The sequence below is a fragment of the Macrosteles quadrilineatus genome, unplaced genomic scaffold, assembly GCF_028750875.1.
Source record: "Macrosteles quadrilineatus isolate MER2022 unplaced genomic scaffold, UCM_ALF_1.0 Scaffold_2__2_contigs__length_208266976, whole genome shotgun sequence".
NCBI classification, from domain to species: domain Eukaryota; kingdom Metazoa; phylum Arthropoda; class Insecta; order Hemiptera; family Cicadellidae; genus Macrosteles; species Macrosteles quadrilineatus.
Window position 1 is genome coordinate 192,947,555 of NW_026542595.1, and position 72,089 is coordinate 193,019,643.

The 72,089-nt window shown below is 31.4% G+C and overlaps 4 protein-coding genes across 8 annotated transcripts; 3 read left to right on the plus strand and 1 right to left on the minus strand.

Moving 5' to 3' along the window:
• Window positions 1-26,469: 26,469 nt before the first annotated feature.
• LOC128987941 (uncharacterized) lies at window positions 26,470-44,053 on the minus strand. Of its 4 annotated transcripts, none has more exons than XR_008490296.1 (5): window positions 29,103-29,125; window positions 28,666-28,739; window positions 28,247-28,435; window positions 27,595-27,648; window positions 26,470-26,658 (listed from the first exon to the last, which is right to left on the minus strand). XR_008490296.1 is itself a non-coding variant. In XM_054409054.1 (4 exons), the coding sequence occupies exons 1-4, from the start codon at window positions 44,019-44,021 to the stop codon at window positions 26,566-26,568; spliced, it is 378 nt and encodes a 125-aa protein (XP_054265029.1). In that variant the 5' UTR covers window positions 44,022-44,053; the 3' UTR covers window positions 26,470-26,565. The 4 variants fall into 4 exon arrangements, 2 of the variants coding, with proteins under 2 accessions (XP_054265029.1, XP_054265028.1); XR_008490295.1 differs by lacking the exon at window positions 29,103-29,125 and adding an exon at window positions 29,067-29,089; XM_054409054.1 differs by lacking the exons at window positions 28,666-28,739; window positions 29,103-29,125 and adding an exon at window positions 43,980-44,053.
• A 4,280-nt stretch (window positions 44,054-48,333) lies between these two features.
• LOC128987716 (cystatin-1-like) lies at window positions 48,334-50,957 on the plus strand. The gene is made up of 5 exons (XM_054408711.1): window positions 48,334-48,393; window positions 48,675-48,748; window positions 48,980-49,147; window positions 49,795-49,848; window positions 50,756-50,957. The coding sequence occupies exons 2-5, from the start codon at window positions 48,707-48,709 to the stop codon at window positions 50,852-50,854; spliced, it is 363 nt and encodes a 120-aa protein (XP_054264686.1). The 5' UTR covers window positions 48,334-48,393; window positions 48,675-48,706; the 3' UTR covers window positions 50,855-50,957.
• Window positions 50,958-55,556: 4,599 nt separating this feature from the next.
• LOC128987714 (uncharacterized) lies at window positions 55,557-61,993 on the plus strand. Of its 2 annotated transcripts, none has more exons than XM_054408709.1 (4): window positions 55,557-55,682; window positions 55,915-56,085; window positions 56,708-56,761; window positions 61,844-61,993. In XM_054408709.1, the coding sequence occupies exons 1-4, from the start codon at window positions 55,641-55,643 to the stop codon at window positions 61,937-61,939; spliced, it is 363 nt and encodes a 120-aa protein (XP_054264684.1). In that variant the 5' UTR covers window positions 55,557-55,640; the 3' UTR covers window positions 61,940-61,993. The 2 variants fall into 2 exon arrangements, with proteins under 2 accessions (XP_054264684.1, XP_054264683.1); XM_054408708.1 differs by lacking the exon at window positions 61,844-61,993 and adding an exon at window positions 57,646-57,829.
• A 6,099-nt stretch (window positions 61,994-68,092) lies between these two features.
• On the plus strand, window positions 68,093-70,338 carry LOC128987715 (uncharacterized). The gene is made up of 4 exons (XM_054408710.1): window positions 68,093-68,172; window positions 68,404-68,574; window positions 69,196-69,249; window positions 70,143-70,338. Exons 1-4 carry the CDS (start codon window positions 68,131-68,133, stop codon window positions 70,236-70,238), a joined length of 363 nt encoding a protein of 120 aa, XP_054264685.1. The 5' UTR covers window positions 68,093-68,130; the 3' UTR covers window positions 70,239-70,338.
• Window positions 70,339-72,089: the final 1,751 nt, after the last annotated feature.

Genomic DNA, 72,089 nt, shown 5'->3' on the forward strand with positions numbered 1-72,089 from the left:
TATGACTAAGATGATATTTCGATTAGTAAATGATGAAATCTATATACAAGAATAACATAGCTTACTGTATTTAACTACTTCAAACACAGCAATATATTCTTGAGAGTTTGGCAACAAGATGTACGACACAATCTCAAACGTCGCAGCTCGTTGACAAACTGAGATTTACAGTTACAGTTGACCTTCCAGGACCTCCCTCTTTGAGACCACAAAAAATGGCGGGAGTGGGCCATTTATTTCAAAAGATATCTTCACTAAACTATATTGTAAACTAACACTTTTAATGTGCCCGTAAAATGAAAAAATACATTATTCTAAACAAGAATGAACATTCAAAACTGTTTAAGGAATCAATTTAGATCAGCAAACGCCATTTTGAGAGAAATGTATGTTGAGTTAATTCAATTCGAGCAAAGTATCTAAGAATAGTTGAACGGTTTCCGATAAAGGTGCAATTTATTGCGAATTGATTTGCTACTCAACAAAAATTCTATTATTCTTCCTTCTGAAAAACAATTTCTGTCATTGTTAATGGGTTCATTAAAAATAATAGTTTGGTAATTAACAGTGAAAATAGAAAAATCTTTAGAATACAAAACAGTAAAAATATCATCAAATTATTATATTAATACTATATCGTATTACTAAAATATTATTTCAGAATATTTAGTAGCCAATTTTACAAGGAAACGCATACGCCATAGATAGTAGTTAAATGGAAACACCTGAGCTTTTAAACATAATTAAATGCTACTAATATGTTTGACCTGACTTCACAGTGTATTATTTGAACCCAACTTGTGTCAGGATTTACTAGCAATCAATTTATATAAAGTTTAGCTGTTGGCCCTATATTATGTTCGATGGACGAAATAACCCCGCTGCAGCAAACCTGCAGACTAAGCGAATTTCCACTTACCTGGCTGGATTTCGACTAAATCATTTCCTAAAAATTGTCAATTTGTTTCATATTTAAATAACATTAATTTTAGTGAGTACTTAGGTTTGCTGCTACAGGGAACGTTTTGAGGTGTGTCTCTTTATTGCAATGTTGCTAGCTTCGTATTAAATAAACAAAATTGCCAAATTTGATTAAAATATATCCATAATCATCAAACTACAAAATTTTATTTTTTTCCATAAGAATAACAGGGGAATTTTAAATTGACATTTTTTTTATTATCTCCGTAACAGTTGGGCATACAACAACGCATCAATATACAAAATTATTTCTTTTAAATCTCTAAAAAATGGTTTTGAGATAAAAATTATGAAATTTTGTGTTTTCAGGGCCAAAAATGAGAGACATTAATTTTTACTCCATAAAATCCTTTATAATACATGAGTCATAAGTTCTTTATTCCAAAATAACAAATAACACATTGTATTGGAAAAGTCATAAAGTTTATGAAGTTTATAAACACCGTTTTCCCTTTATATTTGACGGATGGTATTTTTGGCCTTTGGGGACCTCAAAACGTAAAAATAAATCGGTTCTGGGTTTAGGTCCTACCAGGATACATATTGCAATAGCTTATATGGGAAATTCGCTATAATAAAATAAACAATTTTTACAGTCAAAATATTGAGGTTGTATTTTGACTTAAAAAGCGCAAATATTTACAATATTACAAATTACCGATCACGTCATCATTAAACACAGAGGTTCATCGGATGTTGATGCAGCGTTATCTGTGGGAAACATATACTCATATTTTAGTTTCAATCTTGATCATGAATAATAAGTTAGGAAATAAAGTTAGATTTTTAATAAAAGAAATATTTGGCAAACCCAAAAGAAAATCGTTTAGTTTAGTTATTACCTTACAAATTGTACAACTGTTTACATTTATATGAAATTCAGTTTTCAAAACACCAATTAAGACATTATAACAATTTAGTCAGTTACACTTGAACTATTTTCACTTAAAAATCTAGTTCCGTTGTAAAAACTTCCTTACATTAAACAATGTTTGTTCGAATAATCAAAAGAGTAGAAGCGAACAGAAGGTGAGTGACACACAATGCATTGTGTTAACGTCAAAACAAATACAACGTCTATTGTCTGCTTATCATCGTCAGACCCAGACAGACGTAGGCCTCACATACCATAACTTGAATGGCCATTAATAAATAATTGAAGAATATTTCACAAAAATTCAAAGTATTTTGAACTTTACACTGTCCATTTTAAGATTTTCATTTATACTGTTATTGCTGTTACACTGTCTCTTTTAAGATTTTCATTCATACTGTTATTGTTGTAAGGATATTTATGTAAATTTTTATTTGTTAACTGTTGGAAAATTTCCCTATAGGGAAGTGGCTATTACCGTAGGCTGTGAGACCTAATACAGAGAATTACAGCATTTACATCTTCATTTTGTTTCCCAAGAGGCCAAAATATTTGTCAAATACATGTTTGTTTATCCAGACATTGTGATTACCTTTGGACTGCTGTACGGTAGTTTAACATCAGAAGAAATCACGGTTTGGTCAACGAAGTAAAATTGCAAAGATAAATGAAAAAGAAATAACTCTGAACTGTCAAACTGTGTAGCTCTGTAACTTTGTGTGGCAATGAACTGTCTGTCAAAGTGTTGTTTAACATAATATTGTTCAATAATTTACTGAAAATTGTCACAAAAATGTCTTAAAAATATAAAAAGTGTGTTATATTTCAGAGCTTTATAACAATGTTCACTTAACTAGAGAATTTGGCAAGAAGATGTACGAAACATTGTACGTCATTTACAAACTGAGATTAAAAGTTACAGTTGACTTTCTAGGACCTCCATGTTTGACATCATAAGAAATGGGATTTAGCCACAGTATTACTTCTCTTTGAATTAGAATGTAGACCAAATAATCTTAACAAGCTTAATATATCAGGGGCAGTTTCCAAATTGACCCGAATGGATTTCTTAATAAAACAATACATTGACAAAGACAGGTGTGTTACGTTGTTTGAGCTTAGAGATGCTGAACGTAGCATATTCTCTTTGATTAATGAAATTGCTCACTGGTAAACGTACAAGAAAACTTTTACCGTGATAATGATTGTAAGCTCTCGAGGGGAACGGTCATTTTACTTTCCAGTAAAAGGATAGAGCTGCCAGTACAATTCACAAACCATTTACAAATTATTCTGTAATACGAATACCCAAAATATAAAAATACCCCCGCCGCAGCAAACCTGCAGACTAAGCGAATTTCCATTTGACTGATTGGATTTACACTGAAATGTCTACTTAAAAATATAACATTTATTCTCTATTTAAATAGAACTAGTTTAACTAGTACTTAGGTTTGCTGCATCAGGGAGGGTAAAACTGTTTTTTTTTTGTAAAACGTTAATAGTTAGTAAGAAATAAAAACATTTTCCAAATTTGATCAAAATATGTTCATAAACAAGCAAACTACAACAATTTACTTATTCTCCATAAGAATAACATGGGAATTTTAAATTTACAATTTTTTGGAATTTTCTCCGTAACCATTAGGCGCATAATAACGCTTCAATATACTAAATTATTTGTTTTTTTAAGCTCTACAAAATGGTTTGGAAAGCAATTGCTAAATTTTATGTTTTTTGGGTCAAAAATGGGAAAAACCTATTTTTACCCCATAAAACCCCCCGTAAACCCCCGTTCCCATGGTCCGATCATGCTGGATCGCGAACTCGTTCGAATAAACGTAGGTTTACACGTTTGTACCAAATTTCATCAAAATCGGATCATTTTTGCTCGAGTTATCGTGCTAACGGACACACATATATATATATATAAATATATAAATATATAAATATATAAATATATAAATATATAAATATAAATATATATATATATATATGAATTTGAACGGATGGTGTTTTTGGCCTCTAGGGACCTCAAAATGAAAAAAAAAAATCGGTCCCGCGTCCAGGTCTTACCATGAGTACTACGGTAATAGCTTATTCCCTATATGGGAAATTCGCTAACATAAATTTTTATACGAAAGGTTAACGCCATCAGTTACTGTAAAGACTCCTGTCCTTTTAAAATGCATATCCTTGATTAGTGTACTTGTTTAGTGTAATATTGCCTTTGGATACTTGTTAAAATGTTTTTATTTAAAATATTGATTGTTAAAATAATTATATAGTCTAGAGGTCGTCCAATGGTTGAAAAATCTACCAAAATATTTAATATACAGAAATCTTTAATTAAACACCACTCTGTAAAAAACATAAGATTGGGATTTTTTCCATTTTTTTTATTTTCTGTTTAATTCGTTGTTATTTTATCACCAGTTTGGCAACCCTTAATGTCCATGTTAATAAAAATTTTAAAAATCAATTTTGTACTTATTTTTGAAATTATTTCAATTTATAAAGAGATTCTACACATCTACAGAAAAATATCTTTCCAACATATGCATAGATTTTTCCTGCAGTGCACACGAGCTGAGAAAAAAGGTTTTAAAGAATCATGCTTGCCTATTCTATTACCTTAAGATTATGCTTAAGATTATGTACCTACTCCTCGTGGGTCGTCTCCTGGTAGAGGTAAAAAATGATAATTCTTGGAAAAAGTAGTTTTTATACATATAAGTTGATGTGAAAGGTTTGAATTTTCTAACGAATTTAGTTAAAAAGATATGCCGATTCCAGACTTTTTTGTCACCCTGTATAGATATGTTAAGGTTTGTTAAAAAGCAACAATATAATTACAACATTTTATGACTGTAATTCGTTTTAACTGAGCTATTTTATGAAGTACATATAATTAATTACCTATATTTTATTTACTGAATAAAATACTTCCACTACAAGCTATTATATGTTGAGTAGTATACTTAATTTTTAATGTATTACGGATAATTGAAATACTTATTGACCCATAAATCAAATAGATTGGAATTTCTAGGATATCTTAACACGCTTAGTAGTATTGCAACGATTTAATTTGACTGAACACATTACTGAACAAGTTTGCATAGCTTGGAGAAACCATTTGTTAAAAATGACTGCCAATGTTAGCGTAGCCTGGGGTCTTATCTCGGGAAGGCAGGCGTCTTAAATCACGCTCTAATGGATCTGATAGGCTGGTAGACCCATATAAATATGACTCAAATACCAATAAAACGTTTATTCAATCGGATATCATGAGATTTTATATGCATAAGATGAAAAGTGTTATATAGTGCACAATGTTTGTCAATTCCCATTAAAGTGAAGCCTGATGCGATTAATTAACTTCACAAGAATTATGTTGTTGAATAAAAAAATATTTTTCTCTTCCCAAAATTTTATAATTCAAAACTAATTTCACAATCATTTTCTCACAATTTTAAAGGCTATTTGATTGATAAATAATACTTTTATTAAGATTCTAAAAGAAGATACTTTTAATAAATCATTGTATTATAAATTCGTCTTAAGATAGCCTTTAGTTTTTAATGCCATCTTCCAGGTTCGTAAGAGAATCTGGTGCACAGGTAATTATAGTCAACAAAAATATGGAAGGTACACACCAATAATAGGCAATAATTCACTTAAAGTCTATGGGGACGTCCATTCTTAAAACTATACTATCTATGCCTTCTACATTAGGAGAAAAAAAATTAGTCAGATAGCTATATCAAGGGACAATTATTAATTATAAATTCTAGTTGGTTTTTTCCTTGATAGTAAATATATATTACATTTAGAGAGCAAACGCCCTAGTAGAGCCTTGCTCTTATGCATAAGACCGATATCACAAGTGAAACTACTGAAAGGTTTACATATACTTCGCTTAAAATGTGATTTGATTTGAAGGAACCGGTTTGGCTGCAGATAAAGTATTTGTTTAAACAATCTTTAGAAATATATCCTTTCTAAGGAACAACATATTATTAATACATCATTACTGTATAACACCTCTCTGTGCCTCCCTAAATATCCATTCTTTTCTCTGAATCCCTCAAATCCTCTCTGTACCTCTCTAAACGTTCCTAACACACTCTGACCCTACCTGATACTCTCTGTCTCGTAGACACCCACCTTCTCTCTCCCTCGCTGATCCTTGCCAATTCTAATCCTGGGTGAATGTAAAAAATTTCGCAGCATTCGTGGCAGAACGTAAACCAAATTCACAGTTAAACTACATTTGTACTACATTTTATTGTTCAATTTCATTCATTATTGTTGTTGCCTTTTTATTATGGCCAAAATATTTATTAAAAAATAATATAATAACTATAGAAAACACTGAGAAACCAAGTAAAATAAATATGGCCCTTCTTACAAATGAACAAAATAATAATAGTTATGGTACAGTGTTTACCGGTCTAATGAACTAATTATTTAACCTTACTAAAACTGTACAAAAGTAAAATTTCAAAGGAATTTAAAGGGCACCTTCTTAAATTCTTAACGTAATATTATTGACCTGATAAAGACCGAAACTTAGTGGGACAGGGCCATAATGAAAAGGAAATGAATCGCAGGGTTATTGCCAAAAAGTTATCTTTTACCAACTTAAAAGAAATTGCTCCTTGCAAATTGAAGTACGAAATTATATGTACTTCAATTCTTATGCAATAGAATATAATATAAACACATAAGTGTCATAATTTGGTATAAACTAGTAACCCAATGTGCGAATTTTTATTTCAATTAATATAGATGTGTTCTTCTTTGTATCATGTTCATGTAGATTCTATGTCAGTAAAAACCATCTCGTCTTCCATGCTTTCTTGAAAACCTGAGATTCTAAAAACGTTTTTTAATCCAGTAAATCTTTTCCTAATTCGAGCAATTATAATAGCGGAGGTGTATTATGTTGTAATCCATTCCAGCGAATTAGTTTGAACGAAAATTGTAAACATTTATTTGTATTTGTAGGCTATCTTCAGTTTGGGCCAATTAATTTAGTTCGCTTAACATTTTGATAGATAAACATTGTCAAGACTTCGAAAATAATTAAAGAATGAATACCAAAGCGTTTATAGGCAATACCAAAGCGTTTCAATATCAAATTTTATCAATTTTTAACCAGCGGGTAAATGCAGGGGTTGCTGTTAATTCTTGACTTATAAGTGGCGAATTTCACCCTCTTGTTAAATAACGTTTAATTTTCTTCTAATATATTGTTAATAGATTAATAATATGAAAAACTGTTGATGGAATATAAATACGGAAAGTAAATAAAAGAAACGTCTTATAACACTTAAAACATATATTTACGCTTATACTGTTACTCACAAGACGGTAAATATACAAAAAAGATGGTAAGTGGTGATCGATTTCGATTGGACACTCCAATCATCATCAGACCCAATAGGCGAATGAATATAAATACAAATTGAATTGTAAATGAGGGTCATTTAACTTTTAGTTAAATTTACAACTTCTTCTTAAAGATAAGATTAATATTAATTAAGACAGTGGTAGTCCTATAGTGTTCATAATATTTCGTAAAAATCAATATAACCAACTTAAATAAACTTATTTTTCTTCAGGACTTTGAACACCGCAATCTATTTTTACTAAAGAGTTTAAAAATATGATATCGTTGACATACTGATATTTACAGTTACAATAGGCCCTATAACTGACATTCCTGAACCGCCCTCTCTGACGTCACAAGCAATGGCGGGAGTGAGTGTTCCACCAAAAGATATAAAAAGAGGTGTTAAGTATCCTAATAGGACAGTATTTAATGCTTGAAAAGTATTTCAACCAGCAATACAAGTTAACACATCTTAGAATTCTCTTGGTAAGAACACTTTCTTTGTTGTTTGTTGTTGTTGTTGTTGTTTGTGAGTTTGTTGTTTGTTGTTTTGGTAAACAACAATATTGGGTGTTTTCCCCACAGTCTTAAAATAAAAAAGTGACAGTCTATCATAAAATGTGCTTAGTTTATACATCTTAGTCCCGAGAAAGAAACAACCTCTCTATTCTATCTTTGCATAGCATAAAAAAAAAAATACTATGTCTTGGATGTATTTTATGGATATTAGACAATTAGTGCAAGCAAAGTGCGAGTAAATCTATAATTACTTTTTCATTTGGTACTGATAAGGCCATAATTAAATTGTATTTAATGTGGCGATAAATTAAGTCACACGCCGTTTACAAAGTAATGTATGACGAGTTCATTCAATTCTTATGAACATCTAAGAAGAGTTAAACGGTTTCCGATAACAGTACAATTTATTGCCAATAGATTCGCTACTTAGCGAACATTCTACCAATCGCTCTTTGAAAAGTCATACACATGATATCTAATGGATTCTTAATGTTATATATTAAACTGTACCAAACATCTACATGTATATTTTGCATTAATTTCCTGTACAAAAATCCATAAATTATATTATGAATTGTATTCGTGATAGTAAACGTATGTATCACAAATGTATCCAATCGCATTCAAGAATACATTGTTATTTATTTTATTGTTACAATCAATTTAAAGGATTAACACATTAAGTAACAAGGATGGTACAAGGTGCTAATGAATATATCATAGCCTAAGGTCAATTGGGTTCGTGAGTTACTTTGAGATTGCACTTGTATTAAACAATATTATTAGTCCTACTAGAATTTAATACTTTATTACAAATAAAACGTAATTGAAGATCTCAGTTCAAGCTACAGAAAGGTCTTATTTTTATGAAGCCTTCCTTGTGTGCGCTTATTTACTCATTAAAAAGAGCTAATAATGCCAGTAAAATTATAAAATGCCAGTAAGCTTATACTGGTTGTACTGTCCATAGGATTCCATGAATTTACGACTAAATATTGGTTAACAAAAGGGAAAAAGAAACATTTGTGCAGCTTCAGAAAGGAAATAAAGCTACTGCCCTTTATAAGCATACGATACAAAACATCTTCAAGATCTACTCTCTAGAATATCTTTCTTAGTACAAGGCCTAAAAAATACATAAAGTTTTTAATGTATTTTTCGATTTCACTATCTTTATAAACAATTAGAAACACTAGTATACATTATAGGAATGTATTATGCTGGTTTCTTAACCACCATATTTGTTGCAGTCACTCAATGTAGACCAAATGGATTTCTTAACACAACAGGCCTTTGACAAAGACAGATGTGAGTTTAATGTCCATGTGATGTCAACGGGCTTTGAGGTGCTGAACATAACATCTCACTTGATTAATGATATAAGTTTACTGTAATGTCCTTGGAGGTTACCAAGAAAAAGACAGTTTTAAGTGAAAGTTGTTAAAGTGATGAGTTTTAAAAGAAGTTTTAAGTGTTATAAGACGTATCTTTATTTACTTTCCGAAAATTGAATAACACGTACAATGCTGATCAAGAAGTTATTTAGGTTACTAAGATAATGATTTATATCTGGCGCTAAGGTTTTTTTACATCCTCAAATAACAATATTGTAATGTAAGTTTAAATTAATCACGAAATATGGTTTATATTGCTTGTAACCCCTGTAGTTAAGAGGTAACGTAATACATATAAAAATCAAACATAAACGTTCTATTGAAAAACACAACTACTCTATTACTAGGGAATTTCCCTACTCATTGAGATTACTGTAACACTCTGTATTGCAACAGTCAAACTATAACTTGTTGTTTTGTAGTACAAGGGTCACAATCTCGTCCATGTAACCTTGCTTTGCCGAACTGTCCACAAGATACACGGCACAATCTTACTTGTCCAAGACAAACTGAGATTTATTGTAGCGATTTGTTTCTAAACCACGTCCACTTGTCTTGTTTCCTAGATGTTGCTTTAAGTCTATAGACGATAGGTCATTACTGTAAAACGGTTCTTGAAATAATTCAGATAAGGTTTATACAAAATTATAATAAGGATAATGTTATGTATTATTCCTTGTTTGCAACACTAGGGACTTTCTGTATGTAAGTAAATTCGATTCAGAAACATTTTGTTGTAAAAAAACTCGTCAAGACTACAACAGCTGTTAACGTGCTCGCAAGCCAATTAACAGGTTGAAAAATCTTTGATGGTTTTAATCTGGAACGAGCGGTCTTGATCATAAAGGTTTTAATTTTTGGTTCTGGCTGATAAAATTGCTGGTCTCAGCCAGTATACAACCTGCTAATAGCATCTCAATTCATTCTATAAACTGATTCTTTACTCATATATATTAAAGATACCAATCCGCGTTAACATATCAAAAATGTATTTATTTTTCATCTGCAGTACTATAAAATTAAATACACTATCTGAAAGAAAAACTATATTTAACTCCCGAAAACAACTACAGACAAATGTGCTATAGCAGAACCTTTTTGAATCCATTTAAGTTAAGCGTTAGAGTTTTGGAAGTGTTAAAAAATGGAACGATTTGCCTATTATATAATATAATGGATGTTTTAAATTTTATTATGCTTTAATAGTGTATTGATGATGAAATACAGGGCGTTTATAAAAGAATCATCAGGTTTTAATGGTGTGCACCTCACCCAATTCTTGTCCCACATTAATATTTGAAACATGTGCTTAAAAAGCATGTTTCCAAGTTTTATAATCAGCTGTTCAATAATCAGTCTTGGTTTTTTCTTGGACGTGTTTGCATCATTTTCAAAATGATTATAATTCAAGAAAAAACATTTTGTGTTTTACATTATGACTCAAGTTCATCTTTAATAACAGTCCATCGTGAGTTTCGGGGGCATTTTAGACGGACTCCTCCTACACACCAAAGCATTTTAAGGTGGAACTCTGGAAGTGTATTAAAACGTAAAAGCAGTGGTCGCGGAAGAGTTCTCTTAAAAACTGAGGTGGATTGGCAAATGTAACGATAATGACTTTACCCTTCTCAATGGCCCCCTAGATCCCCAGATCTTTGGGTGTGTGAATTTTTTGCATGGGGCTATGTAAAAGACAAACTATGTTTATAAACCGCCAATGCCTTAAAACACTTCAAGAGCTCCGTGGACGAATTCGCAATGACGTAGAATCAATCAACCTTGCGATGCTAGCTTGTGTATTAGACAATTTACAGCATGGATTGGAAACTTGCTCCACAGCTAATGGACGGCACATTGAGCACTTGTAGGGGTATCTATGAAAAATTTAAGAGTTCTCCTTAATGTTGATAAATTTTATATCCGTATTTTTTTAACATTAACGTCAATAAATGTTTTAAAACCTGATGATTCTTTTATAAACGCCCTGTATATGTTGCACAAAGTTATGTTTAAGGTTTGGTTTTATTTAGATTATAAATAGTTTGTGGCGCTATTGCATAGATTTATCTTGTGAACAAATAAAGGATTGTTTGATTAAATATATATATATATATATATAGCATATATATTTTTTAAGAGCTCCTGATACGTATTTAAGTATAGATGTACAATTTATTTATAAACAGTGTGCACATGTTTTTTACCAATGGACAGTAACCAAAACATATTTCCTGCTGGTAAAAGCTCTTCCCTCGAGAACGGACTTGCAGTCCATTCGGGGGAATACTATTCTTACATCTAATAATGTATTCCTGTATATTTATAAAGTTTAATAAAGTGTTTTTGATTTGATTTTGCTTTGATGTTACTGTTGACTTAAATATCATTTTGTCAACGAGACACGTCGTTTACTAACATATCAATTTTCATGTGAGCAATTGTGTTCTGATAGACTAATTTGTATTTTTGAGTAACATCTCTGATCTAGAGTTAAATTGGAAAGATATGTTTATTTTTACTGTGAATCGATTTAAAACTAATAGAAGGTAATATAAACAGGGAACATTAGTGTAAAATGAGTCATACAATATGACATCTCGTACACATAAAACATGTAATAACCATATTCATTTTAAAATAGTATCAACTTAAAATGTTTGGGATATCAAGTTTTTATCGAATCATATACACCTTGAAATTGTGGTCAAGTTTCTTAATTCATATATATAGCGATTAACAAATATAATTATAATATTTCACAGATATAAAGAAAAAAACTATTTGAAGATAAAGTTCTTGTTCCATATTAATTGTCACAAATATTAAGATGAAAACTATTTGAAGTTAAAGTTCTTGTTCCATATTAATTGTAGTAATGGTTTAAGTAAGTTAAAGAGTACAATTTAACCTCAATACAATATGTGTGCAGCAAAGCCTAATGTGTCTTTAATGTCTATTCAGGTCTTTAAAACGTTGGTCACGTCTTGGCTGATTGATGAAGGTAATTAACTGATCAAATGTGACGGGGAGTGATTAAATAGATAACCACAGAGGTGATATATTCAGCTTTAAGCTTTGATGTTTTAATACAATAGAATAACGTCCTACTTTTATTTTACCAATTGTTTTGCACATAATTATTTTTTTGACTTTCAAATCATTTTTTGGATATTTTTTAGAAACCCATGTAAAATTTTATATGTTGATAATCGTGTTTGTAAAATTGATAAAAGAGATTAAACAATGCATGTAATCATAGTATAAATCACGTAAAGGAAAAATTATCTTAGTTACCTATACGACCAATTTGTTTATTCTTATAGTTTATAATAGTATTATATTATAATGGCCATTTTTTGGTAATAGAAGATGCAGATATTTAAAAATTATCAATGGTATGGTGCACAATGGGGAATATCCATATGAACTAAGTGCATCTCGTTGTGAAGATCGAAAAATACGTCTGCATAGCATTTATAAATCATCTGAAAAAGAATAATTCAAGTATAGATGTTTGTAAATTGTTTTAAACACATTGTTCCGCTAATGGAACCTACAATGTTAATAGGAAATAAAATACAAAAATATTAAACAAAATACATGTATTTTTAACGGGGCTTTTTATTTAGCCCCGTTAAAGGTTCTTATTATTTAGCGGTTGACAATTGAGTACCTTAACTCTAGGTTACCCTAAATTATTGTTTGTGGATCTGTTTTGAATGAATACTGTTTGTCTTTGTAACAAAATTACTTTTTCAGAAATTTATCTTAAAAAAATTATAGGTTCACTGATATCGCTTGAGCTAAGGAACTTTGATATCACTGTATCAAACTTGGAATTTCGTACAACATTAACTGAGTCATAGCATATTGAAACTGAAAATTAGCGAACCATAACTTTGCCAACTATTATGATCTCAAAGTAGTAAAACTGAAAGATACAAACCACTTAATACAAGGAACACATAACTGAGCTACTATTGGTATTTAAAAACTATTAGATGTTGATAAAACATCGAATGGAGAGCTTGGACTAAATTGTTTTCGTATGCCATCAATGAATATGGATTAAACTTGTTCAAAAATGGACGAAATTTTCCAATATGGCATCTAACTTATGTTATTATAGAAACACTCGTACTTTATGATGGTTATAGAACTAAGATGTAATTTAAATAAATTTTAATCAGCGGAATTCATATGTTTTATGTCATAAGAAAATAATTTAATAAGTTCTCCATTTCCTATTTTCACAAAATATAGGCCTAAGATAGTTAGTTTCTGAGATACAACTGCTGGCACAGTAAAGTTCTTCCCCCGTACAATAGAGCTTCTTTGGTCAGGTCAAAGTGTATAGTTTGTTTCATGCAATTAGTACGCATTTGTTTTTAAATCCCTACACACTAGGTATATAAGTCCTTGATTAATTCAGTTACATTTATTTGCTTACCTCACCATTTACAATGCGATTGTAATCCAAAAAAATAATATCTCCGGCAACAACCTTAAACATAAGCAGCAGAATTATGAATTGCTTGAAACAAACCTTTTTATAGAGTATAGAGTGCAAGCTATTTTATAGAAATAATATTATATTGGTTAGCTACTGAATGAAGGAACTAGTAGGTTGTGGCAAGTAGCAAAAGCTTTGCATATAGAAATTGTATTCTACGTATGGGCAAAAATAATATGCCTTAATAAAAAATAAATAATAATGGTAAAAAAATAATAATAATTAATGTGGAAGTAATATAAAAATAAATAATATAAAAATAATATGGACTAAGCTATTTATATTTTACTAAAGCAAACTCTTCATTACACTCCCTGTAGCAGTAAACCTAGGTACTTGTTACACATAATGTTATTAAAAAAACGGAAAATCTAATCGGGCAAACGGAAATTTGCTCAGTTATTATATCTAGGTTTGCTGCGGTGGGGGTATTTATATTGATAGTTATGACAAAACAATAACAAAGAAATGTTTTTTATGTGATTTCTATAACATTAGAAAACTTAACAAAAAAACCATAAAACAATTTGCCTCTTGTATATCTGGTTTTTTTAAATCTAAGGATCATAAAAATAGTATTAGAATGTATACCTGTTTCATTGCTTTGGTTTCGAGTATATCAAAGTTATCTTTATAAAAGTCACTGTCGTGCAGTTTTAAAAGAAGTTCTTTTAACTGAATAACCTCAGGATCGCGTAAATCAACAGGAAAACGTCGTCCAGGTAGTCCCGTCTCCGTCGCTGCTTTGGACACTGCCTAAAGGAAATTAATAAAAATATCTATAGCCATATATCTCTACAATGTGATTTTGTATACATTGCGACTCTAAGTGGCAGTGATTAGCTATTAGAAATGCGGCCATTATAATTATGTTTTTATGTGTTTGAGGAAAGAAATATAAAGTTATACATAAACACAGCCAAGTTATACTTAAATGCAGCCAATTTGGTAGAAAAATTAAACAAACCAACAATATTTTACAATAGAAGTTTACCCAAAATGTGATCACAAAAAGGACAATCAATTGAGCCCCCATGTGTAAGGATTATCGAACTGGTTGTTGAACACCTGAAAACAATATACGAGTTACTTATATGAGAGAGTTGAGTGAAAACCAAACGGAAACATGAACACAGGGACATTCTGTAATGTCTGCTGCTGGGTTTGAAGTTTGTAAGAAGTCGTACAATTGTTGTCATATTCCTCTTCGTGACAACGTAATCTACATAAAATATATATTAATTGGCCCTGCTAAGTATAATATATATTAAGCTACTAAGGATATAGGTTTTCCCAATTCTAGTTTTAAGGAATTTGTATTAGAAAAAACATCACCATACTTACCTAGAATTGCATCTAGTGTGAATGTAGTAAATTTACTTGTTTTATACCCAGGCTCTCATTTTACTGCTGATTAATAGCCATAAATGAAATAAACCGTTGATAATTTAAGATTGTACACATAAAGATATTTCCATAATCAAATCCTTATCAATCAAAGAGCAAGTTTTATTGCAAGTGGTTTAGTATCTCATTGTTCTTCATATCGCTTGAAATGTTTTCATAGTTTTTGTGTATAAACTAGTTAATCCATTAATGTCGTTTCGATTTAAAGTGAAGCTGTGGTTATCGACTTTAATCTCATATTTCCCCAAAGAGGTTTGGAAAATTAATTGGCTTATTAAAAATGGGAAATTTGATTCAATTTTGGACTATTTAAATTCGGATCCTTTTTTACCAATTGACCCTCATAGGCAATCATCATTAATCGAACTGTTGTAAAAAAAAATATAATTGGCTATGTAATGATTGGTTACGGTGTCGAAAACATATTATTCTCATATAATTATTCACCTTAATTAATATGTAAGCAACATGATGGTGAGTTTTATCTCTATATCGTAGCTTGAAGATATTTCTCAGTATTAGAAATTTAATCTCAATTCTAACTAATGTTTTCACGTTTTTATCCTCAAGATTCATTAGTTAACAAAATAACATTCCAACGTAAAGCTGAAAGTATTTTAAAATTTCTTTTGATTATGTTAAAATATTCTATTTAGTTTGAACAAGAGCTATTACGATGGCTTATAGTCTAGAGAGCTGTTCAATGGTGAAATAAGTTCACTCTGATCCTTGCAGTTTGTTCAACTGGTAAGCTGCAGGATTGTTAACTAAAAAATATTCATTTACAAATGCTTGGGTGAGTCTTATAACGATTTGTATAAAGGTTCATTAAAAGTCCTTACCCTTATGTGTATTTAATTTCACATTCCTGTGCATTCAATAATTTTTGTTACCGTAATTGGGATAGAGTTTTTTTTTAAACAAATGTTATATTGACTAATTCAGATGCGACCTGTCATCGAAACGTTAAAACTCTTTTGTAACAGATGTTTTTACTAATGTTTTCAGGCTAGATAGTACCAATTTAATTTTAATGTAAAAAAAAAACTTAAAAAAATCTAACACCTGCTGTGAATGCGGAAAGTCGAATATACAGGGTGAATAAAAAGTCAAGATTTTTAAAGTTGTTTTGGTAAGATCTTGTTGTGACGAGGTCATGTAATACATAAAAAGAAATCAAACAAAACTTTCTATTGAAAAACACAACTACTCTATCACTAGGGAATTCCCCTACTCATTGAGACTACTGTAACACTCCGTATTGCAACAGTCCAACCATAACTTGTTGTTTTGTAGTAGTACAAGGGTCGCAATCTCGTCCATGTAGCCCTGCTTTGCCGAACGTCCACTTGTCTTGTTTCCTAGATGTTGCTTTAAGTCCATAGACGATACACTACGTAATTACTGTAAAAATGTTCTTGAAATAATTCAGATTAGGTTTATACAAAATTATAATAAGGGTAATGTTATGTATTATTCTTTGTTTGCAACACTAGGGACTTTTCTGTAAGTAAGTAAATTCGATTCAGAAACATTATTATTGTAAAAAAAAACTCGTCAAGACTGCAACAGCTGTTATCGTGCTCGTAAGCCAATTAACAGGTTGACAAATCTTTGATGGCTTTAAACTGGAACGAGCGGTCTTGATCATAAAGGTTTTAATTTTTGGTTCTAGCTGATATAATTGCTGGTCTTAGCCAGTATACAACCTGTACATACATTGGATCCACCATCAAGTCCCACTCACCCATAAAAAAATCCGCTGGCTCAAAATTTCCACATTGGTTCTCCAATAACCTCAGAAGACTAATTATAGCCAAGAAGGCTCTACATAAAAAATATAAATCATCACTTTCCCATCAAGATTATTTGAACTTCCAAAATATAAGAAGAGTCTGCAAGTTACAAACACTTCAATGTCACTCCGTCTATCTCTGTAAAATCGAGAACAGTATCCCCTCAAACATGAAGTCTTTCTGGTCATATGTAAAATGCCAAAAAAGCTCATCTTCGCTCCCATCTTCTATGTTCCTTGACTCAGAAGAAGCCGCAGACCCCGAAGGCAAATGCAACCTTTTCGCTGAATATTTTTCTTCAGTCTTCAGAGTGACTGACGTTCCACAGCCAACTTTTGACTTTGGTCTGAATCTATCAATAAGCAGCTGTAAATTTCAAGCTTTGGATGTGCAGAGAAAGTTGGAAGCATTGGACCCGAACAAAGGAGCCGGCCCAGACGACATCCCGCCTGCTGTACTGAAGTACTGTGCCCCTGTCCTCGCACCCCACCTCCAAATCTACTTTGAAAAACTTCTCTCAACGGGAACTTTTCCGACGGTGCTGAAGCATAGCTTTGTTGTTCCTATTTTTAAATCAGGTTGCAAAAACAACATAAAAAACTATAGACCAATTGCCATTCAGTCTGCCCTGTCCAAAATTTATGAAAGTCTTATCCTTGACTGTTTGAGCTTTCAACTTGGTAGATTTATTGCTCCAGAACAACATGGCTTCATCCAGGGTCGCTCCTCTTGTACAAACCTCCTCGTTTTCCACAATCTAATCATGTCAGCATTTACCGAGCACTCCCAAGTAGATTGTGTCTATCTGGATTTTAGCAAAGCCTTCGACAGAATAGACCATCACTTATTGATTGCTAAACTTGAGGGCTATGGAATCTGTGGCCCATTACTCTCCTGGCTGAAAAGTTACCTCACTGACCGCATCCTCGTTGTTAGGTGTGATGGAGAGCAATCCCGTCCCTTCACTGCCACTTCTGGAGTGCCCCAGGGTTCTCATCTTGGTCCACTGCTGTTTAATTTATTCATTAACGACATCTGCCCAGAAATTAAAACTAAATTTCTCTTATTTGCTGATGACATTAAGGTGTTCAACAAAGTAACCCCCACACATGACCAAGAAATGCTTCAACACTCGATTAACAACATCAGCAAATGGTGCTTATCAAATGCAATGGAGCTCAATGTCTCCAAATGTGTAGTTATGTTTCTCAGTCGCAGTAACTTAGTTCATGAGTATGACTATTGTATCGATGGCAGAAGTCTCAGCGTGGTCGAGAAATTCAGAGATCTTGGTGTAATCACTGTCCCTTCACTCAGCCCACAAGATCATCTGATCCATATATCCTCAAGAGTCTCTTCTCTGTTGGGGTTTATCCATCGCTCCACAAGATCTTTCAAATCTCCCATGGCACTCGTCACGCTATACAAATCCCTGGCCCGACCAATCTTAGAGTACTGCTCTGTCATCTGGAATCCGTATCAAACTGGCCATATTGAAATCTTAAACAGGATTCAAACACGATTTCTTAAACTACTGGGTCTGAAACTCGGGTTTCCTTTCCTCGAAGTTCCTGTAGCAGCTCTCGAGGTGCACTTTGGCCTTCAACCACTTCCCCTGAGACGACAAGTCAACGACATTGTATTCCTTTTCAAAGTGGCAAATGGGATCATTGACTGCCCCGAACTCTTGAACGAAGTGGACTTGAACGCTCCCAGAGGAACCCGATCCAGAGCTGTCTTCAGAAGGAGGTATCAGCCCACGAACTATACCCTTCACCACGGAATCTCCAGACTGCTGAGATTTAGCGAAGACCTCTGCCCACACTTGGATTTCTTTGGGCCATCACCAGCATCCTTCAGACGTGATGTCCAGAGGCTGCCCTACTGACACCTCTCCGCTCTCTATTAGTGTTGGTTATTTGGTGGTGCCTCTAAAGGGCCACATGCTGGGTGCCGGGAAGTGCTGATTTGTGTCGAGTGATGCGATTTGTGCTCTTGGAGTTCCTTGGTGGTGCCTTTAGAGGGCCACACGCTCAACAGTGCCAAGTGATGAAATGTCTTGTCAGCATTCTATCAAAAAGTTTTTCTCCCTCCAGATCCATCCTTTTGTTATATAGTTTTGTTTTTATGTTACGTTAGTTCTTTCACAGTTTATTATATTGTTATCATTGCCATAGTCTATTATTGTTATGTTTAGTAAATTTATTAATGTTAATTATCCACAATGTTGTCATTTTGATGGTTACTGATTGTTATTGATGTTAAATATTCACACTTATTGTTATTGTAGTTAATTATTTACACTGTTTCTTGTTATTGTTATTGATGTTTATTATTCACAATTTTTCTTGTTATTGTTATTGATGTTAATTATTTACACTGTTTCTTGTTATTGTTACTTTTTTCACAATGTTGTAACTGTTGCAATTCACTCAAACTGTCCACCACCACCACCAAACTTCTTACTCATTTATTGATGTTTTCTATTGTATTAACTTGTTGTATGTAAATCTTGTCTGATGTATTATTTTGTAAAATGGCGATTGCCGTTGGAATGAATAAATGAATAAATGAAAAAGCATGTCAATCCATTCTATAAATTGATCCTTTATTCATATATATTTTTTGAAGATGCTAATCCGCGTTATAATATCAAAAATGTTTTTTTTCCTCGGTACTACAAACATAAATATACCATCTGAAAGATAAACCGTAGTCAACTCTTGAAAACAACAGACTGTATATGTTGCACGAAGTTATGTTTAAGGTTTGGTTTCGTTTAGATTTTAAATAGTTTGTTGCACGATTGCATAAAATTATCTTGTGAACGAATAAAGTATTGTTTGATTAAATATTGAATTTAGGGATCTTACTAAACTGGATATTATGTACACAACCACTTCATTCATCTTAGGCATAATTTTAAAACTGCTGACCAATTATATCCGTTACATATAGAAACCCCACTGTATCTCCAAATACAGTTTTTTACGGATTGTATATCTGACAACAATTATCACCAAGATGTTACTGTTGACTTAAATATCATTTTGTTAACGAGACACGTCATTTACTAACACATTTCAAGTGAGAAATTGTGTTTTGATAGACTACTTTGTATTTTTGAGTAACACCTCTCATCTAGAGTAAAATTGGAAAGATGTGGTTATTTTTACTGTGAATTGACTTGAAACTATTACACGTTAATATAAACAGGGAACGTTAGTTTAAAACGAGTCATGCAATACGACATATCGTACACATAAAAACATGTAATAACCATATTCATTTTAAAATAGCTTCTACATTAAATGTTTGGTATTTCAAGTTTTTATCGAATCATATACACCTAGAAATTGTGGTCAAGTTCCTTAATTTATATTTATATCAATTAACCGAAATAAATATAAACTTTCACAAATATTAAGATTGGAAACTATTTAAAATTTAAGTTCTTATTATATATTAATTATTGTAATAATGGTTTAAGAAAGTTATTGAGTAAAATTTAACCTCAATACGTAGTGTGCAGCAAAGCTTAATGTGTCTTTAATGTCTATTCAGGTCTTTGAAACGTTGGTCACGTCTTTGCTGATTGATGAAGGTAATTTACTGATCAAATATGACGGGGAGTGATTAAATAGATAACTACAGCGGAGATACATTCATGTTTAAGCTTTGATGTTATAATACAATAGAATAACGTCCAACTTTTATTTTACCATTTGTTTCGCATGCCATTATTATTTTTTTACTTTTAAATTATTTTTATGATATTTATTATATTTAGTAACCCATGTAATAAATGATAATCGTGTTTGTAAAATTGATAGAGGAGAGTAACAAATGCATGTAATCATAGTATAAAACACGCAAGGAAAAATTATCTTAGTTACCTATATGACCAATTTGTTTATTCTTATAGTTTGTAATAGTATTATTTTATAATGGCCATTTTTTGGTAATAGAAGATGCAGATATTTTTAAAATTGGCACCGGGGACGATGCTTATGAATTAGGTGCATCTTGTTGTGGTGATCGAAAAATGCGTCTGCATGGCATTTATAAAACATCTGAAAAAGAATAATTCAAGTATAGATGTTTGTAAATTGTGTTAGACACATTGTTCCGCTAATGGAACCTACAGTGTTAATAGGATATAAAATAAAAAAATATTAAACAAAATACATGTATTTTTAACAGGGCTTTTTATTTAGCCCCGTTTTTTTACCCTAAATTATTGTTTGTGGATCTGTTTTGAATTAATTCTGTTTTTCTTTGTAACAAAATTACTTTTTTTCAGAAATTTACCGTAAAAAAATAGGCTCACTGATATCGGCTGAAATAAGGAACTTTGATATCACTGTATCAAACTTGGAAATTCGTACAACATTAACTGAGGAATAGACTATTGAAACTGAACTAGCGAACCATAATTTTGCCAAATATTATGATCTCAAAGTAGTAAAACTGAAAGATACAAACCACTTAATACAAGGAACACATAACTGAGCTACCATTGGTATTTAAAAACTATTAGATGTTGATAAAACATCGAATGGAGAGCTTAGTCTAAATTGTTTTCGTATGCCATTAATGAATATGAATTAAACTGGTTCAAAAATGGATGACATTTTCCAATATGGCATCTAACTTATGTTATTATAGAAACACTCGTACTTTATGATGGTTATAGAACGTAGATGTAATTTAAACAAATTTCAATTCTCTCCATAATTTATATAATTTTCTAATAATTTTTGCCAATTCCTATTTTCACAAAATATAGGCCTAAGATAGTAAGTTTCTGAGATACAACTGCTGGCACAGTTAAGTTCTTCCTCCCGTACAATAGAACTTCTTTGGTCAGGTCAAAGTGTATAGTTTGTTTCATGCAATTAGTATGCATTTGTGTTTGAATCCCTACACACTAGGTATATAAGTCCTTGATTAATTCAGTTACATTTATTTGCTTACCTTGTCATTAAAAATGATATTGTAATCCAAATAAACAATATTTCCGTCAACAACCTTAAACATAAGCATCAGAATTATGGATTGCTCGAAACAAACCTTTTTATAGAGTGCAAGCTATTCTATAGAAATAATGTTATATTGGTTAGCTACTGAATGAAGGAACTAGTAGGTTGTGGCAAGTAGCAAAAGCTTTGCATATAGAAATTGTATTCTACGTATGGGCGAAAATAATATGCCTTAATAAAAAATAAATAATAATAGTAAATAAATAATAATAGTAAATAAATAATAATAGTAAATAAATAATAATTATTAATGTGGAAATAATATAAAAAATAAATAATATAAAAATAATATGGACTAAGCTATTTATATTTTACTAAAGCAAACTCTTCATTACACTCCATATAGCAGTAAACCTAGGTACTTGTTACACATAATATTATTAAAAAAACGGAAAATCGAATCGGGCAAACGGAAATTTGCTCAGTTATTATATATAGGTTTGCTGCGGTGGGGGTATTTATTCTGATAGTTATGATAAATCAATAACAAAGAAATGCTTTCTATGTGATTTCTATAACATTAGAAAACATAACAAAAATACCATAAAACAATTTGCCTCTTGTATATCTGATTTTTTAACTCTAAGGATCATAAAAATCGTATTAGAATGTATACCTGTTTCATTGCTTTGGTTTCGAGTATATCAAAGTTTTCTTTATAAAGGGCACTGGCGTGCAGTTTTACAAGAAATTCTTTTGCCTGAATAACCTCAGGATCGTGTAAATCAACAGGAAAACGTCGTCCAGGTAGTCCCGTCTCCGTCGCTGCTTTGGACACTGCCTAAAGGAAATTAATACAAATATCTATAGCCATATCTCTACAATGTGATTTTGTGTACATTGCGACTCTAAGTGGCAGTGATTAGCTATTAGAAATGCGGCCATTATAATTATATTTTTATGTGTTTGAGGAAAGAAATATAAAGTTATACATAAACACAGCCAAGTTATACTTAAATGCAGCCAATTTGGTAGAAAAATTAAACAAAACAACAATATTTTACAATAGAAGTTTACCCAAAATGTGATCACAAAAAGGACAATCAATTGAGCCTCCATATGTAAGGTCGTTGAACACCTGAAAAAATAAACGAGTTTAGTTTTAATCACTTATGGAGAGATGAGTGAGAACCAAACGGAAACATCAACACAGGGACATTCTGTAATGACTGCTGCTGGGATTGAAGCTTGTAAGAAGTCGTACAATTGTTGTCATCTTCATCCACGTGATAACTAAATCTACGTAATATATATATATATTGGTCCTGCTAAGTAAAATATAAACTAAACTACTAAGGATATAGGTTTTCCCAATTCTAGTTTTGAGGGATTTGTATTAGAAAGAACATCACCATACTTACCTAGAACTGCATCTGGGGTGAATGTAGAAAATTGAATTGTTTTATACCCAGGCTCTCATTTTACTGCTGATTAATAGCCATAAATGAAATAAACCGTTGATAATTTAAGATTGTACACATAAAGATATTTCCATAATCAAATCCATATCAATTAAAGAGAAAGTTTTATTTCAAGTGTTTAAGTATCTCATTGTTCTTCGTATCGCTTGAAATGTTTTCATAGTTTTTGTCTATAAACTAGTTAATCCATTAATGTCGTTTCGATTTAAAGTGATGCTGTGGTTATCGAATTTAATCTTATATTTCCGCAAAGAGGTTTGGAAAATTAATTGGCTCATTAAAAAAGAGGGAAATTTAATTTGATTTTGGACTATTTAAATTCGGAACCTTTTTCACCAATGGACCCTCATAGGCAATAATCATTAATCGAACTGTTTATAATTGCCTATGTAATGATTAATTACGGAGTCGAAAACATATTATTCTCATACAATTATTGACCTTAATAAATATATAAGCAACATGATGGTGAGTTTTCTCTCTATATCGTAGCTTGAAGATATTTCTCAGTATTAGAAATTTAATCTCAATTCTAACTAATGTTTTCATGTTTTTATCCTCAAGATTTTTTAGTTAACAAAATAACATTCCAACGTGAAGCTTAAAGTATTGTAAAATTTCTTTTAATTATGTTAAAATATTCTATTTAGTTTGAACAAGAGCTATTACGATGGCTTATAGTCTAGAGAGCTGTTCAATGGTGAAATAAGTTCACTCTGATCTTTGTAGTTTCTTTAACTGGTAAGCTGCAGGATTGTTAACTTTAAAATATTCCTTAACAAATGCTTGGGTGCGTCTTTTAACGATTTGTATAAAGGTTCATTAAAAGTCCTTACCCTTATGTGTATTTATTTTTACATTACTGTCCATTCAATATTTCTTGTTACTGTAATTGGGATAGAGTTTATTTCTTTGAAACAAATGTTATACTGACTAATTCAGCTGCGACCTGTCATCGAAACGTTAAAACTCTTTTAAAAGAATATGTTTTTACTAATGTTTTCAGGCTAGATAGTAACAATTAAATTTAAATGTAAAAAAAAATTTACAAAATCTAACACCTGCTGTGAATGCGGAAAGTCGAATATACAGGTTGAATAAAAAGTCAAGATTTTTAAAGTTGTTTTGATAAGATCTTCTAGTGACGAGGTCATGTATACATAAAAAGAAATCAAACATAACGTTCTATTGAAAAACACAACTACTCTATCACTAGGGAATTTCCCTACTCATTGGGACTACTGTAACACTCTGTATTGCAACAGTCAAACCATAACTCGTTGTTTTGTAGTACAAGGGTCGCAATCTCGTCCATGTAGCCCTGCTTTGCCGAACTGTCCACAAGATACACGGCACAATCTTACTTGTCGAAGACAAACTGAGATTTATTGTAGTGATTTGTTTTTACACTACGTCAACTTTTCTTGTTTCCTAGATGTTGCTTTAAGTCCATAGACGATACACTACGTCATTACTGTTAAAATGTTCTTGAAATAATTCAGATAAGGTTTATACATAATTATAATAAGGATAATGTTATGTATTATTCTTTGTTTGCAACACTAGGGACTTTTCTGTAAGTAAGTAAATTCGATTCAGAAACATTTTTGTTGTAAAGAAACCTCGCCAACAATGCAACAGCTGTTATCGTGCTGGCAAGTCAATTCACAGGTCGACAAATCTTTGATGGTTCAAAACTAGAACAAGCGGTCTTCATCATCAGGTTTTTAATTTATGGTTCTGGCTGATAAAATTTTTGTTCTTAGCCAGTATACAACCTGCATAAAACATCTCAATCCATTCTATAATTTGATCCTTTACTCATATATATTTTATGAAGATGCTAATCCGCGTTATAATATCAAAAATGTTTTTTTTTCATCCTCGGTACGATACAAATAAATATACCATCTGAAAGAGAAACGATAGTAAACTCTTGAAAACAACAGACTGTATGTGTTGCACGAAGTTATGTTTAAGGTTTGATTTTATTTAGATTTTAAATAGTTTGTGGGGCTATTGCATTGTTTTATCTTGTGAACGAATAAAGGATTATTTTATTAAATATTTAATTTAGAGATCTTACAAAACTGGACACAACCACTTCATCCATCATTAAGCATAATTTTAAGCCCACTGACCGATTATATCCGTTAAATATAGAAACAACACTGCACCTCCAGATACAGTTCCTTTTTTTTATATTGGCGTAATATTTCAATATCTGGCAACAATTATCCCCCAAGATTTTACTGTTGACTTAAATATCATTTTGTTAACGAGACACGTCGTTTACTAACATATTTCACGAGAGAAATTGTGCTTTGATAGACTACTTTGTATTTTTGAGTGACACCTCTCTGACCTTAAGTAAAATTGTAAAGATATGGTTGTTTTTGCTGTGAATGGACTTGAACTAATATACGTTAATACAGGGAACATTATTGTCGAGTGATACAATATAAACAGCTCATACACAATAAAAACAGTAAAAAGCCATTTTCATTTTAAAATAGTATCTATATAAAAAGTTTGCTATTTCAAGTTTTATATCGAATTATATACACCTAGAAATTGTGGTAAAGTTTCTTTATTTATATTTATATCGATTAACCGAAATAAATATAATCTTTCACAAATATTAAGATTGCAAACTATTTGAAATTTAAGTTCTAATTATAAATTAATTGTAATAATGGTTTAAGTAAGTTATTGAGTAAAATTCAATCTCAATACGTAGTGTGCAGCAAAGCCTAATGTGTCTTTAATGTCTATTCAGGTCTTTGAAACTTTGGTCACATCTTTGCTGATTAATGAAGGAAATTTACTGATCAAAATGTGACGGGGAGTGATTAAATAGCTTACCACAGCAGTGATACATTCAGCTTTAAACTTTGATGTTATACTGTAATACAATAGAATAACACCAAACTTTAATTTTACCAATTGTTTTGCATATTATAATTTTTTTGACTTTCAAGTCATTTTTTGGATATTTTATAGAAACCCATGTACAATTTTATATGTTGATAATCGTGTTTGTAAAATTGATAAAAGAGAGTAACCAATGCATGTAATCATAGTATAAAACACGTAAAGGAAAAATTATCTTAGTTACCTATATGACCCATTTTTTTATTCTTATAGTTTATAATAGTATTAGTTTATAATGACCATTTTTTGGTAATAGAAGATACAGAAATTTTTGAAATTATAACTAGTGTGATTGGCACCGAGGAAATCGCATATAAACTAGGTGCATCTTGTTGTGAAGATCGATAAATATGTCTGCACGGCATTTAGTAATAATCTGAAAAAGAATAATTCAAGTATAGATGTTTGTAAATTGTTTTAGACACATTGTTCCGCTAATAGACCCTACAATGTTAATAGGAAATAAAATACAAAAATATTAAACAAAATACATGTTTTTTTAACGGGGCTTTTTATTTAGCCCCGTTAAAGGTTTTTATTATTTAGTGGTTGACAATTGAGTAGGCCTACATTAACTCTAGGTTACCCTAAATTATTGTTTGTGGATCTGTTTTGAATTAATACTGTTTTTCTTTGTAACAAAATTACTTTTTCTGAAATTTACCGTAAAAAAACTATAGGTTCACTGATATCGTTTGAACTAAGGAACTTAGATATCACTTGGAAATTCGTACAACACTAACTGAGTCATAGAATATTGAACCATAATTTAGCCAATTGTTATGATCTCAAAGTAGTAAAACTGAAAGATACAAACCACTTAATACAAGGTGAACACATAACATAGCTACCATTGGTATTTAAAAAACTATTAGATGTTGATAAAACATCGAATGGAGAGCTTGGACTAAATTGTTTACGTGTGCCATCAATGAATATGAATTAAACTTGTTCAAAAATGGATGAAATTTTCCAATATGGCATCCAACTTATGTTATTATAGAAACACTCGTACTTTATGATGGTTATAGAACGTAGATGTAATTTAAACAAATTTCAATTCTCTCCATAATTTATATAATTTTCTAATAATTTTCTCCATTTCCTATTTTCACAAAATATAGGCCTAAGATAGTTAGTTTCTGAGATACAACTGCTGGCACAGTTAAGTTCTTCCCCCCGTACAATAGAACTTCTTTTGTCAGGTTAAAGTGTATAGTTTGTTTCATGCAATTAGTATGCATTTGTGTTTGAATCCCTACAGCCTAGGTATATAAGTCCTTGATTAATTCAGTTACATTTATTTGCTTACCTCACCATATAAAATGCGATTGTAATCCAAAAAAATAATATCTCCGGCAACAACCTTAAACATAAGCAGCAGAATTATGAATTGCTTGAAACAAACCTTTTTATAGAGTATAGAGTGCAAGCTATTCTATAGAAATAATATTATATTGGTTAGCTACTGAATGAAGGAACTAGTAGGTTTTGGCAAGTAGCAAAAGCTTTGCATATAGAAATTGTATTCTACGTATGGGCAAAAATAATATGCCTTAATAAAAAATAAATAATAATGGTAAATAAATAATAATAATTAATGTGGAAGTAATATAAAAATAAATAATATAAAAATAATATGGACTAAGCTATTTATATTTTACTAAAGCAAACTCTTCATTACACTCCCTGTAGCAGTAAACCTAGGTACTTGTTACACATAATGTTATTAAAAAAACGGAAAATCTAATCGGGCAAACGGAAATTTGCTCAGTTATTATATCTAGGTTTGCTGCGGTGGGGGTATTTATTCTGATAGTTATGATAAAACAATAACAGAGAAATGCTTTCTATGTGATTTCTATAACATTAGAAAACATAACAAAAAACCATAAAACAATTTGCTTCTTGTATTTCTGGTTTTTTAACTCTAAGGATCATAAAAATCGTATTAGAATGTATACCTGTTTCATTGCTTTGGTTTCGAGTATATCTAAGTTATCTTCGAGTATATCTAAGTTATCTTTTTTATAGAAGTCACTGGCGTGCAGTTTTAAAAGAAATTCTTTTGCCTGAATAACCTCAGGATCGTGTAAATCAACAGGAAAACGTCCTCCAGATAGTCCCGTCTCCGTCGCTGCTTTGGACACTGCCTAAAGGAAATTAATAAAAATATCTATAGCCATATATCTCTACAATGTGATTTTGTGTACATTATGACTCTAAGTGGCAGTGATTAGCTATTAGAAATGCAGCCATTATAATTATGTTTTTATGTGTTTGAGGAAAGAAATAATAAGTTATACATAAATCCAATCCTTAAATGCAGCCAATTCGTTAGAAAAATTAATTAAAACAACAATATTTTACAAAAGAAATTTACCCCAAATGTGATCACAAAAAGAACAATCAATTGAGCCTCCATCTGTAAGGATTATCGAACTGGTCGTTGAACACCTGAAAAAATAAACTATTAAGTTTTAATCACTTATGGAGAGTTGAGTGAGAACCAAACGGAAACATCAACACAGGGGCATTCTGTAATGTCTGCTGATGGGTTTGAACCTTGTAAGAAAAGGTACTATTGTTGTCATCTTCCCCCTTGGGACAACAAAATCAAATGTGGAAAACAGGAAAACAGCATAATTATGTTCGTGACAACTAATCAACATAAAATATATTTAATTAGCACTGCCAAGTAAAATATATACCAAAATACTAAGAAAATAGGTTTTCCAATTCTAGTTTTGAGGGATTTGTATTAGAAAAAAACACCATACTTACCTAGAATTGCATCTAGTGTGAATATAGAAAACTTACTTGTTTTATACCCAGGCTCTCATTTTACTGCTGATTAATAGCCATAAATGAAATAAACCGTTGATAATTTAGGATTGTACACATAAAGATATTTCCATAATCAAATCCTTATCAATAAAAGAGCACGTTTTATTTCAAGTGTTTTAGTATGTCATTGTTCTTCATATCGCTTGAAATGTTTTCATAGTTTTTGTCGATAAACTAGTTAATCCGTATTGTTTTAGTTAAACGTGTTTCTGTGGATATCGACTTTAATCTCATATTTCCTCCAAGAGGTTTGGTAGATTAGTTGGCTTATTTAATAAAGCGAAATTTAATTTAATTTTGGACTATTTAAATTCGGAACCTTTTTCACTAATGGACCCTCATAGGCAATCATCATTAATCGAACTGTTGTTACAAAAAAAAATTATAATTGGCTATATAATGATTGGTTACGGAGTCGAAAACATATTATTTCCATATAATTATCGACCTTAATTAATATGTAATCAACATGATGGTGAGCTTTCTCTCTATATCGTAGCTTGAAGATATTTCTCAGTATTAGAAATTTAATCTCAATTCTAACTTATGTTTTCATGTTTTTATCCTCAAGATTTTTAGTTAACAAAATAACATTTTATCGTGAAGCTTAAAGTATTGTAAAATTTCTTTTGATTATGTTAAAATATTCTATTTAGTTTTAACAAGAGCTATTACGATGGCTTATAGTCTAGAGAGCTGTTCAATGGTGAAATAAGTTCACTCTGATCTTTGTAGTTTCTTTAACTGGTAAGCTGCAGGATTGTTTACTTTAAAATATTCCTTTACAAATGCTTGGGTGCGTCTTTTAACGATTTGTATAAAGGTTCATTAAAAGTCCTCACCCTTATGTGTATTTAATTTTACATTCCTGTGCATTCAATATTTCTTGTTACTGTAATTGGGATAGAGTTTTTTTTTTTTTTTTTTTTTTTTTTTTTTACAAATGTTATCTATATAAATAAAATTAGAGTTTTGTCTGTACATTGCTCAGAATCATACAGTTTTTGGTTATTTTTACGTTTTATACATTAAAGAAGCCGAAACAAGTCTCATCTAAATTTCTGTCTGTCTGTCTTTCTGTAACACTCAAGACGGCATTTTACGCAATCTTCTCCAGGAAAACGAGAGTACCTGTCACGATCCAAGTCATTTTAATGTATTCACTGGATTGGCGAGAGTGTCTTTAGCCATTAAAATATGGCCTCACTACTCTGTAAATAAAATTACGGACGTTCAAAAATGCAGTTTTGTGCAATTTTTGTCAAAGTTTTCGTCCAATTTTTATCACATAATCATCTATGAAATAACGAACAGCTGTTCGGATCATGATTATTTTTTCTAGCTGTCACTGATATGTTTACAAATGTTGTTTACAAATACCCCAACCATTTCTGATCACATTTTGAAGGCAAATCCTAACCAAGTGAGATCAAAAACGTTTTTCTTACATAAAAGATTTAATTCATCGCAAGTGGAATAATATAGTGTAACCTAAATGAAATTAAATAACTAGGCGTCATCCAGGTCAGGAACCAGATATTCTTTGTGTATAAAATTGTTCTTGAGGTTAGATAACCAGAAAGAAGACCTTGAATCAGTGTTGTATAGGGCTGGGAAACTTAAATTTATTAATGATCGTAGCCAATAGCTTACAAACAAGGTTTCCACTCATTGACGGCGCTTCAATGGCTGTTGTGTAAAGTGTAAAGTAAACAACTGCAGTGGGTGATTAACAGAGGTTTACGGTTTATGGATGATGCTAAACTCGCTTTTCCATTGTGTCACTTTCTGTTCCTACTCACCGTGTGATGCAATCGCTTGACCATACAGCCAATAGGCCCATAGCCCATCTCTTGGGTACTTACGCCTACCCAATTATTCATAACAAACTTTTTGACGACGATCCTTGATACCGGTACTTTTCCCTAGAATACACGGCCTCCCTACTTAAGAAATAAAATTACAAACGTCCAAAAACCCAGCATTGTGTGATTTTTGTCACATATCTTTCTAATGTTAATAGATATACCAATCATTGTTTAGAGAATACGTAATCTATTAAATAACAAAAAGTTGTTTGTACAAGGTTGTTTTTTTTCAAACTGACACCAATAAGTTTAGGCCTAAATTAAAAGTTGTTTACGAATAAAGCAATTAATGGGAAATAACTTTAATTGCCGATAACCTTTTACGAGAAAATTCAAAACCAAGAAATCAATAACCTTGGGACTTGATTAACGCATTTAATTGGACGATACTTTAGTTGCTAACTGTAAACGTTGGTTTTTGGTACTGGTTCTTTTCTTTAGAACCATTGGTAGCAGCAAGAATAATTTTTACGTACCAAAACATCACTGTAATTAACAAATTAGTTATCGTTGGTATTGCACCTTATTTATACAGTCCTATTCAGTTTAATTGATGTCTTAACTGTATAAGTTTTGCTTTTTCTGTCTGGATTCCAAAATGTTAGTTTATGCTAAGAAAATGATAACTCATTTAAGTAAAACATTTGTTTAGCAAACCATCGTGAATTTATCTATCATTTCAGCCTCTGGATTGCTTATATAATCAAATAAATAGTAAAGTCTTACCTTAGCGATCCTTATTATGGTGGTCCGATGTTAATTTCAAACCCGTAGGTTCATCATCAGTCGGAAGTTTAGGTAGACCAAATGTTTGTTATAAAATCCACCCGATGGGTTTCGTAGAAATGTTGATTTTGTAGGATCGATAGCCAACGATGGACTTAATTCAAAATGTCACTATAGAGGATATTTGCAAATTTTAAATATTTCATATGGATTTTAATTTGCAACATTTAAATGACAATGATTAATGATGATCTTTGTAGTAGTGCTTAAAAAAGCTTTAAAGCTAACTTATTACAACATCTACCGGCTCGGCTCACGTACGATAAGAGAAAATATGGAATAGCATTTGTAAATTAGCTGGAAAACATTATATAACCACAATTTCAATTTTTTAAATACTAAAAGCTAAAACAGTATATTTTGAATACAAATAAATAGTATTGATTAGCATTAGTATGAAGAAATAGTATTAACATTTTTTTCATTATTGTATTTTAATTATTTTAGTAGGTTTGAAAATACAAATTTTAAAATATTTTCGTAGAAGGGAATGGTCAACCCCCTTACTATTATTATTCTACTGTTGTCCTTTTTACTTATTAGTCCTTCAAAACACAATAATTGTATTCTTTGCCTCATAACATATAACTGTATAATGGTATTTTACTAATTTAATATTGCGTAGTGGATTACAAGAGCTCTAACCTGAGATGCAACCCATTTTCACAGTATAAACTGTGGTTCAGGAGGTTTGCCAATGTCTTTAAGAGCGGAAGGAAGTGTCGTCGCGACGAGAGCTTCAGCAATATGGCGAACATTAGGGTCATGTTCTGACAATGAAGAATTTAGTAGAAAGAATGTATCACACAACAATAGCTCTCTGCCTCTTAGCCAAACAATTTCGATAAATTTATTTGTTCAAACAAGTAAGCAAATCGTATTTTTTGTACAGAAAAAATACATTAACATGCATTATTAGTGCGTCAATTTTATTGAATATAAACACACTCGAATTGCACACAATATTTTCAACAGTTTTTGCTGTGTATAAACTAAAAACCCCCGACGCAGCAAACCTGCCAACTAATCGAATCTTTATAAGTTGTCTGGGAGTAAAATTCCCGGCCGTACACTCTAGGTTTTTATAATTTGATGTGTCCTGATTAAATTTACAACCGTGAAAATATACGTTTAAATCCACCTTTAATCCATCGAACTTATTTTCTGCAACTGAAAAATTCGCGGCCGGAATTTTACCCCTTGGTATGTGACGTCAGTCTTGCCGAGGGGGATAAAAATCCACTACCCCATCCAGGACGTAACACGAGACCTACGGTAAAGCTCATTCCTTATATGAGAAATTCTCTAAAAGTAACATCTTTGCTTTCTATAAAGTTTATATACATTTTTTAAAAACAAAACTTAGAAAAATGATTTTTGTTTTTCACCAATTGGGTCAAATTTTAAGACATGAAGAAATTAAAAGAATTTATTACGCATACGTTCAATCTCATCTGCAGTACGGTTTAATAGCTTGGGGAGGGGCTTATTCATCGGTAATTGAACCTTTGTTCGTAATTCAAAAATCAATAATTAAAGCTGCTTTAAGAAAACCGAGACGTTATTCTACTAATCATCTTTTTAAAGAATCTAAGTTTTTATCAATAATTCAGCTATATGTTAAAGATTTATTAGCTTATTCATACATTCATTTAGACCTCATCGCATCACCCGTAGTTCATAATTATCATACCAGAAACTCAGTGATGATTGGATTACGGGTCCCAAGAGTTCTCAAATCAATCAATTTAACAAATTCCTTTTACATTGCTAATTGCTTGCTGCGTAATATTCCTCCAGAAATTAGGGACCTGCGAGTGTCACTGAGTGTATAAAAGAGGGTTATCGCTAATTGGCTGATGGAGATAGGCCTCGACAATACAGAGTCGCTTATCAGCCCAGAATATCTCGTTTAGACTTAACCAACTGATAACTGGACTATCTATTGTACTTTCTACAGCACTCTTTACTTGAAGGAATCCACGCCTCAGTAAAATTGGGAATTGAAGGAAAAAAGTTGTGCATTGGATTTAATGGAAGCAATGAGCTCCCCTACTATTGAGTTACATTTGTATATGGTTGTTAGGTTTCGCAGTTTTTTATAATTATAATTGTATAGTAAATTAATTGTTACGCTTATTTAACTAAGTTATTGTTAGATTTTTTTAAATTTTATTATGTGAAGTGTGAAGAACTTTTATTTTGATTTTAAGCAGCCAAATAAGGACTCTATCACGCACAAGTCATTGTGACCCATGTGATATTTTTTTATTTCCTTTATGTAATGCTGCAAACTAATTTGTTGTAAATAAAGAATTTTTCTCTCTCTCTCTCTTATATTTCACTATGGTGGGAGGAATATAATAAGTTCCAGCTTCAGATTGTCAATGTTCAAGATGTGTTGTGACATGTGTTAGCTTCCAACTGAGAACACAGTTAAAGGCCTTTCAGTATCCTTTAAATGATATATACAAACTCAATTGTGCGACTTTGGCGCCAAGAAGCAATATCCAGTGATGCATGTAGGGTTGCAACCGACACATGTGGGATATAAACTAGGGAGCAAACCCTTCTTGTGGGGCTGGATTCCATAATCGCAATATTTTCTGGATCTCAATTATTTTTTGACAGCTTACTTTGTATTCATTTAGATATTATATACTAGTTTTTTTATTTTTTATTTACGTATTTTATACTCCCTCAAAACCATAATAAATGAGGTTTTATAAACAGATACAAACACATGCATAACATGCAATAACCATGTCGCGAGAGAGTATTTTCAGACTTTGCATAAGAAAATTACCTTGATAAAGGAATAAGCAAAATATTAATAAAGTATAAAACCAAAACATTTCCAAACGACAAAATTTAATAGGAACATCAAAATTACTTGTAAATTTACTTTAAAAATAATTTTTTATGTTTCTAAGATTAAATAGATAAGATAGAGTACTGTAATGGAAGGGGTCAAAATATTGTAAACAGGAAGTGTTTGACAATGTTGTGTGAGTAGGCTGGTAGTGTTGTTAAACAATCACATGTTGTCCTGAAGGCTGTTGCTGTAGGCCAGTGCAATTAATCATCTGGTCACTTGGCGGGTAGTGGTGAGTGTGGGATACTAAAGGACAGGGTTCTGCGGTGGGAGCTGGAGCCCAAAGTATTTGGCTTTGTGTGCAAGCAAGGCAATCTTGGGGGTTTTTCAAAATTGGGGGTTTAGTTTCTAATAAAATTATTTGCACTGTTCCAGTCTACTCTACGTTTTTGATTTTTACTGAGCTTTGTGTTATTTGTTTTGTTTTGAGTAATATTAAAGTTGGATTTTGTAAGCGAGTTTAATTCCTAAGCTACGTCGCACCCTGTAACGGCAGGTACTTCTCAGCTACTGGAGGTTTACCCACTGTTTCTTTGGGTGACGTATTTAATATTTAATATTAGTATTTAAGTTCACATGGACATTAAACTCACATCTGTCTTTGTCAAAGACCTGTAGTATTAAGAAATCCATTTGGTGTACATTGAGAAACTGCACCAAATATGTTATGATATTTAAAAAATATGTGGTTTATGTATGTAGCTGTATTCTTTTGCTCCGTGTTTGTATCTATTGTACTAAAAATGAAAATATAAATGGGCGTATTCATGGCCGAATGCAAAACAATAATCAGTAATAGGTTCAGTAACTTCCCGAAACGAAACCTCCTCGTGCAGTTATACTTTGTCCATGGTGATCATGAATCTCCCACATTAATCCAGTCGGTGACATACAACCAAGTTGGTAGAGACCAAAAACCAGAACCTACAAATGCCAGTATAATCCCCGGCGGACACGGATGAAGTTGCGACAGTGATTCACACGTCAGACGAAATAATAGCTTCACAGCTTCACAGAATATTAAACACATAAAAGTATCTACAAAGCGAAAAATGTACTGCGTTCAAAGAAAAAAGTATTTGTTTTCTATCCACAAACTGGCACCATTACTAATTCTTTAGTATTTCTTTATGGAAAGGACGGCTTACTGTGATACAATCATGACGCATGTAGTCTACAAGTGTTCAAAACAAAGTATCAATTCACAATTTTTGTTTATTGAATTAATACCAACAGATAGAATTAGCAGTTTATAACAAACCCGTACTTTGGTAATTCGGTGTTTATCCGAATCTATCAATTCATAATGAAGACGTATTAGAGAGCAATGAGACTTATATTTTTTCCTAATCGGTAATTTGCTGTTTTCTTGTATTTTCCAAAATTATATTTATACATTAAATAATTATAACCACAAACATAAATTTTATTTATTTTACCTAGTGATTGTGGATTTCATGTAGGTTTTTGGGTATACGGTAGTTTATAAACTACTAGTCGGCGTTTGCGCAAACTAGAAATACCCACTACCCGACGTGGGTAATCACTTTTGCTCACATCACGTTGTGGGTATTTTGGATTTGCTCAATCGCCGAAGAATGTTTTAACTTCGGCGTTTGAGTAAATCCGTTTACCCACAACGCGGTCTGGGCATTTCGTTTCGGGCAATGTCCGAATAAAATGCTCACTCCGCAACGTGGGTATTTTGCACTATCCACATCGCGGAGTGGGTAGAAATTTCGGAGATTGTCCGAATTCGGAGATTGAGTGTAACATAAATAGTTTTATTAGAAACTCCAATTTACCCCAATTTTGAAAAACCCCTAAGATTGCCTTGTTTGCTCTCAAAGCCAAATGCTTTGGGTGTTCATTTTTTTATATTTTTGACTTTTAAATTATTTGTGGGATATTTAATAGAAACGCATGTAAAATATTATATGTTGATAATCTTGTTTGTAAAATTAATAGAGGAGATTAACAAATGCATGTAATCATAGTAAAAACACGTAAGGAAAATTTATCTTAGTTACCTATATGACCAATTTGTTTATTCTTATAGTTTGTAATAGTATTAGTTTATAATGGTCATTTTTTGGTAATAGAAGATGCAGATATTTTTAAAAGTATATATGGTTGACAAGGTCATAGCAATGGGGACGATACTTATGAATTAGGTGCATCTTGTTGTTAAGATTGAAAAATACGTCAGCATGGCATTCAGCAAATATCTGAAAAAGAATAATTCAAGTATAGATGTTTGTAAATTGTTTTAGACACATTGTTCCACTAATGGAACCTACAATGTTAATAGGAAATAAAATACAAAAATATCAAACAAATTACATGTATTTTTATCGGGGGTTTTTATTTAGCCCCGTTAAAGGTTTTTATTATTTAGCGGTTGACAATTGAGTACCTTAACTCTAGGTTACCCTAAATTATTGTGTGTTGATCTGTTTTGAATTAAAACTGTTTTTCTTTGTAACTAAATTACTTTTTCAGAAATTTATCATAAAAACTATGGGTTCACTGATATCGCTTGAGCTAAGGAACTTTGATATCACTGTATCAAACTTGGAAATTCGTACAACATTAACTGAGTCATAGAATATTGAACCATAATTTTGCCAATTATTATGATCTGAAAGTAGTAAGACTGACAGATACAAACCACTTAATACAAGGAACACATAACATAGCTACCATTGGTATTTAAAAACTATTAGATGTTGATAAAACATCGAATGGAGAGCTTGGACTAAATTGTTTTCGTATACCATCAATGAATATGAAATAAACTTGTTCAAAAATGGATGACATTTTCCAATATGGCATCTAACTTATGTTATTATAGAAACACTCGTACTTTATGATGGTTATAGAACGTAGATGTAATTTAAACAAATTTTAATCAGCGGAATTCATATGTTTTATGTCATAAGAAAATAATTTAATAAGTTCTCCATTTCCTATTTTCACAAAAAATAGGCCTAAGATAGTTAGTTTCTGAGATACAACTGCTGGCACAGTTAAGTTCTTCCCCCCGTACAATAGAACTTCTTTGGTCAGGTCAAAGTGTATAGTTTGTTTCATGCAATTAGTATGCATTTGTTTTTAAATCCCTACACACTAGGTGTATAAGTCCTTGATTATTTCAGTTACTTTTATTTGCTTACCTTGCCATTTAAAATGAGATTGTAATGTAAATAAACAATATTTCCGGCAACAACCTGAAACATAAGCAGCAGAATTATGGATTGCTTGAAACAAACCTTTTTATAGAGTGCAAGCTATTCTATAGAAATAATATTATATTGGTTAGCTACTGAATGAAGGAACTAGTAGGTTGTGGCAAGTAGCAAAAGCTTTGCATATAAAAATTTGTATTCTACGCATGGGCAAAAATAATATGCCTTAATAAAAAAATTAATAATAATAGTAAATAAATAATAATAATTAATGTGAAATGAAATTAAATGAAAAATGATTTATTTAATCAGGCAAAGTTAGGGCCACATGGCCCTCTCTTACACTTAACCTGTTTATACAAATCTAAACATACAAATAAAACAAAACAATGTACAATACAAATAAAATACTATAATCTATTTACAATATTTAATGTAAAAAGAAACAATAAACTTTTAAAACATACCACCTTAAACACCCACACACACACACACACCTACACACGCACACGCACACACACAACACACACTCGCAAGAACTAGCACACACACACGCACACCTGTCAGTGATCAACCAAGCGCACGCCTAGGATATACCAACCATGGCCATACGTCAAGAAAACAGATTTTTTAGTGCTGTCACAAACTGGGGATGGCTATCAAGGGTTTTTATGGCTAGAGGGAGATAATTCCAAAGGCGACAAGCAGAAACAACAAACGCTCTGTCATAAACTGTTGTTTTATGCTGAGGCATACGCAAAGTTACTGAAGCAGAACGTGAGTTTCTTACACTTTCTTCAGCTACAAATTTGAAGTCGTTTAAAAAATATTTTGGAAATTTCGTTTTTAATATTGAATAGGTTATCATAAGAATTTTTATTGATCTTAGGTCACATAGTTTTAGTAATTTAGAATCAACGTAAAAAGGAGTGATGCGCTCATTACGTCTCAGATCATAAACAAATCTTATACAGTAGTTCTGAGTGCTTTGGAGAGCATCAGCAAGATTTACAGTCATGTCATTGATCACAGAGTTACAGTAAGTCAAGTGAGGGAAGACAAGTGATTTTACTAGGTGTAACTTTATGTGTAAAGGTAAAAAATTCTGTAACTTTTTCAGTGAGTGGATTGATGCAAACACCTTTTTACGTATGTCTACTACTGCATCTCCCTAGGTAAGCGTCGAGTTTATAGTAAGTCCTAGATTTTTCACTTTGTCATAGTAAAGTAAAGCTGTCCCATTTATAGTTACTGAGTTCACTGTGTCAAAGTCAATTGAGTTTCGTAAACATGAATGACAAATTATTATTGGTCTTGTTTTTGTATGGTTTAGTCTAAGTCCATGTTTATCAGTCCAGGTAATGATTTTCTCGGTTTCTTCGTTGATTTTTAGAACACTGTCATTGATATATTTTGCTGAGAAATGCGTATAAATCTGTAAGTAGTCGGCATACATATGGTATTTACAGTGTGTGAGGACTGAACTCAGGTCATTTATGTATAGTACAAACAGCAGAGGGCCAAGGATTGACCCCTGAGGCACACCACAAGTAACTGTCTCCCAGTCAGATCGTACGTCATCAACCACAACACATTGCCGTCTTCCTGACAGATAAGATCCCAGCCAGTCCAATACACCATTTGAAAACCCTATGGCCCTTAACTTTTCCAGAATAAGATTATGATTTACGCAGTCAAAAGCTTTCGAAAAATCAAATAGTGTTAGAATTGTACCCTGCCGACGTTCCATTGCTTGTCTAATGTCGTCCGTCACACGTAGTAGTGCTGTTTCTGTGCTGTGAGCCGTTCGAAAACCAGACTAAAAGCTGCAAAGTATGTTGTTGTCAGTCAGAAATTCCGTCATTTGGCAGTGCACAATTCTTTCAAGGCCTTTTGATAATGCGGGCAATATACTGATCGGCCTGAAATCCTGGCAAGATGCCGGGGCTGGGATCTTATTTAATGGACGAATAAGGGCAGACTTCCAAGAAATAGGGAAAACGCTTTGCCTTAGTGATGTGTTGAAAATGCATGTGACAGTTGGGATTATAGCAAAGAGAATGTCTTTTATAAAACGAATTGGAATGCCATCCGATCCGACTGCGTTGCTTCGAATCCGACGAATTGCGTTAAGAACATCTGACTGCACTACAGGTCTGAAAGTAAACTTAGGATGTCCTGGGTCCTGATCAGGGAGGTTTCTGATTTCGTTGATGTAATTTACAACATGTTGTTGGTCGATATTTTGACCATATGAAGAGAAGAAAGCGTTTAATTCATTGAGAGGGACATTTACTCTCTGTGGTTCAGACTGCTTCCCAAGCCCAAGGCTTTTTACATTGCGCCATAAAACCCTAGAGGATTGATTTTTATTTTCAAAAAGCATACGGGTGTGTCTTAATTTTTAATTTCTCAAAATCTGTTTCACTCTATTTCGAAGATAACGATATTGTTCCATTTCTGTTTGGTTTTGAGAACGTTTAGCTTTCCTAAAAATACAACCACGTCTAGCCATTAATCTGCGGATTTCTGGGGTTATCCATGGTGCCGGACGTGTTTTAGTCAAACGTTTGGTTACTGTTGGAGCATGTTTGTCAAAAAGATTAATAATTGTAGTGTTTAACTCATTCACCAATTCATCAACTGATGGTAAGTTTTCTATTAAGTGCCATTGTGTTTCATAAATGTCTGCCATAAAGTCAACTACATTCATGTTCTTAAAATCTCTGTATTTTAGAAATGTGGAAGTAATATAAAAAATAAATAATATAAAAATAAATGGACTAAGCTATTTATATTTTACTAAAGCAAACTCTTCATTACACTCCTTGTAGCAGTAAACCTAGGTACTTGTTACACATAATGTTATTAAAAAAACGGAAAATCTAATCGGCCAAACGGAAATTTGCTCAGTTATTATATCTAGGTTTGCTGCGGTGGGGGTATTTATTCTGATAGTTATGATAAAACAATAACAAAGAAATGCTTTCTATGTGATTTCTATAACATTAGAAAACATAACAAAAAAACTATAAAACAATTTGCCTCTTGTATATCTGGTTTTTTAACTCTAAGGATCATAAAAGTTGTATTAGAATGTATACCTGTTTCATTGCTTTGGTTTCGAGCATAACAGCGTTATCTTTTTCATAAAAGTCACTGCCGTACAGTTTTACAAGAAATTCTTTTGCCTGAATAACCTCAGGATCGTGTAAATCAACAGGAAAAAGTCCTCCACCCATCCAACTCTCCGTCTCCGTCGCTGCTTCGGACACTGCCTAAAGTAATAAATAAAAATATCAATAACCATATCTATACAATGTGATTTTTGTGTATTAACCATAAGTGACAGAGATTGACCATTAGGAAGGGTGCCATTATAATTACGTATTTATGTGTTTGAGGAAAGAAATACAGGGTGTCCGGTCATAAGTGTTAAATAAAATTTTGCATTAAACTACATGGTAATGGTGACAGAATGTCGCAAATTTGACGTTCCCAACTTCAACAGTTAGAGAATAACAAATAAATTAAGATTTTTCAAAAATTATTGTAGTTGTTATGAAAAAGGTTATTTTACTCTGTTAAAAATGCACTTACTGTCAGTTTCAATGTCATTTTCAGAATCCTCACAAAATTTTAAATAAATATAACACATAATCGTTGGGGTACGTAAAAATATTCTAAATAAAATTCTTCGTTAAACAAATTATTTTTATATGGACGAAAATGTAAATAACATTCAGCTGTTTATTTCTCGGTTGTTGAGTTCCGGAGAGGTTATCAAATATGACTAAAAACTGCCTTATTTAAAGGGCTTTACAATGATGTATAACAACATTTACCTACTGCCAAATCCATGGTGAATTTTACGCACTATTGTGAAAAATCACGGTCAAGCCAAAACAGATATTGTAAAAAATAATAAAATTTTACTTACTATTTGCTGACCACTGATGATGAGGGTATGTATAATTTATGATTGACCAGACTACACTTCCATCAAACTAAAGAGTTTTTTTAAGACTTTGGAAAATTTGTAATTAAAAAACACAACACATTAGTAAAAAACATAATACACACTACAATTTAAATATGAAATGATAGTTAACCCATTAAACAAATCAATGACACACTTTGTCCGAAGCACAAATCACAGTTTGGGTGTAAAGTGCCCACCGTTTTCCCGCAAGCAGGCCCTAGCTCTTTTGCGGATTGCGCCAACTGTGACCTCATACGTCAATTTTTCCCTTACTTTCCCAGCAGCCTCAAAGATTCTCTCCCGTAACTCAACTTCAGAGTTTACAACAGTTGAGTAAACTAGACTTTTCATGTAACCCCAAACAAAAAAATCTAACGGGCTCAAGTCTGGAGATCGAGGAGGCCATGTCACACTTCCTCCACGTCCAATCCATGTCGGGTAGTTTTGGGATAGCCACAACCGAACGCTTTCAGTAAAATGTGGTGGAGCACCATCCTGCTGAAATATGATTTCAGCTCTTTGTTGAGGATCAATTTCATCCAACAACTGAGGTAGAGAGTGCTGAAGAAAATCTAGATATAAATCACCGTTCAGATTTCCTTCGAAGATATGAGGACCAATTAACCGATCTCCAATCACACCTGCCCACACGTTGATCCCAAACCTTTTTTGAAAAGAAGCTTCTCTGGAGGCTTTTGGATTTTCATTATTCCAAAGATGCATATTGTGAATATTTATCACACCTTCTCTGGTAAAACGGGATTCGTCAGTCCATAGTATTTTTTTAAGGAAGTGATATTCAACAATATCACGTTGAAGAAGCCAGCGGCAGAACTCCTTTCTGGATTCGAAGTCACGAGGCTCCAATCCTTGGACCTTTGTAAAATGATACGGATGGAAGTTATTGTCCTTCAACACTTAAAGTACTTTCCACCGGGACATACTAGTTTCAAGGGCAAGCTGCCTAACACTAGTAGTAGGATTATCCATAACTCTCTGAATTACACCCTCTTCAGCTGCAACATCATGCACAGGTCCTACTTCTTTCTTCTTCTTCTCAACCGATCCTGTTTCCAGCAAACGTTGATGCACTCTAGTAAACACCTGAGTACTGGGGGTGGTGCGATCAGGATACAGATTCTGGTACTCTCTCTGAGCAGCCGAGGCATTGCCGTTACACAAACCATAAATAAAATGCATTTCAACATACTCCCGAATCGAAAAAGACATAGTTGACCGATCACTGTCCACATGTGACTGATAGATCGTTTTAAAATATGACTACTGGTTCGCTTTGTTTTCTTATCGCTTGGATAAAGTATTGTTATCAGTAAAATACCTGAATCTATTGACTAAATCCATTCAACAAAATGGAAATTCCGGGAGATAATTTAAATCTTATATGAAAATTATACGATAACCGTAACTTTATCACAAACACATTTTACTACTATGTTTCTTTTCTTAGCTGGGAAGTTATAAACAAAGCGTTGCACGCGAGAAAGAAATACAAATTATTTGTTGCCTGCACTTAAATGTATTATTCTTCACAATAGATTTTCTTTGCCCTACCATGTTTTTTCACAATAATGATCGAATTACATTAGGAAATTTGAAATTCGGTAAAAACTATTATACACCATTGTAAAGCCCTTTAAATAAGGAAGTTTTTTGTCATATTTGATAACCTCTCCGGAACTCAACAACCGAGAAATAAATTGCTGAATGTTATTTACATTTTCGACGATATAAAAATAATTTGTTTAACGAAGAATTTTAAATAGACTATTTTTACGTACCCCAACGATTATGTGTTATATTTATTTAAAATTTTGTGAGGATTCTGAAAATGTCATTGAAGTTGACGGTAAGTGCATTTTTAACAGAGTAAAATAACCTTTTTCATAACAACTACAATAATTTTTGAAAAATCTTAATTTATTTGTTGTTCTCTAACTGTTGAAGTTGGGAACCTCAAATTTGCGACATTCTGTCACCATTACCATGTAGTTTAATGCAAAATTTTATTTAACACTTATCACTGGACACCCTGTATAAAGTTATACATAAACACAGCCAAGTTATACTTAAATGCAGCCAATTTGGTAGAAAAATTAAACAAAACAACAATAATTTACAAAAGAAGTTTACCCCAAATGTGATCACAAAAAGGACAATCAATTGAGCCTCCATCTGTCAGGGTTATTGAACTGGTCGTTGAACACCTGAAAAAAATATACGAGTTAAGTTCTAATCACTTATGGAGAGTTGAGTGAGAACCAAACGGAAACATCAACACAGGGGCATTCTGTAATGTCTGCTGATGGGTTTGAAGCTTGTAAGAAGTCGTACTATTGTTGTCATCTTCCTCCTCGTGACAATTAAATCTACATAAAATATATTCAATTAGCACTGCCGAGTAAAATATATACTAAACTACTAAGGAAATAGGTTTTCCAATTCTAGTTTTGAGGGATTTGTATTAGAAAGAACATCACCATACTTACCTAGAACTGCATCTGGGGTGAATGTAGAAAATTGAATTGTTTTATACCCAGGCTCTCATTTTACTGCTGATTAACAGGCATAAATGAAATAAACCGTTGATAATTTAAGATTGAACACATAAAGATATTTCCATAATCAAATCCATATCAATTAAAGAGAAAGTTTTATTGCAAGTGTTTTAGTATCTCATTGTTCTTCGTATCGCTTGAAATGTTTTCATATTTTTTGTCTATAAACTAGTTAATCCATAAATGTCGTTTCGATTTAAAGTGATGCTGTGGTTATCGAATTTAATCTTATATTTCCGCAAAGAGGTTTGGAAAATTAACCGGCTCATTAAAAAAGAGGGAAATTTAATTTAATTTTGGACTATTTAAATTCGGAACCTTTTTCACCAATGGACCCTCATAGGCAATAATCATTCATCGAACTGTTTATAATTGCCTATGTAATGATTGGTTACGGAGTCGAAAACATATTATTCTCATACAATTATTGACCTTAATAAATATATAAGCAACATGATGGTGAGTTTTCTCTCTATATCGTAGCTTGAAGATATTTCTCAGTATTAGAAATTTAATCTCAATTCTAACTAATGTTTTCATGTTTTTATCCTCAAGATGTTTTAGTTAACAAAATAACATTCCAACGTGAAGCTTAAAGTATTGTAAAATTTCTTTTAATTATGTTAAAATATTCTATTTAGTTTAAACAAGAACTATTACGATGGCTTATAGTGTAGAGAGCTGTTCAATGGTGAAATAAGTTCACTCTGATCTTTGTAGTTTCTTTAACTGGTAAGCTGCAGGATTGTTAACTTTCAAATATTCCTTTACAAATGCTTGGGTGAGTCTTTTAACGATTTGTATAAAGGTTCATTAAAAGTCCTTACCCTTATGTGTATTTAATTTTACATTCCTGTGCATTCAATATTTTTTGTTACCGTAATTGGGATATAGTTTATTTCTTTGAAACAAATGTTATACTGACTAATTCAGCTGCGACCTGTCATCGAAACGTTAAAACTCTTTAAAAAAATGTTTTTACTAATGTTTTCAGGCTAGATAGTAACAATTAAATTTAAATGTAAAAAAAATTTACAAAATCTAACACTTGCTGTGAATGCGGAAAGTCGAATATACAGGGTGAATAAAAAGTCAAGATTTTTAAAGCTGTTTTGATAAGATCTTGTTGTGACGAGGTCATGTAATACATAAAAAGAAATCAAACAAAACTTTCTATTGAAAAACACAACTACTCTATCACTAGGGAATTTCCCTACTCATTGAGACTACTGTGACACTCCGTATTGCAACAGTCAAACCATAACTTGTTGTTTTGTTGTACAAGGGTCGCAATCTCGTCCATGTAACCCTGCTTTGCCGAACTGTCCACAAGATACACGGCACAATCTTACTTGTCCAAGACAAACTGAGATTCATTGTAGCGATTTGTTTCTACACCACGTCCGCTTGTCTTGTTTCCTAGATGTTGCTTTAAGTCCATAGACGATACACTACATCATTACTGTAAAAATGTTAATTCAGATTATGTTTATACAAAATTATAATAAGGATAATGTTATGTATTATTCTCCGTGTGATTATTATCTGTTTGCAACACCAGGTACTTTCTGTAAGTAAGTTCGATTCAGAAACATTTTTGTTGTAAAAAAAACTCGTCAAGACTGCAACAGCTGTTATCGTGCTCGCAAGTCAATTCACAGGTTGACAAATTTTTGATGGTTTTAAACTGGAATGAGCGGTCTTGATCATAGAGGTTTTAATTTTTGGTTCTGGTTGATATAATTGCTGGTCTCAGCCAGTATACAACCTGCAAAAAGCATCTCAATCTATTCTATAAATTGATCCTTTATATATTTTTTGAAGATGCTAATCCGCGTTATAATATCAAAAATGGGTTTTTTTCATCCTCTGTACTATACAAATAAATATACCATCTGAAAGAGAAACAATAGTAAACTCTTGAAAACAACAGACTGTATGTGTTGCACGAAGTTATGTTTAAGGTTTGGTTTCATTTAGATTTTAAATAGTTTGTTGCACTATTGCATACAATTATCTTGTGAACGAATAAAGGATTATTTGGTTGAATATTTAATTTAGAGATCTTACAAAACTGGACAGTATGTACGCAACCACTTTATCCATCATTAAGCATAATTTTAAAACTGCTGACCAATTATATCCATTACATATAGAAACACCACTGTACCTCCAAATACAGTCTTTTTGTGGATTGGCGTAATATTTCAATATATGACAATAATAATTATCACCAAGATGTTACTGTTGACTTCAACGAAACACGTCGCGTTGGTTATTAACATATTTCACGATGGGAAATTGTGTTTTGATAGACACTCCAGCGTTTGAAAATTGTTTAATTTTATACTTAATTTATACTTAAATTTAATTTAATTTTTACTTAAATTTATACTTAATTTATACTTAATTTTATACTTTAACATTTTGCTTTTTCCTTTATCAAGGTAATTTGCTTATTCAAAGTCTGAAAATACTCTCTCCCGACATAGTTATTGCATGCACTAACAGATTTAAAGCCTCATTATATTACGTTTTTGAGGGAGCATATAATACGTAAATAAAAAAAACCGGTATAATACATACCTAAATTAATACAAAGTAAGCAGTTGAAAAAGAATTGAGATCCAGAAAATATTGCGATTATGGAATCCAGCCCCACAAGAAGGGTTTGCTCCCTAGTTTATATCCCACATGTGTCGGTTGCAACCCTACATGCATCACTGGATATTGCTTTTTGGCGCCAAAGTCGCACAATTGAGTTTGTATATATCATTTAAAGGATACTGAAAGGTCTTTAACTGTTTTCCCAGCGGCAAACTAACACATGTCACAACACATCTTGCACATTGTCAATCTGAAGCTGGAACTTATTATATTCCTCCCACCATAGTGAAATATAAACTTTATAGAAAGCAAATATGTTACTTTTAGAGAATTTCTCATATAAGGAATGAGCTCTACCGTAGGTCTCATGGTACGTCCTGGATGGGGTAGTGGATTTTTATCCCCCTCGGCAAGACTGACGTCACAAACCAGGGGGTAAAATTCCGGCTACGAACTTTTCAGTTGCAGAAAATCAGTTCGATTGATTAAAGGTAGATTTAAACGTATCTTTTCACGGTTGTAAATTTAATCCGAACACATCAAATTATAAAAACCTAGAGTGTACGGCCGGGTATTTCACTCCCGGACAACTTATAAAGATTCGCTTGGTCGGCAGGTTAGGCTGCAGTGGGGGTATTTAGTTCATACATAGCAACAACTGTCGAAATATTGTTTGCAATTCGAGTGTTTTTATATTCAATTAAATTTACACACTAATAATGCATGATAATATATTTTTTCTGTGTAGATATAAAGTCAATGATATAAGTGACCATTATAAGTGAGAGGTATGAGAGTGTGAGATAAGATAAGAGTCATTATAGTGACCTTAATATTATATAAAGGTTGCTAATTATACCATACAAACAATTGTTTTTGACTCCGTAACCAATTATTACGTAGCCAATTATAAATATGTTTTGTAACAACAGTTCGATTATTGATGGCCTATCCATATTATATTGGTTTCCATTGGTGAAAATGGTTCCGAATAAATAGCAAAGGAAAGAAAAAGCCCAAAATTAAATTAAATTTCCCTTTTTTTACCAACCCAACTAATCTTCTAAATCTCTTTAGAGGAAATATGAGATTAAAGTCTATAACCACAGAAACACGTTAAACCAAAACTCCAATAACTGATTACTTGCTTATAGACAAAACCTATGAAAACATTTTAAGCGATATGAAGAACAATGAGATACTAAAACACTTGCAATAAAACTTGCTCTTTAATTGATAAATTTGATTATAGAAATATCTTTATGTGTTCAATCTAAAATTATCAACGGTTTATTTCATTTATGGCTGTTAATTAGCAGTAAAATGAGAGCCTGGGTATAAAACAATTCAATTTTCTACATTCACCCCAGATGCAGTTCTAGGTAAGTATGGTGATGTTCTTTCTAATACAAATCCCTCAAAACTAGAATTGGATAACCTATTTCCTTAGAAGTTTAGTATATATTTTACTCGGCAGTTCCAATTGAATATATTATGTAGATTTAGTTATCACGTGGAGGAAGATGACAACAATTGTTCGACTTCTTACAAGCTTCAAACCCATCAGCAGACATTACAGAATGCCCCTGTGTTGATGTTTCCGTTTGGTTCTCACTCAACTCTCCATAAGTGATTAAAACTTAACTCGTATATTTTTTTTCAGGTGTTAAACGACCAATTCGATAATCCTTACACATGGAGGCTCAATTAATTGTCCTTTTTGTGATCACATTTGGGGTAAACTTCTTTTGTAAAATATTGCTTTTTGTTTAATTTTTCTACTAAATTGGCTGCATTTAAGTATAACTTGGCTGTGTTTATGTATAACTTTATATTTATTTCCTCAAACACATAAAAACATAACTATAATGGCCACCTTTCTAATGGCCAATCACTGTCACTTATGGTTACTACACAAAAATCACATTGTAGAGATATGGGTATAGATATTTTTATTTATTACTTTAGGCAGTGTCCAAAGCAGCGACGGAAACGGGACTACCTGGAGGACTTTTTCCTGTTGATTTACACGATCCTGAGGTTATTCAGGCAAAAGAATTTCTTGTAAAACTGCACAACACAAGTTTTAATCATGAGAACGTTGTTGAGATACGCGTAAACAAAGCAATGAGACAGGTATATATTCTAAAAACGGTTTTTACAATCCTTAGAAGTTATAAAATCAGACAATATCACATAGTATACTTTAAGTATACTTTATATATATATACTATACTTTATACAATAAGCAAATTTCTTTATGGGTTTTTATTGTGTTTTCTAATGTAGAAGAAATCACATAGAAAGCCTTTCTTTTTTTTTGTTTTACCAGAACTGTCAGAAAAAATACCCCCGCCGCAGCAAACCTGCAGACTAAGCAAATTTCCGTTTGCCCAATTAGATTTTCAGTTAAATATATTTGAATAACATTATGTGTATCAAGTACTTAGGTTTACTGCTACAGGGAGTGTAATTAAGTGTTTTTTAGTAAATTATAAATAGCTTAGTCCATATTTTTTCTAATATTATTTATTATTTTTATTTTTTCCACATTTTTTATTATTATTTATGTATCATTATTATTTATTAATTATTTAGGCTTATTATATTTTTTGCCCATATATAGAATACAATTTGTATATTCCAAGCTTTTACTACTAGCCACTACCTATTACCGCCTTCATTCAGTTTAACTAACCCATGTTTTAATTCTATGGAATAGCTTGCACTCTGTAAAAATATTTGTTTCAAGCAATCCATAATTTCTGCTGCTTATGTTTAAGGTTGTTGCCGGAAGTATTGTTTATTTGCATTACAGTCTCATTTTAAATGGCAAGGTAAGCAAATAAATGTAACTGAATTAATCAAGGAGGACTTATATACCTAGTGTGTAGGGATTTAAACACAAATGCATACTAATTGCATGAAACAAACTATACACTTGGCAAATAAGTTTTATTGTATGGGGTGATTAACTTAACTGTTCTAGCAGTTGTATCCTAGAAACTATCTTATATTTTGTGAAAACATTAAATGGAGAACTCATTAAATTATTTTCATTACTTTCTTATAACATAAAAAATATTAATTCACTGATTTAAGTTTTTAAATTGCATCTACGTTCTAAAAACATCATAAAGTGCAAGTGTTTCTATAATAACTTAAAGTTAGATGCCATATTGGAAAATATCATCCATTTTTGAAAAGGATTAATTCATATTCATTGATGGCACCCGAAAATAATTTAGTCTAAGTTTTAAATTTAATGTTTTATCAACATCTAATAGTTTCTTTTAAATGCCAATGGTTGCTATGTTATGTTTTCACCTTGAATTAAGTGGGTTGTATCTGTCAGTCTTACTATTTTGAAATCATAATAATTAATTGGCAATATTATGGTTCAATATTCTATGACTCAGTTAATGTTGTACGAATTTCTAAGTGATATCAAAGTTCCTTAGTTCATGTTATATCAGTGAACCTATAGTTTTTTTACGATATATGTCTGAAAAAGTAATCTGTTAGAAAGAAAAACAGTTTTAATTCAAAACAGATCCCAAAACAATAATTCGGGGTAACCTAGAGTCAAGGTACTCAATTGTCAACCACTAAATAAAAAAACCTAAAAGCCCCGTTAAAAATACGTGTATTTTGTATTTGATTTCCTCTTAACATTGTAGGGTCTATGAGTGGATCGATGTGTCTAAAACAATTTACAAATTAACTTTATTTATTCTTTTTCAGAGGATTGCTGATTGCCATGCAGATATATTTTTCAATCTTCATAACAAGATGTCACTAGTTAATATTGACGAATTCGTATGCCAAAAACCATTCTACTAGTTATAATTTCAAATATATCTATATAAGCTATTACCAAAAAATTGTCATTATAAACTAGTACTATTATAAACTATAAGAATAAACAAATGGGTCATATAGGTGACTAAGATGAGTTTTCCTTTACGTGTTTCTAAATTATGATCACATGCATTGGTTACTCTCCTCTATCAATTTTACAAACACGATTATCAACATATAATATTTTACATGGGTTTCTATAATATCCTAAAAATAATTTAAAAGAAAATATAATGACATGCAAAACATATTATAAAATAAAAAGTGGACGCTTTTCTATTACTAAAAAGTATTTTGACACCAAAGCTTAAAGCTGAATGTATCACCGCTGTAGTAATCTATTTAATCACTCCCCGTCACATGTTATCAGTAAATTACCTTCATCAATCAGTCAAGACGTGACCAAACGTTTCAAAGACCTTAATAGACATTAAAGACACATTAGACTTTGCTGCACAAACTACGTATTGAGGTTAAATTTCAATCAATACTTACTTAAACCATTATTATAATTAATATGGGAACAAGAACTTTAACTTCAAATAGTTTTCATCTTAATATTTGTGAAAGATTATATTTATTTTGGTTAATAAATATCAATTAAGAAACTTGACCACAATTTCTAGGTGTATGATTCGATATAAAACTTGAAATACCAAACATTTTAGAGATACTATTTTAAAATGAATATGGCTTTTTTACCGTTTTTATTGTGTATGAGCTGTCATATTGTATCACTCGACACTAATGTTTCTCTGTTTATATGAACGTATATTAGTTTCAAGTCAATTCACAGTAAAAATAACCATATCTTTCCATTTTATAACGGTTTCAAAACTCTTACGCTGAACTTAAATGGATTAAAAAATTTCTGTTATAGCATTAATTGAATTTCATTTATATCATTAGTTTGTTGTTTTCGAGAGTTAAATGTTGTTTCTCTTTCGGATAGTGTATTTAACTTTATAGTACTGCGGATGAAAACTAAATACATTTTTAATATGAAACCGTGGATTAGATTTTTTTAAAATATATATGAGTAAAAAATCAATTTATAGAATGGATTGAGATGCTTTTTGCAGGTTGTATAGTGGCTAAGACCAGCAATTTTATCAGCCAGAACCAAAAATTAAAACCTTTATGATCAAGGCCGCTTGTTCTATTTTTGAACCATCAAAGGTTTGTCAACCTGTGAATTGACTTGCGAGCACGATAACTTGTGTTGGAGTGTTGGCGAGGTGTTTGTACAACAAAAATGTTCCTGAATCGAATTTATTTACTTAAAATAAGTCCCTAGTAATGGTTGCATACGGAGAATAATACATCACATTGTCCTTATTATACTTTTGTATAAACCTAAGCTGAACTATTTCAAGAATCGTTATACAGTAATGACGTTTCGTCCATGGAGTTAAAGGAGCATCTAGGAAACAAGAAAAGTGGACGTGGTGTGGAAACAAATCGCTTCAATAAATCTCAGTTTGTCTTGGACAAGTAAGATTGTGCCGTGTATCTTGTGAACAGTTCGGCAAAGCAGGGTTACATGAACAAGATTGCGACCCTTGTACTACAAAACAACAAGTAGTTATGGTTTGACTGTTGCAATACAACAGTAATCTCAATGAGTACGGAAATTCCCTAGTGATAGAGTAGCTGTGTTTTCAATTGAAAGTTTCGTTTGATTTCTTTTTTTGTCTTACATTAACTCGTCACTGCAGGATCTTATCTCAAAACCTTTAAAAATACAAATTAAGGCATGGATGTAAACATATACAAAACCTATATATATATATATATATTTTTTTTTTATAGGCCCAGGCCTTATTTTTTAAGTAAAGTGTGGGTTCAACTTTAAACAGTTGTTGACTTGTTGTTTATTTGAATGGCGCAGCTGCAGATTAATGTGATGTTTTTTTATTTGGTTAATTTTTTACTAGCAGGGATCCCGTTCTTCGTACAGGATTGGCGTATAAATATAAAATGCTTAATTTAAGTTCCTTTTTAAGTTACACATATACCATAGTCATACTGTTCTACCACTACACTTAAACATAAAATGTATAATATCAAACATCAGCACAATATCACAAATTGTTTTAAAATTAAAAACATAAACACAACTGTAAACTATCCTACTTTGACACTATCCTATTTTGACACTATCCTACTTTGACTGTGTAACACTGGGTTTTGTTGTTGCTTACTTCAAATTAGCTGTAAAAAAATTCAAGAGGATGATAGCTGGTAACGAACCAACTTGTTTAGTTCGATCAACTCGCAAAATTATTGAGGCATAAATCCTTTTAAATGTGGATACCCATCAGGTTAACATGAAAAACTGTAGAGTCACTGGTGCGGAGCATGGAAGGTTTTTGAGATAAACATATGTCTATATGTTAATTGGAAATGTCAGCTAACATCATGCCAAATTTCAGCCCAATTCGACCAGTAGTTAATGCAAGATTTAATTTAAAATAAACAAACACACAAACTTTTACATTTTTATAATATTAGTATGATTTTAGCGAATTTCCCATATAGGGAGGGGACCGATTTTTTTTTTCGTTTTGAGGTCCCTAGAGGCCAAAAACACCATCCGTTCAAATTCATATGTATATATATATATATATATGTGTGTGTCCGTCAGCACGATTACTCGAGCAAAAATGATCCGATTTTGATGAAATTTGGTACAAACGTGTAAACCTACATTTATTCGAACGAGTTCGCGATCCAGCATGATCGGACCATGGGAACGGGGGTTTACGGGGGGTTTTATGGGGTAAAAATAGGTTTTTCCCATTTTTGACCCAAAAAACATAAAATTTAGCAATTTCTTTCCAAACCATTATGTAGAGCTTACAAAAACAAATAATTTAGTATATTGAAGCGTTATTATGCGCCTAATGGTTACGGAGAAAATTCCAAAAAATTGTAAATTTAAAATTCCCATGTTATTCTTATGGAGAATAAGTAAACTGTTGTAGTTTGCTTGTTTATGAACATATTTTGATCAAATTTGGAAAATATTTTTATTTCTTACTAACTATTAACATTTTACAAAAAAAAACAAAAACAGTTTTACCCTCCCTGATGCAGCAAACCTAAGTACTTGTTAAACTAATTCTATTTAAATAGGGAATAAATGTTATATTTTTAAGTAGACATTTCAGTGTAAATCCAATCAGTCAAATGGAAATTCACTTAGTCTGCAGGTTTGCTGCGGCGGGGGTTTTGTATGGTTATTGGTTATGGGGAAAATTGTAAATTAAAAATTTCCATGTTATTCTTATGGAGAATAAGTAAACTGTTGTAGTTTGCTTGTTTATGCATATATTTGGATCAAACTTGTCCAATCTATTTATTTTATACTAAGCTATTAATATTTTACTATAAAATATGTGTTTTTTTTAACACACTTTATTACACTGTAGGCAGCAAACCTAAGTGCTCGTTATACCTAATGTTATTTGAATAGATTTAATTGAAAATCAAATCAGGCAAATGGAAATTCGCTTAGTCTGCAGGTTTGCTGTGGCGGGGGTGTTTAGTTATCTCACAGCAACAACTATAGAAAAATATTGCATGCAATTAGAGTGTTTCTAAACTCATTAAATTGACACACTAATAATGCATGATAATGTATTTTTTCTGTTAAAAGTTTCACTTTGCTTACTTGTTTGAACAAATATTTTTTTTTTCAAAATCGCTTGGCAAAGAGGTAGAGGCTTGGCAAAGTAGGGTTGCGTGATACATTCTTTCTACCAAATTGAATTTCTTAATACTGAGATGAATCTTCAAACCTGCGATATAGGGAGAAAAATCTCGCCATCATGTTGCTTAAGTGATTATAAGTGACCATTAAAAGTGAGAGGTAAGAGAGTGAGAGATAAGATAAGAGTCATTATAAGTGACCTTAATATTATATAGAGGTTGCTAATTATATCATGAGAATAATTGTTTTTGACTCCGTAACCAATCATTACGTAGCCAATTATAAAAATGTTTTGTAACAGTTCGATTATTGATGGCCTATAAGGTTCCATTGGTGAAAATGGTTCCGAATAAATAGCAAAGGAAAGAAATAGCCCAAAATTAAATTAAATTTCCCTTTTTTTATTTACCCAACTATTCTTCGAAACCTCTTGGAGGAAATATGAGATTTAAGTCGATAACCACAGAAACACTTTAAACCAAAACACTATTAACGGATTAACTAGTTTATAGGCAAAACCTATGAAAACATTTCAAGCGATATGAAGAACAATGAGATAATAAAACACTTGCAATAAAACTTGCTCTTTAATTGATAAATTTGATTATGGAAATATCTTGATGTGTACAATCTTAAATTATCAACGGTTTATTTCATTTATGGCTGTTAATCAGCAGTAAAATGAGAGCTTGGGTATAAAACAATTCAATTTTCTACATTCACCCCAGATGCAGTTCTAGGTAAGTATGGTGGTGTTCTTTCTAATACAAATCCCTCAAAACTAGAATTGGAAAACCTATTTCCTTAGTAGTTTAGTATATATTTTACTCGGCAGTGCTAATTGAATATATTTTATGTAGATTTAGTTGTCACGAGGAAGAAGATGACAACAATAGTACGACTTCTTACAAGCTTCAAACCCAGCAGCAGAAATTACAGAATGTCCCTGTGTTGATGTTTCCGTTTGGTTTTCACTCAACTCCCATAAGTGATTAAAACTTAACTCGTATATTTTTTTCAGGTGTTCAACGACCAGTTCGATAACCCTTACATATGGAGGCTCAATTGATTGTCCTTTTTGTGATCACATTTGGGGTAAACTTCTTTTGTAAAATATTGTTGTTTTGTTTAACTTTTCTACCAAATTGGCTGCATTTAAGTACAACTTGGCTATGTTTATGTATAACTTTATATTTCTTTCCTCAAACACATAAAAGCGTAATTATAATGGCACCCTTCCTAATGGTCAATCACTGTCACTTATGGTTAATACACAAAAATCACATTGTAGAGATATGGGTATAGATATTTTTATTTATTACTTTAGGCAGTGTCCGAAGCAGCGACGGAGACGGAGAGGTCGAATGGTGGAGGACTTTTTCCTGTTGGTTTAGACGATCCTAAAGTTATTCAGGCAAAAGAATTTCTTGTAAAACTGCACAACAGAGATGATCATCTAGAGAACGTTGAGATATTCGTAAAAAAAGCAATGAGACAGGTAAATATTTTAAAACTATTTATATGATCCTTGGAAGTTATAAAATCAGATTTACAATAAGCAAATAGTTTTATGGCTTTTTGTTGTGTTTTCTAATGTTGAAGAAATCAGAAAGTGTTTCTTTGTTATTGTTTAATCAGAACTATCAGAAAAAATACCCCCGCCACTGCAAACCTGCAGACTAAGCAAATTTCCGTTTGCCCGATTAGATTTTCAGTTAAATCTATTTGAATAACATTACGTGTAACAAGTACCTAGGTTTACTGCTATGTAAAACAAGCATTATCCATAAAAAACATGACCCTAATGATAAGATTACTTGCAGTGTAATGAAGTGTTTTTTAGTAAAATATAAATAGCTTAGTTCATATTATTTTTATACCATTTATTATTAATATTATTTCCACATTAATTATTATTATTTTTTTATCATTTAGGCATATTATTTTTGCCCGTATATAGAATACAATTTGTATATGCCAAGTTTTTGCTACTTTCCACAACCTACTATTTTCGTCATTCAGTTTAACTAACCCATATTATATTATTTCTATTGAATAGCTTACACTCTGTAAAAATATTTGTTTCAAGTAATCCATAATTTTTGCTCCTTATGTTTAAGATTGTTGCCGGAAATGTTGTTTATTTGGATTACAATCTCATTTCAAATGGCAAGGTAAGCAAATAAATGTTACTAAATTAATCAAGGACATATATACCTAGTGTGTAGGGATTCAAACACAAATGCATACTAATTGCATGAAACAAACTATACACTTTGGCCTGACCAAAGAAGTTATATTGTACAGGGTTAAGAACTTAACTGATCCAGTAGTTATATTTCAGAAACAATCTTTTATTTGTGAAAACATTAAATGGAAAACTTATTAAATTATTTTCTTATGACATAAAAAAGTTTAAATTCTACTGATTCAAGTTTTTAAATGGCATCTGCGTTCTAAAACCATCATAAAGTACGAGTGTTGCTATAATAACTTAAAGTTAGATGCCATATTGGAAAACATCATCCATTTTTGAAAAGGTTAAATTCATATTCATTGATGGCACATGAAAATAATTTAGTCTAAGCTCTCCATTTAATGTTTTATCAAAATCTAATAGTTTTTTAAATAGCATTGGTAGCTCAGTTATGTGTTCCTTGTGGTTTTATTCTGTCAGTTTACCTTAATGAGATCATAATAGTTTGCGAAATTATGGTTCGCAAATTTTCAGATTCAATATTCTATGACTCAGTTAATGTTGTACGAATTTCCAAGTGATATCAAAGTTCCTTAGTTCAAGCGATATCAGTGAACCTATAGTTTTTTTACGATAAATTTCTGAAAAAGTAATTTTGATACAAAGAATAACTGTTTTAATTTAAAACAGATCTACATACAATAATTTGTCAACCGCAAAAAAAAATCTAAAATCCTCGTGTAAAATACATGTATTTCTTTTATATTTTTGTAATTTATTTGCTATTATTATTGTAGGGTTTATTAGCGGAACCATGTGTCTAAAACAATTTACAATCTTACTTGAACTATTCTTTTTCAGATGATTGCTAAATGCCATGCAGACGTATTTTCCGATCTTCACGACAAGATGGAGCTAATTTATATGCCAGTTCCCCAGTGCCAAGTACCACACTAGTTTTAATTTAAAAAATATCTGTATCTTCTATTACCAAAAAAATTGTCATTATAAAAAATTACTATTATAAACTATAAGAATAAACAAATGGGTCATTTAGGTAACTAAGATGATTTTTCCTTTACGTGTTCTTAAATTATGATCACATGCATTGGTTACTCTCCTCTATCAATTTTACAAACACGATTATCAACATATAATATTTTACATGGGTTTCTATTAAATATCCCAAAAATAAATTAAAAACATAAAAAAATAATGACATGCAAAACAAATTATAAAATAAAAATTGGACGTTATTCGATTATTTAAAAGTATTTTGACATCAAAGCTTAAAGCTGAATGTATCACCGCTGTAGTAATCTATTTAATCAATCCCCGTCACATTTGATCAGTAAATTACTTTCATCAATCAGCCAAGACGTAGGCTACCAACGTTTCAAAGACCAAATAGACATTAAAGACACAATAGACTTTGCTGCACATACTACGTATTGAGGTTAAATTTTAATCAATACTTACTTAAACCATTATTATAATTAATATGGGAACAAGAACTTTAACTTCAAATAGTTTTCATCTTAATATTTGTGAAAGATTATATCTATTTTGGTTAATAAATATCAATTAAGAAACTTTACCACAATTTCTAGGTGTATGATTCGATATAAAACTTGAAATACCAAACATTTTAGAGATACTATTTTAAAATTAATATGGCTTTTTCACCGTTTTTATTATGTAGCTGTCATATTGTATCACTCGACACTAATGTTCCCTGTTTTTATGAACGTATATTAGTTTCAAGTCAATTCACATTAAAAATAACCATATCTTTCCATTTTGTAACGGTTTCAAAACTCTAACGCTGAACTTAAATGGAATCCAAATGTTCTGTTATAGCATAAATTGAATTTCATTTATATCATTAGTTTGTTGTTTTCGAGAGTTAAATATTGTTTCTCTTTCTGATAGTGTATTTAACTTTATAGTACTGCGGATGAAAACTAAATACATTTTTAATATGAAACCGTGGATTAGAATCTTTAAAAAATATATATGAGTAAAAAATCAATTTATAGAATGGATTGAGATGCTTTTAGCAAGCTGTATACTGGCTAAGACCAGCAATTTTACCAGCCAGAACCAAAAATTAAAACCTTTATGATCAAGGCCGCTTGTTCTATTTTTGAACCATCAAAGGTTTGTCAACCTGTGAATTGACTTGCGAGCACGATAACTTCTGTTGGAGTATTGGCGAGGTGTTAAAAAAAATCCTGAATCGAATTCACTTACTTACAGAAAAGTACCTGGTGTTGCAAACAGAGAATAATACATAACATTACCCTTATCATACTTTTGTATAAACCTAAGCTGAATTATTTCAAGAACCGTTATACAGTAATGACCTATCGTCTATGGACTTAAAGCAACATCTAGGAAACAAGACAATTGGACGTGGTGTATAAACAAATCGCTACAATAAATCTCAGTTCGTCTTCGACAAGTAAGATTGTGCCGTGTATCTTGTGGACAGTTCGGCAAAGCAGGGTTACATGGACGAGATTACGTTCCTTGTACAACAAAACAACAAGTTATGGTTGGACTGTTGCAATACAGAGTGTTACAGTAGTCCCAATGAATAGGGAAATTCCCTAGTGATAGAGTAGCTGTGTTTTTCAATTGAAAGTTTTGTTTGATTTCTTTTTTTGTATTACATTAACTCGTCACTACAGGATCTTATCTCAAAACATTAAAAATACAAATTAAGGCATAGAAGTAAAAATATACAAAACCTAATATATATGTATATATATATATATATATTTAATAGGCACAGGCCTTATTTTTTGAGTAAAGTGTGGGTTCAACTTTAAACAGTTGTTGACTTGTTGTTTATTTGTATGGCGCAGTTGCAGAATATTGTAATGTTTTTTTTATTTGGTTTATTTTTTACTAGCAGGGATCCCGTTCTTCGTACAGGATTGGCGTATAAATATAAAATGCTTAATTTAAGTTCCTTTTTAAGTTACACATATACCATAGTCATACTGTTCTACCACTACACTTAAACATAAAATGTATAATATCAAACATCAGCACAATATCACAAATTGTTTTAAAATTAAAAACATAAACACAACTGTAAACTATCCTACTTTGACACTATCCTATTTTGACACTATCCTACTTTGACTGTGTAACACTGGGTTTTGTTGTTGCTTACTTCAAATTAGCTGTAAAAAAATTCAAGAGGATGATAGCTGGTAACGAACCAACTTGTTTAGTTCGATCAACTCGCAAAATTATTGAGGCATAAATCCTTTTAAATGTGGATACCCATCAAGTTAACATGAAAAACTGTAGAGTCACTGGTGCGGAGCATGGAAGGTTTTTGAGATAAACATATGTCTATATGTTAATTGGAAATGTCAGCTAACATCATGCCAAATTTCAGCCCAATTCGACCAGTAGTTAATGCAAGATTTAATTTAAAATAAACAAACACACAAACTTTTACATTTTTATATTAGTATGATTTTAGCGAATTTCCCATATAGGGAGGGGACCGATTTTTTTTTTCGTTTTGAGGTCCCTAGAGGCCAAAAACACCATCCGTTCAAATTCATATATATATGTATATATATATATATATATATAAATATATATATATATATATATATAATATATATGTGTGTCCGTCAGCACGATAACTCGAGCAAAAATGATCCGATTTTGATGAAATTTGGTACAAACGTGTAAACCTACATTTATTCGAACGAGTTCGCGATCCAGCATGATCGGACCATGGGAACGGGGGTTTACGGGGGGTTTTATGGGGTAAAAATAGGTTTTTCCCATTTTTGACCCAAAAAAACATAAAATTTAGCAATTTCTTTCCAAACCATTATGTAGAGCTTACAAAAACAAATAATTTAGTATATTGAAGCGTTATTATGCGCCTAATGGTTACGGAGAAAATTCCAAAAAATTGTAAATTTAAAATTCCCATGTTATTCTTATGGAGAATAAGTAAACTGTTGTAGTTTGCTTGTTTATGAACATATTTTGATCAAATTTGGAAAATATTTTTATTTCTTACTAACTATTAACATTTTACAAAAAAAACAGTTTTACCCTCCCTGATGCAGCAAACCTAAGTACTTGTTAAACTAATTCTATTTAAATAGGGAATAAATGTTATATTTTTAAGTAGACATTTCAGTGTAAATCCAATCAGTCAAATGGAAATTCACTTAGTCTGCAGGTTTGCTGCGGCGGGGGTTTTGTATGGTTATTGGTTATGGGGAAAATTGTAAATTAAAAATTTCCATGTTATTCTTATGGAGAATAAGTAAACTGTTGTAGTTTGCTTGTTTATGCATATATTTGGATCAAACTTGCCCAATCTATTTATGTTATACTAAGATATTAATATTTTACTATAAAATATGTGTTTTTTTTTTAACACACTTTATTACACTGTAGGCAGCAAACCTAAGTGCTCGTTATACCTAATGTTATTTGAATAGATTTAATTGAAAATCAAATCAGGCAAATGGAAATTCGCTTAGTCTGCAGGTTTGCTGTGGCGGGGGTATTTAGTTATCTCACAGCAACAACTATAGAAAAATATTGCATGCAATTAGAGTGTTTCTAAACTCATTAAATTGACACACTAATAATGCATGATAATGTATTTTTTTCTGTTAAAAGTTTCACTTTGCTTACTTTTATTCTATGACTCAGTTAATGTTGTACAAATTTCCAAGTTGGATACAATGATATCAAAGTTCCTTAGTTCAAGCGGTATCAGTGAACCTATATTTTTTTACGATCAATTTCTGAAAAAGTAATTTTGATACAAAGAAAAACAGTTTTAATTCAAAACAGATCCACAAAAAATAATTTGGGGTAACCTAGCATTATTGTACACAATTGTCAACCGCTAGATAAAAATATCTAAAAACCTCGTGTAAAATAAATACATGTATTTTGTTTTATATTTTTGTATTTTATTTCCTATTAACATTGTAGGGTCTATTAGCGGAACAATGTGTCTAAAACTATTTACAAACTTACTTGAATTATTCTTTTTCAGATGATTGCTAAATGCCATGCAGACGTATTTTCCGATCTTCACGACAAGATGGAGCTAATTCATATGCCAGTTCCCCGGTGCCAAGTACCATACTAGTTATAATTTTAAAAATATCTGTATCTTTTATTACCAAAAAATGGCCATTATAAATGAATACTATTATAAACTATAAGAATAAACAAATGGGTCATTTAGGTAACTAAGATGATTTTTCCTTTACGTGTTTTTAAATTATGATCACATGCATTGGTTACTCTCCTCTATCAATTTTACAAACACGATTATCAACTAATAATATTTTATATGGGTTTCTATTAAATATCCCAAAAATAATTTTAAAAACAATAAAATAATAATGACGTGCAAAACAAATTATAAAATAAAAATTGGACGTTATTCTATTAATAAAAAGTATTTTGACATCAAAGCTTAAACCTGAATGTATCACCTCTGTGGTTATCAATTTAATCACTCCCCGTCACATTTGATCAGTAAATTACTTTCATCAATCAGCCAAGACGTGACCAACGTTTCAAAGACCAAATAGACTTTAAAGACACATTAGACTTTGCTGCACATACGTATTGAGGTTTAATTTTAATCAATACTCAAACCATTATTATAATTAATATGGGAACACTTTAACTTCAAATAGTTTTCATTTTAATATTTGTGAAAGATTATATTTATTTTGGTTAATAAATATCAATTAAGAAACTTGACCACAATTTCTAGGCGTATGGTTCGATATAAAATTTGAAATACCAAACATTTGAGAGATACTATTTTAAAATGAATATGGCTCTTTTACAGTTTATATTTTGTATGAGCTGTCACATTGTATCACTCTACACTAATGTTCCCTGTTTATATTAACGTATATTAGTTTCAAGTCAATTCACTTTCAAAACTCTAACGCTGAACTTAAATGGAATCAAAAATGTTCTGTTATAGCATAAATTGAATTTCATTTATAAAATTAGTTTGTTGTTTTCGAGAGTTAAATGTTGTTTCTCTTTCTGATAGTGTATTTAACTTTATAGTACTGCGGATGAAAACTAAATACATTTTTAATATGAAACCATGGATTAGAATCTTTGAAAAATATATATGAGTAAAAAATCAATTTAAAGAATGGATTGAGATGCTTTTAGCAAGTTGTATACTGGCTAAGACCAGCAATTTTATCAGCCAGAACCAAAAATTAAAACCTTTATGATCAAGGCCGCTGTTCTATTTTTGAACCATCAAAGGTTTGTCAACCTGTGAATTGACTTGCGAGCACGATAACTTCTGTTGGAGTGTTGGCGAGGTGTTTTTACAAAAAAAAAAAATCCTGAATCGAATTTACTTACTTACAGAAAAGTACCTGGTGTTGCAAACAGAGAAAAATACATAACATTAACCTTATCATACTTTTGTATAAACCTAAGCTCAATTATTTCAAAAAAACGCTAAGGCGTTTTGCAGTAATGACGTAGTATATCGTCTATGGACTTAAAGCAACATCTAGGAAACAAGACAAGTGGACGTGGTGTATAAACAAATCGCTACAATAAATCTCAGTTTGTCTTCGACAAGTAAGATTGTGCCGTGTATCTTGTGGACAGTTCGGCAAAGCAGGGTTACATGGACGAGATTGCGACCCTTGTACTACAAAACAACAAGTTATGGCTTGACTGTTGCAATACAGAGTGTTACAGTAGTCTCAATGAGTAGGAAAATTCCTTAGTAATGGAGGAGCTGTGTTTTTCAATTGAAAGTTTCGTTTGATTTATTTCTTGTATTACATTAACTCGTCACTACAGGATCTTATCTCAAAACCTTATAAAATACAAATTAAGGCATAGAAGTAAACATATACAAAACCTATATATATATATTTTTTTTTTGTAATAGGCCCAGGCCTTATTTTTTAGTAAAGTGTGGGTTCAACTTTAAACAGTTGTTGACTTGTTATTTATTTGAATGGCGCAGCTGCAGATTAATGTGATGTTTTTTTTATTTGGTTAATTTTTTACTAGCAGGGATCCCGTTCTTCATACGGGGTTGGCGTATAAATATAAAATGCATATTGCAGTTTTACTCGTGCTTTGAATTTGCAATGGGGGGAGGATAAGGTTTAAGAAAACTTTGTTTTTATATTTACAGTGTGCAATGTTAATTTTTAAAAGATCTAAGTTACTTTTTAAGTTACAAATATACTATTCCATAATATTCTACCACTACACCTAAACATACAAAAAATATAATTTCAAACATCAGCACAATATCACAAATTGTTTATTAAATTAAAAACTTAAACACAACTGTAAACTATCCTACTTTGACAGTTCTCACTGAGTAACACAGGGTTTTGTTGCTGCTTACTTCAAATTAGCTGTAAAAAAAATGCAAGACGATGATAGCTGGTAACGAACCAGCTAGTTTAGTTCGATCATTTCGCAAAGTTTTTGAGGCATAAATTCTTTTAAATGTGGATACCCATCAGGTTAACATGGAAAACTCTAGAGTCACTGGTGCGGAGCATGGAAGGTTTTTGAGATAAACATATGTCTATATGTTAATTGGAAATGTCAGCTAACATCATGCCAAATTTCAGCCCAATTCGACCAGTAGTTAATGCAAGATTTAATTTAAAATAAACAAACACACAAACTTTTACATTTTTATAATATTAGTATGATTTTTAGTTATCTCACAGCAACAACTATAGAAAAATATTGCATGCAATTAGAGTGTTTCTAAACTCATTAAATTGACACACTAATAATGCATGATAATGTATTTTTTCTGTTAAAAGTTTCACTTTGCTTACTTGTTTGAACAAATATTTTTTTTTCAAAATCGCTTGGCAAAGAGGTAGAGGCTTGGCAAAGTAGGGTTGCGTGATACATTCTTTCTACCAAATTCAACATTGTCAAAACATGAACATAATGTTCGCCATGTTGCTGAAGCTCTCGGCGCGACGACGCTTCCTTCCGCTCTTAAAGACATTGGCAAACCTCCTAAACCACAGTTTATACTGTTAATATGGGTTGGAATTCAAGTTCAAACTCCGTTAATCCACTATTTGTAAAATAATATTATACAGTTGCATGTTATCAGGTAAAGAATAATGTTATTCTGTTTTAAAGGATCAATAAGTTAAAAGTACAACAGTAATATAATAATAGTAAGGGGTTGACCATTCCCTTAAACGAAAATATAAAAAAAAAAACGGCGTAAATCCTACTAAAATAACAAAATAAAAACTGTTTTTAAACAAAAGGCTAATACACTTTCCTAATACTAATGCTAATTAATACTAATTATTTGTATAAAAAAATATACTTTTTGAGTTTTATACTTTATACTGACATTTTGAATTAAGTCTATCCTTTACAATTAATCCAATAAAATATGCGGGTTTTGTCCTTAGAGACTGAGGAAAAAACTAGATAACTGCAAGTAGTTTGCTGGTCAATCTGAACTGTTCGGAAATGTTTACTTAGTGTTTTGTTTTATGACCATCAATAGTGATTATATTTCTATACAAAAGAGATAAATTAACCCAACTAAGTAGAGTCGGTAAAAAGTCCAAAAAGAAGAAACAATAGGATTAATAGGGTAATATAAGGAAAGATGTATAAGTTTCATATATTATCCCCAATTACATATTTCAAATATATGTAATTTGAGTTATCCCTTAAAACTACTTCGTCCACCCTCGTCTGTCTGCATTCATAGTAGAAGGTGTAAGCTTTTGTAAGTTTTGTTAGAACATTTCAATTAAATTGATACCATCTAGCATGGAAACATTGGTAGAAAACATCATTTCGAGTTTTAAATGTTCAATGACAGGTCGCATCTAGGTCAGAATGATACTCTTTGGGATTTAAAAAAGCCTTAGAATATACAAATCAACGAAATATCCACTTTAATTCCCACTCGATACTTATTGTATCCAAACAATAACTTTTATTTCCAATAAAAAAATGCCATCCCTATTACAGTAACAAAAACACTAAAGAAACCGTAATGTAAAATTGAATACAAATAGGGTAAATACTTGTTCATGGACCTTTATAAAAATCGTTAAAAGAAATACCCAAGTATTAGTAAAGGAGTATTTGAAAGTTAACAATGTTGTAGCTTACAAGGTAAAGAAACTGTAAAGATCAAAGTCACCATTGAGTAGTTCACTAACCTACCTGTATTTTCATCGTAATAGCTTGTTGAAACTACAAAGGAGATTTTAACATAACTGAAAGTAATTTTACGGTACTTTAAACTTTACGTTGGAATTTTATTTTGTTAACTTCTGAATCTCGAGGATAAAATAGCAAAAACATTAGTTGGGATTAAGATTGAATTTATAAATACTGAGATGAATCTTCAAACCTGCGAGAGAGAATATCTCGCCATCATGTTGCTTAAGTGATTATAAGTGAGAGGTAAGAGAGTGAGAGATATGATAAGAGTCATTATAAGTGACCTTAATATTATACAGGGTGTTTGTGAATTCGTGTCGGATATTTTAAGGTATTGTTTCTGGGTAAGAAACAAATCCAAATATCATATTTAAATTGACCGGAAGTCCTTAGTTACTCACACAGCTGCCATTTTGTTTTTTTCACTTATTAATTGTTTTCTAAAAAGTGGTAAAAGATACGAAATTGAAACTTTGCAAAAACATTTATGATAACTAAGCAAAGCTACGAAAAAATTATGAACATTTTTAACATTCATAAAACAAAATGGCGGCCATTTAAAATTTTGTTTCTTAAATTACTCAAAAACCGTTCAGTTTACAAAACATTTACAAGAATAACTTTTTTAAGAAAATGTAATTACAAATCGATTGACACCTTAAACTGTAAGATTGGATGAATATTAACTGAGATATGACAGCTTTAGTAATACGTGACCGCTGAGGGTTAGATGTAGTGCATGCCAAGGCATGCGGCCTAAGTCTGCCACAACAATGCAACAGTCTCCATCCGCTTTGCAAGTTATTTTTAAACGATTTTATATTATTTCAAATAATAATAAAATATTATATCACCCCAAAAGTGCTTTTTTATCAATTATCAATCATATGAATGGCTTAAAAATTTCACACCTTTTTACTGTCTTTAAAATTCACACTAGACACCCAAACATTTTAAATCAGCTGTGTTGAAAGTCAACGTACTTGTTTACAAAATAATCAGCTGATTGCATCGTTGTCTGAAGATGTTATTGTTTATTCAATGTAGCCAGTTCCTCTAACTTTTACATTCACTTTTAAAGTGTACTTTTACTGAAAAAGGTTTTAAAACAATTAATAAGCGAAAAAAACAAAATGGCGGCTGTGTGAGTAACTAAGGACTTCCGGTCAATTTAAATATGATATTTGGATTTGTTTCTTACCCAGGAACAATACCCTAAAATATCCGACACGAATTCTGAAACACCCTGTATATAAAGGTTGCTAATTATATCATGAGAATATTTGTTTTTGACTCCGTAACCAATCATTACGTAGCCAATTATAAACATGTTTTGTAACAACAGTTCGATTATTGATGGCCTATAAGGTTCCATTGGTGAAAATGGTTCAGAATAAATAGCAGAGGAAAGAAATAGCCCAAAAATTAAATTAAATTTCCCCTTTTTTATCAACCCAACTAATCTTCGAAACCTCTTGGAGAAAATATGAGATTAAAGTCGATAACCACAGAAACACGTTAAACCAAAACACCATTAACGGATTAACTAGTTTATAGACAAAACCTATAAAAACATTTCAAGCGATATGAAGAACAATGAGATACTAAAACACTTGCAATAAAACTTGCTCTTTAATTGATAAATTTGATTGTGGAAATATCTTTATGTGTTCAATCTTAAATTATCAACGGTTTATTTCATTTATGGCTGTTAATCAGCAGTAAAATGAGAACCTGGGTATAAAACAATTTAATTTTCTACATTCACCCCAGATGCAGTTCTAGGTAAGTATGGTGATGTTCTTTCTAACACAAATCCCTCAAAACTAGAATTGGAAAACATATTTCTTTAGTAGTTTATTATATATTTTACCCGGCAGTGCTAATTGAATATATTTTATGTAGATTTAGTTATCACGTGGAGGAAGATGACAACAATAGTACGACTTCTCACAAGCTTCAAACCCAGCAGCAGTCATTACAGAATGCCCCTGTGTTGATGTTTCCGTTTGGTTCTCACTCAACTCTCCATAAGTGATTAAAACTCGTATATTTTTTTCAGGTGTTCAACGACCAGTTCGATAACCCTTACATATGGAGGCTCAATTGATTGTCATTTTTGTGATCACATTTGGGGTAAACTTCTTTTGTAAAATATTGTTGTTTTGTTTAACTTTTCTACCAAATTGGCTGCATTTAAGTATAACTTGGCTATGTTTATGTATAACTTTATATTTCTTTCCTCAAACACATAAAAGCGTAATTATAATGGCACCCTTCCTAATGGTCAATCACTGTCACTTATAATTAATACACAAAATCACATTGTAGAGATATGGTTATAGATATTTTTATTTATTACTTTAGGCAGTGTCCGAAGCAGCGACGGAGACGGAGAGGTCGAATGGTGGAGGACTTTTTCCTGTTGGTTTAGACGATCCTAAAGTTATTCAGGCAAAAGAATTTCTTGTAAAACTGCACAACAGAGATGATCATCTAGAGAACGTTGAGATACTCGTAAAAAAAGCAATGAGACAGGTAAATATTTTAAAACTATTTATATGATCCTTGGAAGTTATAAAATCAGATTTACAATAAGCAAATAGTTTTATGGCTTTTTGTTGTGTTTTCTAATTTTGAAGAAATCAGAAAGTGTTTCTTTGTTATTGTTTAATCAGAACTATCAGAAAAAATACCCCCGCCACTGCAAACCTGCAGACTAAGCAAATTTCCGTTTGCCCGATTAGATTTTCAGTTAAATCTATTTGAATAACATTACGTGTAACAAGTACCTAGATTTACTGCTATGTAAAACAAGCATTATCCATAAAAAACATGACCCTAATGATAAGATTACTTGCAGTGTAATGAAGTGTTTTTTAGAAAATATAAATAGCTTAGTTCATATTATTTTTATACCATTTATTATTAATATTATTTCCACATTAATTATTATTATTTATTTATTATTTAGGCATATTATTTTTGCCCATATATAGAATACAATTTGTATATGCCAAGCTTTTACTACTTTCCACAACCTACTATTTTCGTCATTCAGTTTAACTAACCCATATTATATTATTTCTATTGAATAGCTTACACTCTGTAAAAATATTTGTTTCAAGTAATCCATAATTTCTGCTTCTTATGTTTAAGATTGTTGCCGGAAATGTTGTTTACTTGGATTACAATCTCATTTCAAATGGCAAGGTAAGCAAATAAATGTAACTGAATTAATCAAGGACTTATATACCTAGTGTGTAGGGATTCAAACACAAATGCATACTAATTGCATGAAACAAACAATACACTTTGGCCTGACCAAAGAAGTTATATTGTACGGCTGGAAGAACTTATCTGTTCCAGCAGTTATATTTCAGAAACAATCTTTTATTTTGTGAAAACATTAAATGAGAAACTTATTAAATTATTTTCTTATGACATAAAAAAGTTTAAATTCTACAGATCCAAGTTTTTAAATTGCATCTGCGTTCTAAAACCATCATAAAGTACGAGTGTTTCTATAATAACTTAAAGTTAGATGCCATATTGGAAAATATCATCCATTTTTGAAAAGGTTAAATTCATATTCATTGATGGCATACGAAAATAATTTAGTCTAAGCTCTCCATTTAATGTTTTATCAACATCTAATAGTTTTTTAAAATACCATTGGTAGCTCAGTTATGTGTTCCTTGTGGTTTCATTCTGCCAGTTTTACCTTAATGAGATCATAATAGTTGGCGAAATTATGGTTCGCTAATTTTCAGATTCAATATTCTATGACTCAATTAATGTTGTACGAATTTCCAAGTGATATCAAAGTTCGTTAGTTCAAGCGATATCAGTGAACCTATAGTTTTTTTACGATAAATCTCTGAAAAAGTAATTTTGATACAAAGAAAAACTGTTTTAATTCAAAACAGATCCACATACAATAGTTTGTCAACCGCTAGATAAAAAAAAATCTAAAATCCTCGTGTAAAATACATGTATTTTGTTTTATATTTTTGTATTTTATTTCCTATTATTATTGTAGGGTCTATTAGCGGAACAATGTGTCTAAAACAATTTACAATCTTACTTGAATTATTCTTTTTCAGATGATTGCTAAATGCCATGCAGACGTATTTTCCGATCTTCACGACAAAATGGAGCTAATTCATATGCCAGTTCCCCGGTGCCAAGTACCATACTAGTTATAATTTCAAAAATATCTGTATCGTCTATTACCAAAAAAATGGTCATTATAAAATAATACTATTATAAACTATAAGAATAAACAAATGTGTCATGTAACTAAGATAATTTTTCCTTTACGTGTTATATACTATGATTGCATGCATTTGTTACTCTCCTCTATTAATTTTACAAACAAGATTATCAACATATAATATTATACATGGGTTTCTATTAAATATCCCAAAAATAATTTAAAAGCATAAAAAAAATAATGACATGCAAAACAAATTATAAAATAAAAATTGGACGTTATTTAATTATTTAAAAGTATTTTGACATCAAAGCTTAAAGCTGAATGTATCACCGCTGTAGTAATCTATTTAATCACTCCCCGTCACATGTTATCAGTAAATTACCTTCATCAATCAGCCAAGACGTGCCAACGTTTCAAAGACCTTAATAGACATTAAAGACACATTAGACTTTGCTGAACATACTACGTATTGAGGTTAAATTTTAATCAATACTTACTTAAACCATTATTATAATTAATATAGGAACAAGAACTTTAACTTCAAATAGTTTTCATCTTAATATTTGTGAAAGATTATATTTATTTTGGTTAATAAATATCAATTAAGAAACTTTACCACAATTTCTAGGTGTATGATTCGATATAAAACTTGAAATACCAAACATTTTAGAGATACCATTTTAAAATGAATATGGCTTTTTTACCGTTTTTATTATGTATGAGCTGTCATATTGTATTACTCGACACTAATGTTCCCTGTTTACATTAACGTAAATTAGTTTCAAGTCAATTCACATGAAAAATAACCATATCTTTCCATTTTGTAGCGGTTTAAAAACTCTAACGCTGAACTTAAATGGAATCAAAAATGTTCTGTTATAGCATAAATTGAATTTCATTTAAAACATTAGTTTGTTGTTTTCGACAGTTAAATGTTGTTTCTCTTTCTGATAGTGTATTTAACTTTATAGTACTGCGGATGAAAACTAAATACATGTTTAATATGAAACCGTGGATTAGAATCTTTAAAAAATATATACAGGGTGTTTTTTTAAAAACTTGCATCTTTATTTATGTAAAAACCGCAATAGATAGAAATATGCAGTTTGCGGGAATCATCTATTGACGTAGGGGGCCCAATTGTTTTGAATTCTACGTTACATTCACATTCCCCCCCTTTCCCCCCCTGCCCCCAACTTAATTTTTTTTTAAATAGCAAGGTACCCCTTGTGACATATCAAATGAAAGAGCATGAAAAATGAGAATGTTTGATGAAAAAAAATTGAAAATTGGTTCACAAATTTGCGAGATATTTCCCCCTCCCCCTCCCCAGAACTTAATTTTTTTTTAATAGCAAGGTACCCCTTGTAACATATCAAATGAAAGAGCATGAAAAAAGAAAATTTTTGGTGAAAACAAAATTAAAATCGGCTCATGAATTTGTGAGATAACCCCCCCCCCTTTTCCCCTACCCATAACTTGTTTTTTAATAGCAAGGTACCCGCCCTTGTGACATATCAAATGAAAAATAAATTTCATCAAACATTTTCTTTTTTCATGCTCTTTCATTTGATATGTCACAAGGGGTACCTTGCTATTTAAAAAAATTAAGTTGGGGGCAGGGGGGGAAAGGGGGGGAATGTGAATGTAATGTAGAATTCAAAACAATTGGGCCCCCTACGTCAATAGATGATTCCCGAAAATTGCATATTTCTATCTATTGCGGTTTTTACATAAATAAAGATGCAAGTTTTTAAAAAAACACCCTGTATAAGTAAACAATCAATTTATAGAAGGGATTGAGATGCTTTTTGCAGGTTGTATACTGGCTAAG

Bases quoted from the DNA above. Each gene is read 5' to 3' on its own strand.
- LOC128987941 (XM_054409053.1), bottom strand. From the start codon at position 44,021: ATGGAGGCTCAATTGATTGTCCTTTTTGTGATCACATTTGGG. The intron at 41,125-43,979 runs GTAAACTTCTTT...TTATTACTTTAG, and splicing joins TTTTTGTGATCACATTTGGG to GCAGTGTCCGAAGCAGCGAC. The intron at 36,887-37,834 runs GTAAGCAAATAA...ATTCTTTTTCAG, and splicing joins ATCTCATTTTAAATGGCAAG to ATATTTGCTGAATGCCATGC.
- LOC128987716 (XM_054408711.1), top strand. From the start codon at position 48,707: ATGGAGGCTCAATTAATTGTCCTTTTTGTGATCACATTTGGG. The intron at 48,749-48,979 runs GTAAACTTCTTT...TTATTACTTTAG, and splicing joins TTTTTGTGATCACATTTGGG to GCAGTGTCCAAAGCAGCGAC. The intron at 49,148-49,794 runs GTATATATTCTA...CTTATGTTTAAG, and splicing joins TAAACAAAGCAATGAGACAG to GTTGTTGCCGGAAGTATTGT.
- LOC128987714 (XM_054408709.1), top strand. From the start codon at position 55,641: ATGGAGGCTCAATTGATTGTCCTTTTTGTGATCACATTTGGG. The intron at 55,683-55,914 runs GTAAACTTCTTT...TTATTACTTTAG, and splicing joins TTTTTGTGATCACATTTGGG to GCAGTGTCCGAAGCAGCGAC. The intron at 56,762-61,843 runs GTAAGCAAATAA...ATTCTTTTTCAG, and splicing joins ATCTCATTTCAAATGGCAAG to ATGATTGCTAAATGCCATGC.
- LOC128987715 (XM_054408710.1), top strand. From the start codon at position 68,131: ATGGAGGCTCAATTGATTGTCATTTTTGTGATCACATTTGGG. The intron at 68,173-68,403 runs GTAAACTTCTTT...TTATTACTTTAG, and splicing joins TTTTTGTGATCACATTTGGG to GCAGTGTCCGAAGCAGCGAC. The intron at 68,575-69,195 runs GTAAATATTTTA...CTTATGTTTAAG, and splicing joins TAAAAAAAGCAATGAGACAG to ATTGTTGCCGGAAATGTTGT.